General features: G+C 34.5%; 2 protein-coding genes and 2 pseudogenes across 2 annotated transcripts; 2 read left to right on the top strand and 2 right to left on the bottom strand.

Annotated features, from left to right (window-relative positions):
* Window positions 1-16367: 16367 nt before the first annotated feature.
* Window positions 16368-16859, bottom strand: LOC116146312 (mitogen-activated protein kinase kinase 5-like). The gene has a single exon (XM_031431719.1). It carries the CDS (start codon window positions 16857-16859, stop codon window positions 16368-16370), a length of 492 nt encoding a protein of 163 aa, XP_031287579.1.
* A 1365-nt stretch (window positions 16860-18224) lies between these two features.
* Window positions 18225-44209, top strand: LOC116146313 (annotated as a pseudogene).
* A 2301-nt stretch (window positions 44210-46510) lies between these two features.
* On the top strand, window positions 46511-47600 carry LOC116146331 (mitogen-activated protein kinase kinase 5-like). Its single transcript, XM_031431743.1, has one exon. It carries the CDS (start codon window positions 46526-46528, stop codon window positions 47570-47572), a length of 1047 nt encoding a protein of 348 aa, XP_031287603.1. The 5' UTR covers window positions 46511-46525; the 3' UTR covers window positions 47573-47600.
* A 23639-nt stretch (window positions 47601-71239) lies between these two features.
* LOC116146314 overlaps window positions 71240-72089 on the bottom strand; it is a 10762-nt pseudogene continuing 9912 nt past the window's right edge.

Here is a 72089-nt window from a genome sequence, read left to right on the forward strand (position 1 = left end):
GTTGAATGATTCTCTTTAATTAATGCTATTTACACACCATTCTATATTAACATGTATGAATTAATCGGGGTATTTCATTTTGCCAATGCTTCTTTTTTTTATTTTTATTATTATTTTTTTTAATATGTCTCTGTTGAATGATAATACCCACAATTTATATAAATATTTTACTATAATCTAGGCTGTGGTATAGATCGTCAAATACAACCTGAAACTATGATCTGTAATCGCTTATTTGGCTGTAAAATCAGAATAGTACTAGTTGATGAAAGTTACTTCGGAAACAAAAAAAAAAGTAAAGTCAAATTGATTTTGGTTATTCCCTCAATTCCAAGAAAATGCAACTGGATGTGGGTGCAATGTCAACCCGTATGACTCGAAGAAGATTTTGAGCTGTTTCTGTGAGATAATCACAGTAAAAATAAATAAATAATAACTAAAAAACGAATTTGTGAATTACTATTTGAGATACTAATGATCTGGACCCTTGTGTGATTTTGAACTAAATAAAGAGCAACGAAAAACAAAATAAAAATAAAACATGCATACACAAATAATAAAAAGAAAGAAGAAAACGTATAATTTATCTTGATTTACCTAATTAACAAACTTCGTCCAACAAAATCCAAGCATTATTTCGATACTGTCTCACTTCTTCCATTAACAATAAAGTAATATATCATATAATTACCATAGTCCATTACAAGAGAAAAGTGTGTGGCTCATTAATATTGAAATGGTCAACAACTTTAACTGATTTGACATTAGCTTGTCTTTAATTTTGATAGCAAGGATCCTCTTTAATCCCTAATCCTACTATCAAAGTCTGCATCAATTTATAATTTATGCAGGATAATAAATGATTTGATATATGGATTTTCGAAAATTATACAATAANTCTAAATATTCCATAGTGTTGTAGTTTAAAGTTTCATATTTTAATTTCTTACATTTTGTTTCATATGATTTTTCCTTTATCAAGTTATAACAAAAGTTGTCTTATATCATGGTATTAAAATTCTATCGTAAAAGCCTATACTCTAGTGTCTTGTACGATTGTAATATTCAACTAATAAAATAATATTTATACAAAGATGGGAAGGATATCCGTTGTAAAAACTAGAGACCATGTACGACCGACTAACCCAATTGTAAAAGAGTATATGAATAATCTAATTAAAAAAGTCGGATATGAAGGCTAAGCTATAAGAAATTTAAACTAATACGAAGTCTTATAGTGTTTATTAAAATATTGCAAACCATAGAGGGTCAAAATGATAGTAAGCATTTTAATACCTCAGCTATGAAATAATATCGGCTCCGTTTGATTCATAATTTTGTGTTTTTGGAAAAAGTTTTTTGAAAAAAGTTAAAAAAAAGTTGAATTGGACGGGTATTACGATGTAGGATTTATAAATTAATAAAATACCCCCTATAATAAAACATTGAAAGTTAACAAAAATACCATCAACCCACACTCAAATACGGACAGCCGGACACCACCGCCGGAGGGTGGCCGGAGTCGCCGTGTCGACGCATGACCGGCTGGATCTTGCCGGTCGTGCGCCGATATGGCCTTTTCTGATCAGATCTACGGTGGATCTGGCCGGCAAAGGCCAGATCTATAGCTAGATCTGGCCATTGACGGCCAGATCTTTGGCCTTAGATCTGGCCTTTTTCGGCTAGATCCATTGTGGATCTGGCCAGAAAAGGCTAAATCTGGCCGGTAGTGCGTCATCTTACCAGATTCTGGTCATTTTCCGACAGTGGTGGCCGGAATCTGGTACATGTGGATTGTTGGAGTGTTTTTGCAATTTTTTAAAAAATATTTAGGGGTATTTAATTAAATTAACAAATTTAAGACGTTTAAAAAAAGTTGAATAATATTGTGAGTTTTTGGGTATTTTACTATTTAACTTTTTTGGGAATACTAAAAGTAGTATTCCCAAAATACAACCAAACGAAGCTGTCGTTTCTAGTTCAAAACTTCGTCTTTTGACTAGAACGGTGTCGTTTTTACATCCTCCACAACTATGTAAATCAGTTAAATGACACTAAGTAAAAGTTTCATCACTTTCATTAAGTAAATAAATGAAAAGGGTAAAAAAAAAAAAAAAAAAAAAAAAAAAAAAAAAAAAAAAAAAAAAAAAGAAAAGAAGTAGAAGTATCATAATTTTTTATGGTTTAGTTGTTTATTTCGTTGTTCTCATTCATAATAAAAGATTAAGAGAAGCGAGAAGAGAAGTAGTTGAAATATTAGGAAAACGATAATTTTGGAATAAATTAAATATACTTCCTTCGTTTTGTTTCCACTATTTTCCCACTATCTATTCAAACTATCAAAATGCATATTGTTTTAATATTCAAAATTTTCTTCAAAATCCAATCAATTCTATCAACTCAAACATTAAAATTCTTTTCTCAATAAAAGTTTTAAAATTAACAAAAACACCCCTACTCACCTAAGTCACCATCACCCGCCAGTAGCCACCGTCGCTGTCACCACCGTCGACGCCATAACGATGCAACCGGCGTGGATTTGGCCGGTATGCGTCAATCTGGCCTTTTCATTCAGTTCTACCGTGGATCTAGTAGAAAACATAGATCTCTACGACCAAAGTAGGTCGTTGATGGCCAAATCGCAATTGACGATGGCCATATCTTGGCCATAGTTGACGGCCAAACGATAACCAAGATATGGTCGTCGTTGATGGCCAGATATCTTGGTCGTCAACGTGACCAGATCTATGCTGTAGATCTGGGCGTTTCAACTAGATCCACGATGGATTTGAGGGAAAATGCTGATTGGCGTACGATCGGCCAGATTTAGTTGGTCGTGCACCATTTCGACAGATTCGATCACCTTCCGCGGTGGTGGCCAGCTGCCGGCAATATGTAGTGGTGGGTGGTGAGGTGTTTTTATCAATTATAAACTTTTATTGTATGAGATATTAGTTTAAATTAACAATCTAAGGGGTTAAAAATAATCTAAATATTTTCAGAAAAATATTTTCTAAAAATATACCAAAAACTTATCAGATCCTTCATATTTCAAAAAAACCAACTGAACGAGCCTTATTTTTTAATCAATTTGGGGCTTACAAAGAGTTTGAGTGGGGCTTTAACAAGCATGCCCATTTTCATAAAGACTCTCAAATTTGTTTTAGTGAAAATGCATTATTTCTTATTGATCTCAGTAGCAAAAGAAACGACTTTACCCTTGAAAAGTTGTAACATCTAAATTTGAAAAACTTCTTTAGGGGCTTGAAAAAATTGTGTCAAGTGCATACTTGAATTTAACCAATTATGATTTTCCATGTTTTTTTCGATAAACGCTAATTATAAAAAATCAAGTTAATAAATACACTTTTAAGTTTTCTCTTAAAATTATTGGATTAATAAAAATAAATATTTAATTTATTCTTAATAGAAATTAGTAGTTTTTTATTTATTTATTTAAATGTGAATTTATACTCATTTGAAATAAAGTTCTCAAAATATATTATTTAGCAAATTCACATAGTAAAAATAGAAAATTTTACAAAAAGTTATCTCGTAGTAATTGCACTCTTACATTGTGAGTCTAAAAATAGATTAGGATGAATTATGACATGTGCCATCTAAATTAGATTTGTGAATGAGACCCAAACCCAAAACAAAACTACGAGGCACAACGAAGGTTTGTAGCTGAAATTACAACTTTTAGAAAGTTCATTCTATACCTCAAAATTTGACACTTGAGAATTGATTTTTTTGGCCTCCATCAAATTGATCAATAGCTCCTCTTTTTAAAAGTTTTTAGTATTTTACATTTTTAATCTTAAACACAGTTACAAAAAAATATACTATGATTTCTACTTACATCTACGCTGTTAAACATTTAATTCTTTGCATAAACCCTAAATCTACATTATTATAAACCAATGAAAATATATTTCAAAAACTGCTAGATATCCTACACCCAAAAATCCAACTGCCATTTCAACATAGAATTATCAGATTTCGCATAACTTAAGAGTCAAGTTTTGATTCTAAAATTGAAATTGGGGAAATGGGTGCAAAAGAAAAGCCTAATTAAGATTAAAAGGGTATTTTAGGTATTAAATGGGCTATAAAAAAGATGTTTTTACATACAAAATAGGAGTATTTAATAATGGAGATTGGAGGCTACAGATCAATCAGATCGTGGTTTAAAAATCACTTCCCTTGCATAAAACCCAAAATAGTTTGATACTTGGGCCACGACAAATATCCATCATTTCTTAAGGAGCAGTGTTATTTAAGTACCCTTAAACTCTTTTTAAGCCTTATTATTAGTTTTTTAAATAAAAAATTATATTGTAAATACAAAATACCAAAAGGGACTACTATATCAAAACCCTTAACCTTTAGGGGCTTCGAATGTGGGGGCCGTTCTTATTTTAGCAGAGGGGTTTGAATTAGACCCCACCCCCATCGTATTTCATTTGAGATGAAAGGAAAGATAGGCCATTTGTCTTTTCAGAACTACTGTCCCAGTAAAAAAAATTCTTATGGTAGGGCCAATGCTTGGAAAGAAATATAGTGAAATTATTTTTCCTATTCTTTCCTCGGCCCTCGCAACTAATAAAGATATTCACTTCTTAAAATATCCAATATACGTAAATGGTAACAGGAGAAGGGGTCAGATTTATCCCAACGGGACCAAAAGTAACAATACAATTTATAATGTTGCAGCAGAGGTATAGTAAGGAAAATCATACAAAAAGAAAAAGGGGGGTATGAAATAACCATAGCCAATGCATTGGACGGACGTGAAGTGGTTGATATTATCCCCCCAGGACCAGAACTTCGTGTTTCAAAGGGCAAATCTATCAAACTTGATCAACCATTAACAAGTAATCCTAATGTGGGTGGATTTGATAAGTTTTTCTAGTTCTTAAAATTTTTAAATAGAGCGAACTATTTAATTTAATAATTTTTTTCTTTGATTTAATTAATAAATCATTCGTGTAAAGCTCATTGAATTTTAATTAAGAAATCATTGTGTAAATTTCAATGAATTTTAAGAAACTCTTTGATTTTTAAGAAACTAAAAACTCTATTTCATCTTCCTCGTTTACATGTTTTTGCTTAATTAATCTATTTGAACTTGTTTTATTATTTCATTAAATTATGGATATTTTTATATTAATTTGGTTTAAAACAACTCTTGATTGTTACTTTTTATATCGTTTGCAACATCACAATTCACAACAACATATATTCTTTCTGGCTTTGCTTTTGTTTTCAAACTTATGAGTTTTCATAATTGCTTCTAAACCACATTCTTTTGTTTTNGTGATGTAACTCTGTCGTTAGTGACCAATTGAAATTGATAGAATGTATCAATAATCAAGAGTTTTTTTCTAATGTAATTTAGAATGGAAAAATTTGACTAGATACTAAAATAAGGAAAGCAAGCGCAGAAAAAAGGGAACTAGAAATTGGCGAAATAACAAATTTTAGGGACTATAGGGAGTATTACTTGTCTTGCGAGTCTTCGACACAAGAAAAGGAATTTTAGACATCCTTTTCTTGTGTCGATCTTGTCATTCTTAATTGCATTCGTTAAAAAATCCTATTCTTAGTTTACATATATATTACTGTTTCTATATATATAAGGTTTTAATATATCTATATTAATATATATCGTATATATAATTATTAATTAATAGTATAATAATAGTTACTTTTTGTAGTTTTATTTATTTTTATTTCAATTTTGATGAAATACTAAATAAATAAAAAATAAGAAAAAACTTATATTAGTATAGACAAAAGTTTAATGATAGATCTAATGATAAAAAATATTGTGTCAGCCGGGAAAGCAGAAAAATAAAATTAAGTGATCCCCCCCCCTTTTTTTCGATCTTTGAAAGGTTAATAATAAATACTATATGCTCGTAACCTACTAATCTAATTAAGTTCATTTTTCAAAAACACGATAAAAATTGTTCTGATTATTAGCAGTTCAACGGGACCCCCTCGAATCAGACAAAGAAGGAAGAGTTGGGCCCCGTTGAGTTCTTATGTTTTCACGTCTATAACTCAGTTCATCCAATTTCTACAGGGATGAACCTAATCCTGAATATGAACCATAAAAGAAAATACCTATTAAACCGATCACAAGAATACCAGCTACAGTACCTATTACCCAAAGAGGAATCCTTCCAGTAGTATCAGCCATTTATCCCGCTTCCCTCCACATTTCATCGAGTGGTCATGCTAGAAACATAAACAGTCAGAGATAATTATGATATATAATCCATCCGAATGGGATAAGAAAATTACTACTCTTTGTTTTTTATTTTATTATTCTACNTTTTTTTGTGTGTGTGTGTGTTCTGACTTCTGATATATAATTCATTGATATCCCATAACTTTGGTTTGATTCCCTCAAGCTCTTTTTCTATCTTCATATCTTCTATATGTAAATCAAGTATCCCTGCATCCAAAAGCCAGCAAGTTCAGAAGCTGCTACTGCTTGTTGAATTTTACACAGCAAATTTCCTATTTTGCCCTCCTTCCATTGCCCGCTCATTTCAATAATGTGCTTATTATCTTAATAATATCGAGCTTTATCATATTTTATATATCGATTAAATAAGTTTTGAAAATAAAATAAAGGAAAATTCTTATGAATCGGCCCTTTGAATGATGCCCAAATATAGATGCATTCGCTCATACAAAAGGGAATCAACTCCCGTTGCGTATTGGTACTTATCGAGTATAGAATAGATCTGCTTCTCTTTTTTCCTACGAACCGAACTGTTCCATTATTACTAATTAGCATGAGCCCAGATGGGGCTGGGGACTCCTATCTCCAGGCCTGGCCTAGGGGCTCAAGGGTATTCCCCAAGCCCAGCCCGTCCTTAGGACGGGGATATTAGGGAATCCCTGGCCTGCGGGGATGTGGTTACTCCCATCCCTGGCCCAGCCCGTCCTGAATTTTTCCTCTATGCTAAATAATAGGAAAAAGCAGGCGATGATTGGGCCATATTTGAGCGGCTTGGCACAGGTTTTGCATAACTAAACCCAACTTACAGCCGAATTATATTTGACAAATCAACTTAATTTCAAACTTTTAATGACTGTTTTTGTCAAGGATGTCTTAAACTTTTAATAAAGAAAGTTAATTCATTTTTCTTTTCATTCCACTCCAATCTGCGAATTAATAAAATTAATAAACTAAAACTTGTTAATAATATATATATAACAATAATGATTAAGAGTTAATTGAGGTGGTATTAATAAAAGATTAACCATGTATAAATTGTTAAAAGAATTATGATTATATTTACTACTAAATAATGTTGCANGGGGGGGGAATTTAAGTTTATTGTTGACACTCAACCTTATCCTGCTAAACCAAATACCAAATATTCTAGATGTATTTGTCTAAAAAATCAAACAAAAAATATTATGCTCTAAAACCTAGAAAATATATGTTTATGTTCGAGTTCAGCCGACCGCATGGCTATCGGGTATAAACATATTCTAATACCACAAAATTCTTACTTAATCAAGTAAATATATGCGTGCTTTGAATCTATCTTAAATGCGTCTACTTAATTATTGATTTTTGACACGTAAGGCTTATAAGCTCAACTTAACCTCTCGATGTGGGTATGAACCAATGTTCCGAAAATCAGACCAGACTATAACCCGTTCAAGGGTTCGGTTTCCGATTTGACCGATTGGATCGATCGATTGGACCGTATTCTGTAAAATTACTTTTAGTCCCTAAATGTTTAAAATTCATCAAAAACACCCCTATAATACTCCCTTAAGGTTTGAAATCTGTCTAAAACGCCCTTATCACGCGAAGAGACTGGTGATGGTGGCAGCAGCAACGACCGACGGCCAATCGAAGTTTGAAATCATGGAGCTTTTGATGTATAGGTGCCAACGAATCTGATGGTGGTGCTAGGGAGTTCCATCAGCACCGAAACTCACCGAAATCAAGAAAGAAGTCCAACGGTCGCATGAACTTTAGGTGGATGGCGAGCAACGAAGGTTGGACGACGGCCATTGAAAATGGCTGGGTTTTGTCATGGAGATGCCGTCAAGTCTAATGGTGGTGTTTTCTCCCTCGAACGATGCCGAAATCCAGCGGGATTGAGTTGCGATTGGACCGCGATTCGGCACTATTCCGATGGTCCAACCGCTGCTCAATCCGGTTTGATAATAGCGGTATTCAGAGGATACCGAACCGGATATGCCGCCTACTACCGATCAAACCGGTCCGACAGATGATCCGGTCCGGTTTTCAGAACATTGGTATGAACATTTTATTTTGAAACGTAAGGCTTGTAAGCCCATCTTAACCTCTCGATGTGGGTACGAACATTATATATTGGTTTTGCTATAGTTGATAAAATGGGTCATAAGCATGCAGGTCGATGTCCTAAAGGCTAGGGTCCAAGTCCACCAAGGCCCATATCGTATCATTATAAAATGAGTTATCCACCACTACTAGGACTCATATCATATCATGATAAAGTGAGTTTGGACAAACCTAAAAGCTAGCTCAAGAGAGAAGAGAGCTCAATTATATATCTATGCCATAACAACCCGCAACATTGATGATATGGATAGATACAAGACAAATACAACTTAACAATAATCACCAAATTTTTTAACATAAACCTTTGTTTTATACCATCAATTTGTATTTTTATAATATAAATCTAAACTGCTTGTCTAAGTGAAGTTGTAATTAGAGTTTAGGCAAGAGAATGTGAACATAGAGAAGCCAGAAAAGATGACTAATGAGTAATGAGCAAATAAAATTAGGTTTTCAATAACAACTACTAATTGAATGAATGAATAAAATGCCCACTACTTTAGAAAAAAATTTCCAAGTTGTAGTTGTAATTCCACTATCATGGGAAAATGGCACCACCTCACTTCAGTAGTCAATTTAGTAACAATCTCCTTATTATTTATTTATATTAGGTGAACAGAATCTGCTTACATGTCACATTCTCATTCGTTCATCCTCAAGCCTACTCTTTACATTACTCCACCCAAAACCCTAATACTGACAAATTTATTTGATAATAATTGTAGTACATATCATAACTTATACATATCTATATTATAAANTGGTGCCCCTTTCTCACGTAAAATTGTCCTTTATGAGTTCAAGTAGGAACTTTCAGAAGTCAGTTTGACAAAATAGTTGTCAATTCATAAAATAAAATAAATTGAAGCGTTAATTTCAGCATTAATTAGTTGTTTTCATAAGATCAAAACCGAAAAATTGATAGAGAAATTTGATAAAAATTTATATTATATCAGCTTATTATGTATAAAAAAAAAAATTAGTACAAGTGCTAGAGATTTCGGAAGTTGTAATGGAAAAGACAATTGCAAAAAGGGATATTTATGTCAAATGACCTGCAGTTAATATAGTTAGACATGGTTAATTATTTTAACCCCTAAAATTATTTGAAAAAAAAAAAAAAAAAAAAAAAACCTTGTACATGACAGCAGAGAATGAGATGAAGAGAAGTCTGTTTTGAGGGAAGATATTGTGCAGAAAAGGAGCTAAAAGTACTAACTTGTTATTGTTCTTATGTTTGTAATACACAGCGTTTTTGGGCAAAGTCTTAAAACATTGTGTTTTGTATTACTTAGCATTACACAGCAACTATGCATATGTGTACAATTTTGTTAGTCAATGAAAAATAGAATGAAATTCACTCAACACAGTCGCGTATTCTATCTTCTTTTCTCTTGAATTTTTCTTCAATACACAAATCTCTTCATAGTATCAGAGCCCTAGACACGCATCTATGGTGAATCCAAACTTTGATTTAGCTAATTCATCCTCAGTTTTAAGAGCGATGGACTCCATTTTTATGAGTTGTGCAGCTACAGCTAGAGCTGGGCATTTGGGACCGGGCCCAAAAGCCCAGCTCCAAAAACCGGTCCTAGGACCGGTCCTTGGGAGGACCGGTCCTAGGAGGCCTGGTCCCAAAACGGGACCAGGCCTAAGGAGGAGGGCCCGGGCCCTCCTCCAAGGCCCGGTCCTGGGCCCGGTCCCAGGCCTGGGCCCAAAAGTTTTTTCTCTTTTATCAATTTAATCCGTTGTAAAATTACATTAAACCCCCTAAAATAAGTATAAATTCAAGGACTAAAATAAAATTTTACAAAATTAATTAAAAAAAGACAAAGAATAACCGTTGGCAGCCAACGGTAACTGCCAAGTGCCAACGGTTACATTTATTATTTATATAATATAAGTTTTTTTTTTTCATTTTCCCCCCCACAACCACACTATAAATAACCCTAAAACCTTTTATTTTTTTCACACCAATCTCTCATTCTTTCATTCTCTCAAGTCTCAATCTCTCTACTCCAAATCTCCAATCAATTTCTCATTCAATTTATATTTATAATTTATTTATATTATTTATTTATATTATTCAATTTTTTTTCTATTTTTCAATATCATCATAATTTCATATTATTATTTAATTTCTTTTCATTTTAATTATTTATTATTTTATCATAAATTTATAATGTCTTCCCCAAATGAGTTTTACGTTCCATCCACCGAAGAAATTGAAGCCTTCAATCCATTTTCACCATTTCCTCCAGAGGATGCAGCTGTAACTCCACAACTACATTCGGTCGGGACGAGGTGTAGCCAAACACATGTGAGCTGCGAGTCAACGGGCACGGACATAGCCCAACCCCCCCGACCGTCAAAGAGGGTCGTGTCCGATGTCTGGCGATACTTCACCAAATCAAAACGGCCAAAGACAAATGGGGAGGGGGAAGAATCGTGTGGGATATGTAATTTATGTGGAACCATTATTGGGGCTGAGAAGGGGACTTCGACGATGCGACGACACGTAGAGAAGAAGCATCCCCAAATAAATGCATCTTCAAGCGGATCAGGTAGACAAATTCAAACTCAACTTAATTTTAATCCACAATCCTCAACTCTCTCAACATGGCAATACAATACACATGTTGCACGAGAGGAAATAGCAAGATATATAGTTGCTACAGACTCTCCCATTTGTTTATCTGAAAATCCTTTTTTTGTTAATATGGTTAAAACTGCATTTTGTCCAGCATATACCCCTGTTAGTAGAACTACAAGTAGAAGAGATATACTAAAACTTTATAACAAAATAAATAATAAACTTAAAAACGAATTTCAAAATTTTAAGAATATATCTATTGCACTTACATCAGACATATGGGCTTGTAGATCAAAAACCGATTTTTTAACTGTTACAGTACATTTCTTAGATCATAATTGGGGTTTACAACAAAAATTGATAGGTTTTAAACCATTATATGAAAAACATAGTGCTGAAACTATTTATTTTACGATTCTTGAAGTTTTGCAAGAATATTTATTAACTGATAGAGTTGTAGCGCTAACGCTTGATAATGCAGCTGCTAACACCGCGGCAATATCTTTATTTGAAAAGAAATTGGATCCGCTTGGTGAAGGCAAATTTTATCACCAGAGATGTGCTTGTCACATCATCAATTTGATAGTTAAAGCAGGTTTAGATGCTATACATTCAAAGATGGAGAGGGTGCGTAGAGCTATCGGATTTATCGTCGGCAGTAGCAATAAAAGATGGCAGGAGTACGTCAAATATTGTAAGCAAGAGGACCCACCGGTTCGACCTTTGAAGTTATGTACAGACATGCCTATCCGTTGGAACTCTACCTACTTGATGTTGGAAAAAGCTTTGCCAACCGCGAAACAAATTACAGATTTCGTCAACCGGAAGAACTATCCAGAGGAAGTTGTCAACTATGATGATTGGGCGGTTTGTGAACTTTTTTATTCATTTCTTAAAATTTTTTATGATGCTACTAATACATTAAGTGGTATTTATTATCCAACTACTAATTTAGTGTTAGATATTTTAGTTCAAATTGCTAAAACTTTTGATCAATATAGATATGATAACATTTTTAGTGAAATTGTTTCAAGTATGGAAGAAAAATATAAGAGATATTGGTTAGATATTCCATTCTTATATGGATTAGGCCTTTTTCTAGATCCTAGGTTTAAATTATCCGTAGTTAACGGTGTAATTACTGAGTTAGGCCATTATTTAGGACATGATTATACGTCTTATTTGACTGACTTTAAACACAAATTGGATAGGCTTTTTTCTTTATATGAGAACAGATACAATGCAAGTAGAAGTGGAAGTGGAAGTGGAACGTCTAGGAGAGGCGATCAGGACCTTGATGTAGCCCCCCCTCAAGGATCGAGCAAGTGGGCGTATGTGGGACGTGGCGGAAGCTCCAGCTCTAGCTCCAGCTCGTACATACATAGACCAAATGAGATGACTCGCTACCTACAGGTGGACTTGACCTTTATGACGATGAAGGAGCAACTTGACATGGATATTCTTCAATGGTGGAACCAACAAGAAAGTCAATTCCCCATTATATCCCAAATGGCACGTGACATTTTATCTGTGCCGGTTTCTACAATTGCATCCGAGTCAACATTTTCAACGAGTGGTCGGATTGTTGAAGACAGAAGATGTTCTTTAACCGATGAGATGATTGAAGTGATAACGTGTTTACGGGATTGGACTCATGGAGAAAGAAGACTACAACAGCACCCTGAAGATCCCGAACTACTCGAACTCTTTAGGAATACAGATTTGAATAATGTAACTAGTGTTGACGATGAAATTGAAGATGAATAATTTAATAAAAAAAATATTTAATTGTTTATTTGTGAAGCGTGAATGTGTGAAATGTGAATATTATATTTATGTTAAAAATTAAAATTAACTATTAATTTATTATTTTTTTAAATTAATTAAATTTTTAGAAACTTACTAATCAACCCCTAAAAAATACTAAAAACCCCCTATAAAATTTCGTTTTGCCCCCAAAATATAAAAAATATTGAGGGGGGAAAATAAAATTTTCCAAACCCCATGGGACCGGTCCTAGGCACATGGGACCAGTCCGGACCAGGCCTAAGGCCTGGTCCGGGTCCTGATTTTTCTCATGGGCCTGGGACCGGTCCCAGGCCCATGAGAGACTGGTCCCATTTGGGACCAGTCCCAAACGGGCCCAGGCCTGGGCCCGCAAGGGACCGGTCCCTTGCCCAGGTATAGCTACAGCTGCTACTCCTACTTTACCTTCAATCTCGATCAAGTTGTTAGAGAGGAATTATACATTTTAGAGGTCGTAAATTCTGCCCGCTTTAACCTCTCATGGATTGGACGGCTTTGTTACAAGAGAGAAAGCTTATCTTTCAATGTTTTTGATAGAGAAGTCAGATGAATCAGGGGAGACGGTAAAGAAACCAAACCCTAACTACTTTACTTGGAAGAAATTTGATCAATTTCTTGTTGGTTGGTTATTTTCCACTATCTCTGAGTCAATGTTTAGACACATAGCTAAATGCAATATTGCTTATGAAATTTGGAACATTTTGGAATTGCACTTTCAATCAGTTTCTAAAGCTAGGACACTACATTTAAGAAACTTACTACAAACCACTAAGAAAGATTCATGTAACATTAGTGAATATGTACTAAAGATGAAAGAATTGGGAGATGAATTGGTTGCTAGTGGAGTGAATATAAATGATGAGGAGTTGTTGTTGTACATTCTTGACGGGTTAGGACCAGAATATGATGTTGTGGTAGCTAACCTTACTTCCAATAATAGTAGCATTACGTTACAAGAGGCTCAGTTCCTACTTCATAAGCACGAAATGCGACTTAAGAGACAACATAATGCCTACAATAGTCTTCATGATCAGCTCGGTTCAACTTTTGTAGTTTCTAAACAAGGATTCAGTCAAGGAAGCAATGATGTCTCCTTAATATCTCAGAACAAAAACACCTCTGTATCAGATATGAATGGAGGTGTGAATTTGTCAAATCAGACCTTCATGCCGTCTAATGTACTGTCTCCTAACATGTCGATGCACTCATTTGCACCAATGGTTTCTAATGTGCCTAATATGCCTCAGCTTGTTGGAAATCCCATTAGCAAGGAAATCCCAAACCTGAATTTCCTTTACCTTACCAATCTTAGTTTGTACCATCAAATAACTCATTCAATAACTTTGACTTTGGCATGTTTCCATATAATCCATATATGATGAGAAGTAGGGGTCGAGGCAAAGGCTATTTTAGGTCTAATGATTTGTAGAGAAGCCGGCCTACCTTCTCTTATCCATGCGACTCATGCAATTTCTTTTCCGTCGATACGCCCTGCAATTTGCACTTGAATTTTTGTTGTATCCACCTATTCTGTTAATTCAATAGCTTTTTTCATTGCTTTGCGAAAAGAAACTCTATTATTTAATTGTGCCGCTATAAATTCTGCAAGAATATTAGTAAATAATGAGAAACAAAGATCAAAGAGGAATTAATCAAAAGGGAAAAAAGGAATAAAGTAGAAAAAAAACCTGGTATGCGAAACCTAGAAGTCAAGTTTGGGGAGAAAAGCTCGGAACTTAAAAGCAATCGCAAAAATAAAAGGAAATTAAATTCAAATTTGAGTTTTTTCTTTATCATGCACACAATTTACATACAAATTAAATATAAATCAAATACAATCCAATCATACATCACAACAAATCTCCATCTTATTTTATTGCAATTAAGTTCAGTTTACATGACTTAAGAATTGAAGAAGAGTAATACTACGCTCATAACTCAATCTCACTACCTTCTATAATTCAATCTCACAACCTTCTCTTACAACCCCAACGTAACAACTAAGTTGGCAACTGTCACATCAGCTCCCACTACACCCAAGGCACTAAATGATTTTGATTAGACCGTACAAACGATTGTTCCTTCATAATGAATGACAACCATTTCTCATGAATGAACGGTCATTCGTCCCTAAGGAGCGGTCGTTCATATTTAGTCGAAGTCTACTACCACGTTAGGGTTTATGTTTAATCAAAGTCTATTGTCACGTTAGGGGTTGTTTCTTCATAAGGAATAGCAACCATTTCTTATGAAACCATTCCTTATGAATGAACAGTCGTTTGTCCCTAAGGAGCAGTCGTTCATGTTTAGTCAAAGTCTTCTGCCACGTTAGGGTTCATGTTTAGTCAAAATCCACTGTCATGTTAGGGTTATAAGCGAAAGAGAATGTTATAAGATTTGGGCCACGTTAGGATTGTAAGAGAATAATGTAAGATTGGATTGTAAATGTAGTATTTTTTTATTGAAGTGAGTTCAAGGAGGAACGTTCCAAAGTCAGTTTGACGAAACAGTTGTCAATTTATAAAATAAAATAATAACTAACTGTGAGCCATTGGATTTTGAATCGTGTTAACTTCATCATTCTCATCATCATCAAGGACGTAGCCAGGATTCTAAGTCAGTAGGTTCAAAACATCAAAATTGATACATTTACAATAAAACATATACTAAAGTAATGAGCATAAAAAATGTACTTTTAAAAGTTATCCATACCAAATTATCAATTTTACAATTGTCCTCGACGTTTTTTCATATTCTGAAAACGTTGTATAATCCTCAAATCTCTACAACTTAGGGTTTCATTAATTCTTTAAACCATTCAAAATTAACTCAATAACTAGCCAAAATTTATCAAACTCAAATTAAAATTACAACTAATTAACTCATACCTCAACATAAACAAGATTAAATCAAAACCCACATTAAAATCTAGTAATTTAATCTTCTGATTTCAAACTCATTTATTAAACTCAGCAAAAACTCATAGCTCATGATCTTTCATCAATTAAGAAAGCTAAAAGAAAAGAAGTTTAAGTAAAAAAATAATAAAAATAAAATGAGCATCATCTTATCTTGTAATCCAAAAGAGTGGCATTTCTTGAGTATTTAACCAAAGGAAAAATATAATATGAGAGGAAATGAAGAAGAGAGAAAGGTTAAAAAATAGTTAATTAATAATTCATTAGGTCAATATAAAATTAAGTTTGGTTAAAATTGTAAAATTTATAAAATATTAATAATTTTATGAAATTTTTAAAAAGTTGAGTGGGTTCAATTGAACCCACAACTCTCTGTGTGGCTACGCGCTTGATCATCATCATTGGTTTCACTTCTCAGTATAAACGGATGCTGCAACAACTGTTCCGCCGTCAACCTCCTAGTCGCTTCCTTCTGCAAGCAACAACCAATGAAATCCCTAAACTCTCCGGACGCCGAAAGCGATGCCTCCGGTGGCGGTGACTTTAAAATTGCCAACATAAAACTTGCCCAATCCCTTTCCTTCAAAGAATGTGGAAGCTTTCCCATATAAATCGCCAACATAGTTATACCAAAACCCCATAGATCTCCACTACACTCATCAATCAAATCATCGTTAAGTCTCTACTTCCCAGAAAGGTAATCGGGACTCATATAAGGTACACTTCCTTCGATATTACTCGCAACAAAGCCTGTAATCTTCACCTTGTGTCTTGAATCCATAAACAAACTCAAAGGCTTAATACCCTTATGAGCAATGCGACGTTTATGTAAATAAGAAAGCCCTCTTAAGATTTGTTTCGCTATTTTGGAAAGTATCTGTTTGTCGGTGATACAAGATTGGTCAAGCGGCTTACCATCGAAGAACTCTAAGAGGAGTTCAATACGATCGTAACCAAGATCGAAGCTGTCGACGAATTTCATCACATTGGGGTGGTCCACGTGGCGGAAGATCTCGATCTGTTGGCGGATTTCAGGGCCGTTGCCGGATATGCATTCGCTTATAAAGCTTTCGAGAACGTAAACTTGGTTGGTTGGCCAGTGGAAGGCTTTGTGATAAACAAAGCCGTACTCGAGGCCGAGTCGCCCGAATGATTGGAGGTCTGAATAGTTCATGGAGATTTTGATTTGGAAAATTACAAAATCAATGAAATTAAAGGAATTGATATGAAGATTTTATCACCTTTATCGTTTGAACTAAGTTTTGTAAACTTACTTAACGTTTGCCTAAATGTCGCGCAGTCAACCTTACTGTTTGACCTTGTCAAATAGTTTAAATTAATTAATTTAAATGTAAAAACAGATATTAATAGATTAATAGAACATAAAGGGAGTTGAACAAAATTAACAAAAACCTTAAGTATATTAATCAAGCTAACCTTTAACTCAATTTTGTTTTTCTTATTTTCTCTTATATTTTGAAATTTGATTTTGAGCTATTTCAAATTCTTCATAAATTGAAGAGTTAATTTCAGCATTAATTGGTTGTTTTCATAAGATTAAAACCGAAAAATTGATAGAGAAGTTTGATTAAAATTTATGATTATATCAGCTTATTATATATTGTTATCGTGTTAAAATGATATATAAAAATTAAAAAAGTTATTATGTATTTCATTCAAAGAAGAAGAATTAGTTATTAACCACCACTGGGTGGCTTGATGGTAAGAGAGCAAAAGAGGATCCAATAGGAGAGACCATTGAAACTCATGTCCGGCTGATAGTTCTAATCTTTTAGAGTCCCGAAAGAATAATCGAGGTGTACACAAACTAATCTTGACACCTCGGATCATAAAAAAAAAAAAAAAAAAAAAAACAACTATTCTCATAAAATGCTCAGCATACACAAACGCAAGTTAGTACCAAATGCTTGAGATTTCGGAAAGTTGTAATGGAAAAGACAGTAGTAAGAAGGGGCAAAAAGGGGTATTTATGTCAAATGACGCATCTACGGTTAATATAGTTAGACATGGTTAATTTTAACTAAAAGGCCATCTAGTTTTTTAGTCTTTACTAAATGGCCTTCCAAAACCTGAAATTCTTGCAAACAAACCCAAACATAACATCTTCTTCTTCTTCCTCCCGCCATTAACGCATCCCTCCGCTGGTTGATGTTTATTCTAAGCTTTGTCTATTATCTTCTTCTTCCTCTGCATCCTCTCCTTCCTCCTTCCTGTACATCTTCTTCTTCCTGCCATTAACACTATCTTCTTCCTCCGCCATTAACATCTTCTCCGCCACAGATCCTCCTCCTCCTGGCATTTTGTCCAGGTATGTGTATTTCCCCTTTCCATTTTATATTTCGATTTACAAATATTTAATGATGGATTGGGTTTGGGTTATGATTTTGATTTAGTTGTTTAGATTGTTGGGTTGTGTTTGATGTAATGCAAGTTGAAAGGAGTGAAATTTGTTGAATATTTTCTTGCATTATGGGTAGCTGGGGTTGGTAGCACTGATTGTAAGTGGAGATGACTAAAAATGTGTTCAGGATATGATGGATCACTTAAGCGACCTGGTATGTCTGGTATAATGCAACAGATCGTAGATCGCTTAAGCGATCAGGTATATGGCAGAAGATCGCTTTGCTTAAGCAATCTGTTATAAGTCAGGTATATGGCAGCAGATCACTTAAGCAATCTGTTATAAGTCTAGTATATGGCAGTAGATCCCTTAAGCAATCTGTTATAAGTCTGGTATATGGCAGTAGATCGCTTAAGCAATATGTTATAAGTCTGGTATATGACAACAGATCGCTTAAGCGATCAGGTAAATGGCAGAAGATCGCTTAAGCGGTTTGCTATAAGTCTGGTGTATAGCAGTAGATCGCTTAAGCGATCAGGTAAATGACAGAATATCACTTAAGCGATCAAACTTATTTATACCAAATCACTTAAGCGATCTAATAAGCAATATACCAGATCGCTTAAGCGATACACCAGATCGATCAAGCAACTCTGCAGATGCTTCTTAAAATCTTTCAACCTTTAATACATTAGTTAATAATATTTTTTTTCTTGCATTATAGGTACTTGGCTATTATTAGACATGTGACAAGTTGTTTTGGGTGTTGAATATTTTGGTGAGTGGGTGGAGGAAGAAAGTTGCTGAAAGTGGATTGGGAAGAGCAAAGAAGTTATACCAATTACTGTGAGTACAAAGGTTAGGTTTGATGAGTTGATTAATGAAATAATTAGAAGAGGTGATTTGATTTTCTCACGTAGTGATATAGTTGTGAAGTATGTTTTAAGCAGAGTTCCTAAACATTATAAGGTACCTCCTGCTATATTAAAGTCGGATGAAGGTGTGAAGTTATATATGACTGATGTGGGCGATAATGGTTCGAGGCCGATTTTAAGGGTTTCTTTTGTAGATAAATCATTGGAAGTTGGTTCAAAGGCAGGGGATAGCGAGGAAGTTGGTGGAGAGAATGCTGGTTTTAATCTGAACTATGAGGGCATTAATTTCTTAGTTGAAAAAACAAGAGTAGGCGGTGATTTAGGTGGTAATGAGGAGACTGTAGAAGAGGTTGGTCATGTGCGGCAGAATGAAAATATTGAGGAGGAGGACCCCGTACATGTTCCCGCAAATGTAAAGATTCCTTTTAAATACATATTATGCATAATGTGTAGTTTGTGAGGAAAAGAACACTATGGTCTTTTATGCAAGTTCAAAGGTGGTAATTGCAGGTAGTAGTAAATCAGCTTATGTTTTTATTGATTGATCGGACTTGCACATAGGGTATTTATTTGACAACAAAGAGGAAGTGGTGAGGAAGCTAAAACTTGTTGCCATGAGAGGTAATTTTGAGCTCGTCACAAAAAGTCTAATTCATCGATAGTGACAGTTGCATGTCGTGACCAAAAGTGCAAGTGGCGGGTTTATTGTAGAAGTTGGCAGAGTCCAAAAAATTTATTGCTAGCACATATACCAGTGAGCACACACATGGTTTGGGACATATTTCAGGTGAGCATCGACAAGCCTCCGCTGATGTTCTTGGACAATTTGTCAAAAGTTAGTTCGTTGAAGGGAAAGGTCTATCTCTTAAGGACATTCAAAGACTTATGCGCATAGAGTTGGGATGCGCTGTTAGTTACTGGAAATGCTGGAAAGGGAGATAAAATGCATAAGATTTTGTGAGAGGCACGTTGGAGCACAAGTACGCAATATTAGAAGCGTGTCGTTATATGCTTGAGTTGACAAACCAAGGTAGCAAGACGGCTTTGAAATGGGACAAGAATATGAGGTTTGAATATTTTTTTTGTTGCCTACGGTGCTGCTATAAGGGGTTTTGTAAACATGAGAAAGGTGTTGGTTGTTGATGGTTGTTTTTTTACGGGAAAGTATGGAAGTACATTGTTGGTGGCCACTGCACAGGACAGCGAGAATCACACATATCCCGTTGCATGGTATGTGGTTGAGTCTGAGAATGACAAGTCGTGGACTTGGTTTTTTTAGCAATTACGTACAATAGTGCCTGACAGTGATGAGTTATGTATAATATCCGACAGGCACAACTCTATAAAGAAGGGGATTGCCACTATTTACCCTCAAGCACATCACGGATTCTTATGAGGCACCTTGGTGAGAACATAAAACAAAAGTTTAAGTGTGCTGGCCTCCTTCAAACATACTATTGAAAGATGGAATACATGGAGAATGATGCATGAGATACTATAACATGTATATTCATATTTTGCAAAAAAAATTCAATCAAATTGAAAACAAGTAAGGTATAACTTGTTACCTCAAGTCGTTAGCAACCTTGAAGACTTTTAATTTCAAGAGAAATTACACAAAAGAGTATCCACACTAAGGTAAAAGAAGAATTAGGCCAAGAGAGACATTTAGGGTTCTTAGAAATTTTGATCTCTACCCTAAAATTGATATATCATTTTCTTTATATATGTAGCCTTGTAAACAATTCAATAATTATTTTGGACTTTCTTAAACAATTCCATAATTGTTTTTTGGAGTTGTAAATAATTCCATAATTATTATGAAGTTGTTAAACTTCTTTAAATAATAACATGGGATTAACATTTAATCACAATTTACAATTTAATTCTTAAATTGTTTACATAACAATTTAACCCTTAAATTTTTCATATGTTTACAATTAAAACCCATTATTAAATCCAATTTAATATAAATAAAATGATTAATTATGAATTGGAATTCCATTTAATTCAAATTAGCAATTTAACTCTTAAATTATTCATAATAACTAATATAAGCCTCCATTGAATCTAATTCAATGATAATAATATAAATAATTTTATTACCCTTGGTATGTGCTAGCCAACCTTGGATAATCAACTCTCTTTGGCTATTTCTTCATTCTCCTTAGTTTTTATGTTTGACCTCTTAGGTTCACTGTAGCCTAGCCATGGGCCCAATATCATAGTCTATTTCGATATGTTTTGTCATAAATCTTTATGAACAAAACTCTCACCAATTATGGTAGGCATCTAGCAATACTCCATAACCCCTAAGTCACAATGAAGATATATTCCAACGAACCCTTTTATAATCATACGCGTTGTATAATCAAATCCTTCCTTTGTCTAATCCTAATTAAGAATGGATTCATGGTATGTCAAAATCCTTATCTTATATTTATATCAAATTGACAATCAATACATATGGAACGTGTCACCATGAAACAACCTTTCAAATAACATTTTATATACCCCGGCCGAAGATTTTCCTTTTCCAATGTATCTTAACATTTGTTTAGGAACTTGATATCAATCTATACCAAGTCAACGAATCCCATCTTGACTATCACTTGTCTTCACACATAAACAACACATTGTCAAATCAGCTTATTAACACATGACATAATTAGCCTCGTGTTTATACACCATATAAACCATATGCGTTTATGCAAAATCCAACTGTGATATCTCAGGTCTAAGGATTAATAATACACTAGTACGATCTTATGATAAATCATTGACTATATTTTAATGTCCATGTGATTCATCATAAATAGTCATATTAGATAAACAGTTCACTAACCACTTATCTATACTAATGCCCTAGTGATATAACTTTTATAATCACCCACACTAATACCATCACATGATATTTTACAGAGGCATTCAGTATGCCTACTATGTAATATTATTGCCCAATTAATATTACCTAGGAATACTTTGATGATTTTGATCTTCTAAAGATTTGTATCATCTAGACATTTCACATGTAATACATATATATAAAGGAAGCAATAAACTATATGTGAAATAAGAACATTTTCTTCTATTGATAAGATAAAATGTATATACAAAATATATACATTAGCATATATATACAAAACATAATGCCTTGGAACTGATGACACGATTGGTTCCTAGGGCATGCACTAACAACTACATGGCAACAAAAGCTTATTGAGTTGATGAGTTCGAGGAGCACTTCCGGCAAATCTGAATCAAGAATGATAGCATTGCTAAGTATCTTGAGCATGATGTTGGTTTCGAGCGATGGAGTAGAACTTACTTTCTTGGAAGAAGGTTTGATGTCATGACCACGAACATAGTTGAGTCCATGAATTCGAAGTTGTTAATAGAAAGAGAGATTCCAATAGTTGCCCTTTTTGATGCAATCCAGAGGACATTGTCACGGTGGTTTCATGAGCGTCGTACGGAGTCAGATAATTTTACCACAACCCTTGTTCCGTCAGCTGAAAAATTATTGCGAGAACGTATGGAACTGTCAAATACACTGTTTGTCTATCCTCTTAATAATCAAAAGTTCACCATGCGCGGCTATGGTCCGGACGCCCTAGTTAACCTTCTCAGTAAAACTTGCAGTTGTAAAGTGCTTGACATTCAACGTTACCTTGTCCTCATGCACTAGCAGCACTGAAACACCAGCGGAAGTTGGGATTTTGATTCAAGAATTTACATGGAACTTTGCTCCCTTCTCTATGTGGCAAATCACTACATGCTAGCTTATTCGGAAACGATATATCCAGTTCCTCCAGAAGAGCAGTGGGTGGTGCTGCCAAAGTTGGTTCACATTATCATCCATTCGCTATTCAAGAAGATAGTAAAAAGGAGAAAACGAGTTAAGCGTATTCCATCAGCCTGTGAGGTTCCTCGGAGGATGAATAAGTGCTCAATTTGCAAGCAACATGGCCATAAGAGAAGCAGTTGCCAGAATCGATCACATGCAAATCCAGAAAATTAGGTTCGAATTGATCAGTAGCAAGAAAGCAAGCAATCTATATATAAGATTGGATTGCTTAAGCGACATAAGAGTGCTTAAGCGATCGACTGTTATCTGTAGATCTAAACAGCAGATTGTTTAAGCGATCTTAGGTCGCTTAAGCAATCTGATGTTCAGATCTGCAAATAATAGCCAATCGCTTAAGCGTTCCTTGGTCGCTTAAGTGATCTGCTCTTATCTGCAGATCCAAACATCAGATCGCTTAAGCAACCTTAGATCGCTTAAACGATCTACGGCTTAGATCAGATCTAAACACTAGATTGCTTAAGCGATCTGTTGGTCAGATCAGATTGGTGGTCACTAGATTGCTTAAGCGACATAAGGTCGCTTAAGTGATCTTTTCTAGTGATGGCAATGGGCCGAGCCAGGACTGGGTACCCCTTGGCCCAGGCCCAAGCCCGACCTCATAACAAAGGCCTAAGCCTGGCCCATGCCCGTCACGGGTATGATAGGTAAAGTCGGGCCGGGCTTTTTGTAACCTCAAGCCCGGCCCAAGCCCGCCCATTTTTATAATGTGAATTTTTAAATATTAATAAATTACAATTTTTTTTTATATTTTTAATTCTAGAAACAATTTTTAAATATTAATTTATTTTTGAATACTCACCAAATATGTAAATAACTTTCCACAAAGTGCCCCATCCATCCATGTAGGGTTTCGGAAAAATGAGTATATATATGTAGGATAATCTTGTAATTAAATATATAGTATAAGGGTAATTTAGTATAATTAATACTAAAATTGTCGGGCCGGGCCGGGCCTGAAGACATACCCAGGCCCGGCCCTTACCCGAGGTCGGGCCTTAAAATCAGGCTCAGGCCTAAGCACAAGCCCACGAACATCGGGTAAAGCTAGACATTTTCAGGACGGGTCGAGCCGGGCCGGGTACCCAGAAATATCAGGCCCATTGCCATCTCTAATCTTTTCTTATATGCAGATCTGACAAGCAAATCGCTTAAGCGATCTGATAAAGTTATTATGTTTCTCTTTTGTAGTGCATTAAACTGATTTTATGTCCTTCTATTTCCAGCTATGTCATCAAGAAGAATGATGAAATCGAGAGAGTTGCCAAGACAAATCGAGAGAGTTGCCAAGGTCAATCGTTGAAGAGTTGTTGTTTTCAATTTTTCGTGTTTTAAATTTTATTATTACCTTGAATAAATCATTCTTTATAATGTATTAAATCAAATTAATTATTTTTCATTTTAATCAATTTTAAAAAGGGCTTAAGTTAGTAAAATTTCGCATATTACCTCTGTACGACACTGATTGCTACCCAAAGAAGTAAGACAAGCAAAATAAATATTATCAACATCATTGTCGTATCAAGACAATCAATCAATTTGCTGAATTAGTCACGAGTATGTCAAGTTAGTAGAAACGTACATCATTTCATAAATATGGATGGTTATGATTGAATATAGAGCTCATCCACAATGCAGAATTTAATTTCTCACTCAAACATGCACAATATCAAAAGATCGGCGAAATAAGAAGCAAAATGGCCTTAGTCGCTTAAGCAATCATGAATCGCTTAAGCGACCAAGGTCAAAAGTAAAGAATCGCTTAAGTGATCTTGATTCTGCCTTGGACATGATTACTTAAGCGATCTACGATCATTTAAGCGACCAAGGGTAAAAGTAAGGAATTGCTTAAACGATCGTGCACCTAAGGTGACTTGATTCTGCCATGGACATGATCGCTTAAGCCAAAGGTAAAAGTGAAGTATCGCTTAAGTGAAGTTGATTCTCACTTGTACATGATCACTTAAGTGACTGGACGTCATCGCTTAAGCGACTAAGGCTGAACATACTGGATCGCTTAAAAGAGACCTACGATCGCTTAAGCTATCCAATATAGTCGGATGACCTTTATTCTGCCTTTAACAAGATCGCATAAGCGATTTATTATCTCTTAAGCAATCAAGGCTAAATAGACAGGATCGCTTAAGCGAAACCATATATCGCTTAAGCGACCAAGGCTAAATAGACATGATCGCTTAAGCGACACCATATTTCGCTTAAGCGGTTTAGGGTAATTTACTTTGGTACTTTAAAAACATTAAAATTTGTATTATATAAAATCATTCTATACTTTAATATTTCTTTTCCATGTTTATGTACAGACGTAAAAGAATTAATTTAATTAAAATATAATTTTGAAAAAAAAAAATTTGATTAAGTGATATAAATAATCAAATCAATCGACACAAGACAGATCATGGTCCACTGAACTAATCGTATAGTCAAAATTGAAGCTTATTTCAATCTAATCATTCTCAAATACATCATCTATATTTATAAAATCAGGTACATGTCTACTAATGTGTCACACTAGTGCGCTATGACATTCATTCATATATCATATGGTTGTAACCTTAATATGTGTTGATAGAATTAGGTTGCAAATAATCCTTCTTAATTGGCCTTAATAAGTGTCACTCACCAATGTCGCTTAACATTAACGTTAATAATCATGTGATGTTGTGAACGTCCGAAGTTCACATTAATGTCACCCAATATGGGGTTGACAACCTATTCCAAAAAAAAAAAAAAAAAAAAAAAAAAAAAAAAAAAGAATCACTTAAGCGATCTTATCATCGCTTAAACGATCCAGTGTTTATAAGCTTTCATCGCTTAAGCAATCTTGTGAAAGGCATAATAAAAATAATCCGAATACATTGGATCTCTTAAGAGATTTCATTTTTCGCTTAAGCGATGAAAGCTGTGTATTGAAAACGATCTAGTACCATCACTTAAGCGATCGCGTACAAGCAAGAATCAAGATCACTTAAGTGATGCTTCACTTTTACCCTTGGTTACTTAAGCGATCATGTGCAAGGCAGAATCAATATCTGTCCATCGCTTAAGCAATTTATTTTATGCTTAAGTGATTCTTCTTTTTTATCCTTGGTCGCTTAAGCGATTTGGGATCCCTTAAGCGATCAAGTCCGAGGCAGAATGAAGATTTGCCCAGATGCATGATTGCTTAAGCAATTTACTGTCTCGTTTAAGCGACAAGCGATTCTTTGCTTTTACCCTTGGTCGCTTAAGCAATCAAGTCCGAGGCAGAATGAAGATCTGCCTAGATGCACGATCGCTTAAGCGATTTATGATCTTACTTAAGCGATTTGGGATCGCTTAAGCAATCAAGTCCGAGGTAGAATGAAGATCTACCCAAATGCACAATCGCTTAAGCGATTTATGGTCTCGCTTAAGCGATTCTTCGCTTTTACCCTTGGTCACTTAAGCGATTTAGTATCGGTTAAGCGATCAAGTCCGAGGCAGAATGAAGATCTGCCCAAATGCATGATCGTTTAAGCGATTTATTGTCTCACTTAAGCGATTCTTCGCTTTTACCCTTGGTCGCTTAAGCAATTTGGTATCGCTTAAGAGATCAAGTCTGAGGCAGAATCAAGATCTGCCCAAATGCACGATCGCTTAAGGGATTTATGGTCTCGCTTAAGCGATTCTTCGGTTTTACCCTTGGTCACTTAAGCTATTTAGTATCGCTTAAGCTATTTAGTATCGCTTAAGCGATCAAGTCTGAGGCAGAATCAAGACTGCCCAAATGCACGATCGCTTAAGCGTTTTATGGTCTCACTTAAGCGATTCTTCGCTTTTATGCTTGGTCGCTTAAGTGATTTTGGATCACTTAAGCGATCAAGTCCATGGCAGAATAAAGATTTGCCCAGATGCACGATCGCTTAAGCGATTTATTGTCTCGCTTAAGTGATCTTTTATAGAAAACCCTTGGTCGCTTAAGCGATATATGTAGTCGCTTATATATCGCTTAAGCGATCATGGGCAATACATATTTTTTCCAGCTTTTCTCCTGAATTTTGACAAACTAAAATGACCAACACATATTAATTCCATATTTTCTCCTGAATTTGACAACCTAATTGCATCAACACATCAATGCCATGTAACAAGAATACTAAATAAACTCAAACTCAAAAGAGGAAAAGAAATACTGAATTACTTTTGTACAAATATGAAATATGTCAATTACATTAAATTACAACATTATATACAACAAACAAATGTCCTATATACACCCAAAACAAAAGCAGGGTCGGTAGCCTCCATCCCTCCTCTTCATCATTCTCTTCAGCCACTTCCCCATCTTCCAAAATTATCCAGCACACCTTCAGTATCAGCAGCAGCACCACAACCCAAGTATCAGCAGCCTGATGCCTAACAACACCAGCTAATCCAATTCAAGACAATCCAATTATTCAAGACAACCCAATAAGACAACATCACATAAACTATGAAATTCTAAGTCCAACTTCCATACCTTTTGATGATAGCATCAACAATGACTTGGATTGGGTTCTAGTTAGTCAAAAGGGATCCATATGCCCATGGAAGCACTCAACAGTCCAACGCTCCCGACAGTTGCTCATTGTTTCGTCATTCAAGCGGTCCATCGGGGTGTTGGTCATGTCGAACTCAATAAATTTTACTGCATATGCCCTGCAATTAGCACTATAATAGGAGGAAGACATTAGCATCAGAATCAGCTTATAGAACAATTGTATTATGTAAGTTTTATAGAAAATTTACCTTGAGTCATTTGTCAGGATAGGCAAGCGCTTAAATGGCTACTTTCCCATCAGTAGTTCATCACCCAAGTGCTGAAACATCCCGCTGTCGCGCAACAACTGCGGGAACAATATACACAATGGTTGCAACTTCGTCTCCAACTGCCTCTCTTGACAAATACTTGGGTTGCAGTCAAGGATCTACAACAAACCCTCTTTTAGTAGCGCGATGACAGTTATCCAATGCATATCCTTGATGTCCATGACACAATATACTCTTTTAACGTTTGCCTAACTAGTGCCATATTTGGGCCTTTCCCTTCGTACATACTGCATCATCTTGTCATCAAACTCAAAATCATCAAGGACACCGTCAAAGTAAGTGCTAATACCTCATCAGTGTGCTGCATCAAATAAAAACAACATGATAAGTATACAGTACCTCATGGAAAACATAAGCAAAAATAACTCACTGAGTCATCGAGCCACCTACCCATCGTCAACATCTTTTCAAACCACTCCCAAGGATAATCTCTGGTCTTGCACTTCACATGCCCATCACTTCCAAAATCATTGTAATAGGCATAGAAGAGTTTTTTCTTTTCCTCATCTATTGGCCTTTAACTCCTCCATTTTCACTTTCCCACTTCCTCCGCCTTCCTCCTCAATTTTCACATCCCTATTTCCTCCGCTTTCCTCCTTACCCTCCTCCTCCATTTTTGCTTCTCCACTTTTACAAACTTCCTCATTTTTTTTCTTCATTTTCCTCTTTTTTCCATACGTTACTGCCGTGTAAGGAGAAATTACATGCTTACTCTTACTCTTTCGGCTATCTCTTTTATGCTCAGGTTACACTTTAACCACTTTCAATACCCCACCAACGTCCTCCTCCACCCTACTAATTTTCTCCGCCACCCTATCAACTTTCTCCTCCACCCTTTTCATCTACTCTTCCATCTTCTTAAATCTCTCATAAATGGCCGTTATAAAACTCTTAAACAAACTGTTTATGAGGTCAACCACCACATTCTCTCGACCCCAATGCCTCGACAAAGCAGTACTTGTTGTACCGGTTTGTCAATTGGGTGGAGGCGTACGAACCTCTTCATCCTCCTTTTCCTCCTCCCTCCCGCCGATTGGAGCTTCATCATCCTCAATGTTAACAACATTCTCAAGCAGTGGCCCTGCAACTACACTCACATGCGTGACCCCTTTTAGGTCCCGCATTAGGCAGTCTATCCCTTTATCTGCTACATCCTCCAGTGCTTTGAACGATGTAACATACTCCTCTCTCGCTTCACCCCTAGTAGCAGTGAGGAAGGGACAGACGACTCCCTGCAATAAGAAAAAAAAAATCAATCAAATTTAAGCCACATTTAAAAACAAGTGCATATTCAAAAGATTAATCCTTTAATCTTACCTAAGCCGCTTGAATTTCCATGTCTATTTTGTCGTAATCCTAATGGGTATACTTCTCGATGTGCCACTGCAACATTCTAGGAAATTGCGGTCACTCATCCGAAGTCTTCATCCCTACTCCCCCCCAACCTTGGCCAGGACAGGGACGGCCAAACCTACATTATAAAAAAAAACAATCCATATCATAATTAAAACACATATAATACAAAAAATATAACAAAAAGCTATTAATATTTACCTGCATTACCCATGGGAAGTCAAACAAATTGTACGTGCTCGGTCTATTCTTCTCGACAGATTGGCACTGCTTTAACACCATGTCTTTTCCTTATAGGGAGTCTATGGTTAGCTGAAATGATACCCGTCCCATAGATAAACATTAAAGAAGTCCATGTTGCTTGCAAACTTCACCCAATTCATATTAACGGCTTTTGTTAAGTCAGAAGCCATTAGGATCGAATGCACGAATCATACCAGACACATTTTGAACCTCTCTGAAGAGGTATACCCACCTTCTCCTAACCTCTCCTCTAAATCACGTCCTGTAATAGATGCCTCCCCCCCAAAAACCTTTTTAGCCAAGTTATCGGCTGCCCTACTCTTCTTTATTCTCTTTTGCTCTTCCGCATCTAGAAATGGCCCACATCTTAAGCCTGTCATCCGGGCATATTCCATCATCCCAAAACGTAGTGGCTTCCCATCCACCACAAATCACATTTTTTTTTTTTTTTTTTTTTGGCTTTTAACTAAGTGCAGCAACATATAATGCACTCCTTGTCCCCAGAACACCTTTTTCTAATTTTCTCCGATGTTCACCAAATGATCGAAACAACTCTCTTTGAATCGGTCCATAACCGTATTCTGTTCCTATAAAATCTCCATTATTCTCGTAAAAACTTGCCAACTCAACATAACTGTCACCCTTATGGGGAAGTGCGGTACCTTATCGCTTACAACTTCTAACCCATAGTCTTTATAATTTACGCTTCGGAAAATCTATGCAATCGATATAAACTAAATATCAGCCCAAAAAAGAAATCAAAACAACCATTAGGCTGCTAATTTGGGGGATATGGGCTTCGAGGGCATTGGGGAGTGGGTGTTTTTGGCCTCAAGAGGACTGGGGAAGCCAATGCAAGCCCTACAGAGGCTGTTGTGGCAGGTTCCATGAGGTTGGAGGGCTGAGGATGGCAAGAGCTGGCAGAATATGGGGGCTGGAGGGCTGCCCTGCATATTCCACCACCTCCTGCCATCCGCAACCCTCTAACCTCTTATAAACAACCTCCCTACGACCTCTCTTGCCTTCCCCCATCCTCTGGAACCCAAACAAAGCCACTCCCCCAATGCTCACCAACTGCTCGACAACCACCATAACAATAAAACCAACTACATATCCCCAAATTCGCACAAATCAATCCAATTTCTCATCAAATTCAAAACAACAAGTAAAAAACGTACCTTTTCTTAACCAGCATCCTCCTCCTCGCCTGAATTCTCGCCGGTGTCCTCCTCTTCAGAACCGTTTTCCGATTCTTTTTCTCTGTTCTTGTGTCGTCGTTGTCTCCTCTGCCTCTAGACCACCTTCACTCATCGGATGATCCACCAAAGTGTCTTCTTCGACAGCCTTTGAACTACCGCCGCCGTCGGAGTCTAGGATTTGGAGTGGGGTTGGGTTTTCCTCATTTTTGTGAATATCAGCCATGATTTTGTATAAAGAAGCTTTAGGATAGAATATTTGCTGGAATAGGGCACTTTTGTCGCCGAAAATAGCAGAAAAATCAAAGGTGTTCATCAGTCCTTTTTTGGATATTTGGCTCGATTAAGCGATTTTGAAAGGTGGGGTTGTTTTTAATTTTCAAAATTTAAATAAATTTCTATTAATTATAATATTATCTACACATGTTTAAATCTTTTCAGTTTAACTCATTTTATATGTTTAATGAATCTACAGTGTACCACGTTAGTTTTTCTAAATTAAAAAAAAAAAACTTGTAAAATATTTTCAGGGTATCTTTTTAAATGCAAACTTGGGAGGTCTGGCGCTTAAATTTTCTCTTGCATTTGTTTGAACATTTAATTATTCAATTTTAATGGCGAAGCCGCTTCTTCGAAGAACTTTCCTCCTGCCGTCCCCTCAAAGCCGGACGCTTCAAATCACTGAGTCAGTCGCTTCATATGATAATTTCCCAATCACGCTAGGCGGGACCCTCACTCTATAACTGATCACAACCAGACAACCTCGTCACTCACGGAAGTGGATCCGAGTGCACTCTCTTTTAGATCAAATCTTTCGCTTTCTCACTTAAAAGGGACTCTTTTTCCTCTTGTTATTTCAGTTTCAGTTTCTGCTTTTATGATCTCTGTTTAGTTGCTTCTGTTAATGGATTTGTGATCAAATGAGTTTGTGCTTTCTGGGTTTGTTAGTGTTTTGTATAGTTGGCTATTTTTTCTTTTCTGGTTTTTTTCTTTTTTGTTATTATTTTGGGAAATGACTGATTTGTTGATCTTTTTAAGCATGTTACTTAAGCTTAAAGTTAAGTTAGTGGGGAAGCTTCAGCCATACTATTTAAGCTCTAATAGGCTCTTGTGCAGCGTGATCGGAACTCGGAGGTAGAGAGAATAGAATAGATAGAAATGTAGATCCGATTTTGATAATAACTTCATCCAAATGTTTAATGTGTTGCCAGAAATTTAATTTTAGGATGGATCAGACTGTTTATCTTGTAAAGCTTAGTTATAGTTCTTGATGATAAAAAGAGAATGTTATTAATATGTGTTCTATGTGAAAAAGAAACTAAAACAGGACGGCAATATAGTAGAGAAGAGGCGTGCAATGGTGATAAAGTAGAACGGTATGGAAGTTGTGTTTTATGATGCTTTAAACATTAACCTTTTGCACTCAATTTGGTTTGTTAACAACAATTAGGGAAAAAGAGTTTCTAAATTGCACAGTAAGAGTGAAAATGCATAGTCCTATAAAAAATCAAAGCTAGTAGAAAGTAAATTTGAATCTTTCTCCTATATGCAATTTAGTTTTGAACCTGTATGATATATTAAATAGAGGGTTAATTGCATGAGTCTGGTATAAGTTTGATAAAGTTTCCACAGGTTGATTTGAACTTGTTTTGGTTCTTTTGAGTATAGAAATAAAGATGAATGACAGAACTGAAAACTTCCTTAAAACTGTTTAATAAGGTTGGAATTGGGAGTTTTAGACAAATTAAAATAGATTGTGGTTAACTTTTTATATGTGGCTTTACTCTTTCAAAAATCTGAGCTAGGCTAAATCCTAACCAAGCTTACTCTGGTTCACTATTGCTTAAGTAGTAGTTATCAACCTCATAATAGTATTTAAATTTTACAATGGAAAAAAATCCAACCACAATGCCTTTTTGTCATAAAGTTTATATGTTGGATGTGTGGACTTAAAATTGAGGAGTTTGTTCGAAAAAAATGATCAAAGGGTGTTCATCTACGAGTTAGACATTGAAAAACTACTTATTGTGATTATTCAAAGAGAACAACGTTAATGGAAAAGCATGGTGCAAAAGATACACCTCGTTTTGAGTTTCTAATTAGTTCGAGACGGTTGATTTCCTTTCTCTCTTTCTTTCCTTTTTTTTCTTTTTTTAAATCTTAAAAAACACTGAGTTACTTTTGATTTAAAAAATTAGAAAAACAAAAAACTTCTAGTTTCCAATGCTACAATGAATTGGTTCCAGTCTAGTGAGTGAATCATTTTATTTTGTGAGGAATATACTTTTGAATATAGATTGCTTGTTGAAATACATTAATTATTTCAAGTCGATGGTGAATTTTCTGATTTTGCAGTTCTGTTTTATTAATTAAATTTTAATGCTGCAGATGAGGGGACCCATAGAGGAGAAGGTAGACCTTGAATCTGATGAGGAATCCCATTCAGCTCAACACCAGTTGCAAGGAAGTGCATGCTTTTGGTTGTGATACAACTCAAATGTACCCAAGGGGACATTTCGCCAATCATGGATTTTAAGCAAACTAAATGGGGCCTCTGACTAGTGTTTACATTTCATACTTAAAGCAAGATTAATGTTTTATTACCTTTTGGTCCCTAGCAATATTGCTTCATTATCTTACTAGAAAGCATGTGCCTTGTCAAACTGCTAATCTCTCTTTTAGTGTTTGCTTAATTAAAAAAATATGTGGTGACAATTAATAGTAAGTAGAAGAAAGAACCACGTTTCCTTCATTTATCAAGCTCAGATGTCCAAACATCTTTATCTTTAAAACTCAATATCCTCACTAGTTTACTATGACTTTCTTCATCTTTATCACTGTTTGATTGTTTTATTTTTAGGGGTGGGTCTTCTTCTTCATCTTATTGGGCATAACACCTTTGGCAGAACGTTTGGGTTACGTGACTGAGTAAGCATTAGTTTGTCAATATCTATATTGTTTGAGGTTTTTTATCTCCTATTTGGTTGAGGATAATGCTTAGACAGTAATTTGCTTACTGGATGCTGCAGCAGCAACTTGCTTTCTACACTGGACCAACAGGTATATAGTACCTTTACTGTATCTTTGGTTAAGTAGTACATAAAGATAAAATGGATGCCATTTACTTTTTTAAGTTTAATAACCAAATTGTGCATACAAATTACATCATTAACAGCATGTATGGTGATTTAAGTCATGAGGTAAGAAGTAAAGGAAGTGTGGGGAGTTCTAGGAAGAGATATACAGAACTATAAATGGCATGATTTTTTTTTAATTTATTTATTTTGAAACGAAACTAATATTGTTTTCTCCAGATCTAGAGTTGTGTAAAGTTTTGTAAGGGGCTCTAAAAGAAATGCTAGTTTTATTTCTCTTGTTATAGATATCCAAATGAGAGAAATTTCCATTTATATTTCACTTCTCTCCATTCCTCACAATCCAATGGACACATAGAAGTCAATTCTCATGAAATATGGTGATCAATTTATTGTATAATATTTTCTAGTTCTTTGATATGATTTTCACCACAGAATAAATAAACCTTTCTCTAATATCTTTTGGTAGCTCTGATCCAATTGAATTTTATTTCTTTATAAATTTCATGCAAGTCTTGATGATGGTAGCTCAATTATATAATAAATTCAATATAGGTAACCACAAATAAGTAATTTCAGTTTTCTACCAAAAGCTATTGTTTTCTTTTCTTTTAAAGTTGTTGTGTATCAACCAAATAAGCTAAGCCCTTTGTGGGTCCTCAAATAAATTTTTTGTATCTCCTTCTTGACCCCTTATAGGTTACGTTCGTAATCCCTGTGCTTAAATTTTTAACAAACTGGAAAGTTTTTTTGTTTGATATGCAGTTGGGGGGCTTTTGAATGCCACATTTGGCAATGCAACGGAAATGATTATATCAATTTTTGCATGAAGAATGGGATGTACGCGTTGTTCAGCAATTATTGTTGGGATCCATCTTGTCAATAGTTGTTAGTTCTTGGATGTGCCTTCTTCATCGGGGGATTATTCACCGCCAGAAGGTTCAGGTTTTCAATAAGGTATGAAGTATTTCAATAAAATAAAGTCTGTTTTGCATTCATATCTTCCTGATGCAGTGTGATTACATTAAATTGGAATTACCCTGGTGACAGGCTGCTGCTGTGAGTGAACTCTGGATTGCTTTTGATGGCTGTAATGGGGATTATGTTCCCAGCTGTGCTTCATTTCACACATACAGAGGTGCATTTTGGCAAGTCAGAGCTCTCACTTTCAAGATTTAGCAGCTGCATAATGCTAGTTACCTTTTCTTTCAACTAAAAAGTCAACCTAATCTCTATAATCCTATTGAAGAGTTAGCCTCCTCCCCACCCTCAACTTTGGGAGTACAAGCATGTCTATTATTGAATGGAGTTTCCATTTGATAATGTTTTAATTCTTTTCAATCATAATGTAATTTAATTTCAAGTTTGATGTTTCCTTCAAGATTTTGACATCACAAAGAGTGAATTTACTTATTTAAGTGAAGTTCAAACTATTAATCCCTGTTTGATTACATCTTTTTTTTTCCTTTTTGTTCCTTTCTTTTTCTATACAATGTTTTACTTCCATTGGAGGTGAGGAAGGCTACATATAATACGATGGCTGCTGTGCTATTAAGAAATTAGAATAGTAAATAGTTGGGGTCCTTTAACATGTGTTCAAATTCAGCTATATCATTGACACCAATAGTGTCCAGGACTTCTGTATGGAACTATAACCAGATTTTTGTTGATTTTAATATCATTTACCTCAGTTTTGCCATTGTTTCATTTTTACATTTCAATCTATTCTTTGATGTCATTCTGTTATGTATCAGAATTTGAGCCTAAGATATATCAATTGCTAAATTATCACCTTTGCAATTGTTGTAGGGGAGAGACATGATGAAGGAATTCTGATGAGGTGAGGTTCCTAAATAACACACTGGGAGCAATTGACTGGCTTGCCGTTTTGACTATTTGGGTGTCTGTATTATCTGGGTACCTTGTCGATGCTATCTAGGTAATGTTTATCTCAAATCGTGTTTGCAATATATTGATGCAAATCTGCCCTTCTATTATTGTTTCCCTTTTTTACCCCTCGGAAGATTGACTTAGAAACAGTTTCATTACCTTCACTAAGTTGAAAAGTTATTTGAACTGCCAGTAAAAAATATTCTACTACTAAAAGATTGTTGTAATCTTTTTTTTTAATGTCTTTCCAATTTTTCAAGTGGAATGTTGGTTGTGGTTGTATTCTATAAGATGATATTTTGTTCCAAGTTTTTTAATCAAGGCTTCTATTTGATAGAATAGATGAGGAATGAATAAAGTTTGAGGACATTTGAAAAGTTTTACCACAGTGCTGCCCGCCCTTGTGAGCTTTTGGTTTTTATTCTCCTTTCTTTATGCATCTATCTCTTTTCTCTCTCTCTCTTTACTTTCACATTTTATCTAATCTATGTTATTCTTTTCCCTATTCCTGCCATTCTAATCATATATTTTCTGTTATATCTTTTTCTCCTTGCAAGTATTATGCCTCAAAAGAGCAGTCAAAGGATTAGTAAAGTTGGATTCTAGAATGACATTGTTATAGAACTTTCGATAATAACTTCTCTAGTAGTTACTGTATTTGAAAAGTCTATATTCAAGAAGTTCTACTATTTTTGTATGTCTGTCGAGTATTATTATATATTTTGGGAAAGTTATAGATTGAGAAATTAAACACCATATAATCTTTAATGTCACATTTTTACAAAAAGAATAAGCAATTTATATATTTATTTTATTATTACTTTGACATAAATAAATGAATTTATTATCGAATAGAAAGAAAGGGATACATGGTCATGCATATGAGAAAAGTCCACCAGAATCACTAAAGATAGTAAAAAACAAAAGGAAAATACCCAGAGTCCAAATCACCCAAGAAAAAAAATCCTTGTCTAAAGAAATAAGAAGAAGGAAGTTTAAAAAATTTATCAACTTCCATACCACTGTCTCATCCCTTTGACCAAATCTGTTATTACTTTAACTAGGATTTTGACCAAAATGTAATAGGAATTTTTCTCTGTTATTCAACTATTTAAATTCAAAAGGAAAAGTTTTCTCTGCTCAGAGGGATTCTATGACCTGGTCTTTTTACATTGCATTGAATTAGTATTTAGTCAAAAGCGATGGGATTTAGAAAGTGTTACAGATGTATATTTGGTAGTTATAGGTTGCATATATTTAGAAGTTAATTTCCAGGATTATAGGGAATACATTGATATTGTATCCTAATATAGACTGATCACATACTTAGTTTAGAACACTGCAAGTGTATATATATATATATTATTTTTCTCTATGAATAAGACAAGTAGAATATTTATTCTTAATACTTGTTACATGGTATCAGAGCCAATAAAAGGTGATTAGAGTTTGGGTTTCAAATTGAGAACACCATTTTAGAGTGAGATTTGTTCGACACCGCCGCCCTAGGAAGATTCAAAAGCCGCCGATCGGCAAAACCTCGAGTTCCGACAATCAGAATCTTCGTGCTTGAGCCCCACGCGCCACCCGAAGCTCCGATCACCAGCACCACACGCCGGCGCGCCCGCGTTCACCGTTGACGTCTCCTCCGGTTCTCTTCGTCTGCTTTGTCGGCACTTGTACAGCACATTTTCGTGTTAGGCTTTGGTAATATCTTACTGGTTACTGCTGTTCTTCGTTTGTTTATTGGACTTTTGTTGTGCTTTGGTCTCTGGTTGGTTGTGGCTGTTGATTGATTTGGTGTATAGCTGAAGTTTGGTTAATTTGCTTTGTTTTAACCGTTTGTTGGTGTGCATTGGGATTATTGTTTGTTTAAGACGTGTGATACAAAGCCAGTGTTAAAAATGATACCGACGATGTCGAAAATTACAGAACATAAACTCATTGGTATAACTAATTACCATGATTAGCTTAAAACTGTTAGATTGTATTTGCGGAGTATTGATAAAGATGATCATATGACTGATGATCCACCTAAGGATGATTCGAAAAAGACATGGCTCCAGGATGATGCTCAGTTGATTCTACAAATACGGAACTCTATTGACGGTGAGGTACTTGGCCTAATTAATCATTGTGAGTTTATTAAAGAACTGATGGATTATTTGGAGTTTCTGTATTCTGGAAAAGGGAATGTTTCTCATATTTATGAAGTGTGTAAGGCATTCTACCGTGCAGAGAAACAGGATAAGTCCCTTACAACTTATTTTATGGAGTTTAAAAAGACTTATGAAGTGTTGAACGTGTTGTTACCCTTCAGTGCTGATGTAAAGGTTCAACAAAAACAACGGGAGCAAATGACAGTCATGAGTTTTCTTGCAGGTCTTCCTTCTGAATTTGAGACTGCTAAGTCTCAGGTTCTAGCCAGTCCAGAGATCTCTTCGTTGCAGGATGTCTTTAGTAGGGTACTTCGCATAGAAAGTACCCCATCGGTTCAGTTCAGTGGTGCTCTCGTCAGTCAAAAGAATGACTATGAATTTGGGCAATCACAATTTGGAAGTGGCAACAAAAGAGGGGGTCAAATAGTAATATGGGCGGAATTGTATGTCACTACTGCCATAAGCCAGGACACGTGGAGCGTGATTGTAGAAAGCTTCTGAACAGAACTAAAAGAAATCTCTCTGCCCATGTTGCATCCACCAATGATACTTCTAATCAGTCAGTTCTCATCTTTGCAGATGAATTTGCCAAGTTTTCATTGTACCAGGAATCATTAAAAGCTTTATCTACTCTTATCACGGCTATGGCTGACTCAGGTAAGCCAGATACATGTCTCCTTTCCTCATCCTCCAAATTCGTCATTGACTCTGGTGCAACAGATCACATGTCAGGTAATCCCAATCTCTTTGCTACTTATCAATCAAAAACCCTTTCGAATGCGACTTTAGCAAATGGGTCACCATCCTACGTTCTTGAGTCTGGCACAGTTACCCCTACCCCACAGCTTCCCTTGTCAAATGTCTTACATTTACCAGATTTTTCTTTTAATTTGATTTCTGTTAGCCAACTTACTCGTGCTCTTAACTGTTGTGTTTTATTCTTTCCCGATTATTGCTTGTTTCAGGATCTTACGATGAAGAAGATTATTGATAAAGGGCATGAATCTGGAGGTTTATATATTCTTGATAGACCAAAATCTACACCTGTCGCTTGTTCTAATGTTGCATCCCGGTTTCAAGCAAATTGTCGTTTGGGCCATCCATCTCTTCCTTCACTGAAAAAATTGTGTCCTCAGTTTAATAAAGTGTCTACATTAGAGTGTGAGTCATGTCGGTTTGCTAAACATCATCGTGTCAGTTCTAGTCCTAGAGTTAATAAAAGAGCTAATTCTCCTTTTGAATTAGTTCACTCTGATGTTTGGGGTCCCCGTCCAATTCTGTCTAAAACTGGTTTTAGATATTTTGTTACATTTGTGGATGATTACTCTCGTATGACTTAGTTATTCTTAATTAAAAATCGTTCTAATTTGTTTTCTTATTTCTGTGCTTTTTGTGCTGAGATTAAAACTCAATTCAATGTTCTGTTCATACGTTGCGCAATGATAATGCAAAAGAATATCTGTCAGTTTCTTTTCAAAATTACATGACTCAGAATGGCATTCTTCATCAAACTTCATGTGTTGATACTCCATCTCAAAACGGAATAGCAGAACGGAAAAACAGACATCTTCTTGAAACTGTCAGAGCCTTATTATTCCAAATGAATGTTCCTAAACCATTCTGGGTTGATACAGTTTCCACCGCCTGCTTCTTGATTAACCGCATGCCGTCTTCTGTCCTTTATGGTGAGACTCTGTACAGTATTTTTTTTCCTAACAAAGCATTATTTCCTCTTGAATCTAGGATATTTGGTAGCACTTGCTTTTTCGGGATGTTTGACAGTCAGTCACTAAATTAGATCCCAAGTCATTAAAATGTGTCTTTCTTGATTATTCTCGACTTCAGAAAGGATATCGGTGCTATTTTTCAAGTCTTAATAAGTATCTTGTTTCCATTGATGTTGCCTTTCTAAAAGAAACACCATACTTTCCATCTTCTCCTGCAGATCGTTAGAAGGATGATGATGATGATGATTTGTTAGTTTATACATTTACCACCTCTACACTTATATCTAAACCAACTCCTATCTCTGACCTTGTCATTATTCCTGCGCTTCCTGCATCTACTCCTATCTCTGATCCTACTCCTATCAAAGTCTACTCTCGTTGTCCACCTCCTCCTGCTTCATGTCCGGCACCAACTTCTTCGTCATCAGATCCAGTTTCAAGTGATGATCTTCCTATTGCATTGCAAAAAGGTAAACGGCAGTATACTTATCCTGTTTCTTCTTTTGTTTCTTATGATCATTTGTCACTTTCATATTGCTCCTTTATTGCTTCCCTTGATTCTATTACTATCCCTAAAACTGTTCATGCAGCTCTTTCTCATCCTGGTTGGCGTAATGCGATGATAGAGGAGATGAATGCCTTAGATGACAATGGTACTTGGGAATTGGTAGATTTACCTTCAAGGAAACAGGCTATTGGATGCAAATGGGTGTTTACAGTTAAAGTTAATCCAAATGGGTCAGTTGCTCGGCTAAAAGCTTATCTGGTTGCTAAAGGATATGCTCAAACCTACGGAGTTGATTATTCTGATACTTTTTCCCCTGTTGCTAAGTTAACCTCTATTCGGTTGTTTATCTCTATGGCAACTACTTATGATTAGCCTTTGCATCAGCTAGACATCAAGAATGCTTTTCTTCACAGAGATCTTCAGGAAGAGGTATATATGGAGCAACCTCCTAGGTTTGTTGCTCAAGGGGAGTATGGGAAAGTATGTTATCTTCGCAAATCTCTGTATGGTTTAAAACAGAGTCCTTGTTCTTGGTTTTGAAATTTTAGTCAGGCTGTTGAGAGATTTGGTATGCTGAAATGTAAAACTGACCATTCTGTTTTCTACAAACGGTCTGAAACTGACATCATTCTTCTAGTTGTGTATGTGGATGATATTGTTATTACTGGGAGTGATAATGTGGGCATCACACCTCTTAAGTCTTTTCTCCATACCCAGTTCCACACAAAAGACTTAGGGATGTTAAAGTATTTCTTGAGGTTTGAAGTAACAAGGAGCAAACGAGGTATATTCCTCTCTCAGAGGAAATATGTGCTCAACTTATTAACTGAGACAGAGAAATTGGGGGCAAAGCCATGTAGTGCTCCGATGGTTCCTAATGTGCAACTTACGAAAGATGGTGAACTATTTGGAGATCCTGAGAAATATAGAAGATTGGTCGGAAAGTTGAACTATCTTACGATGACTCGTCCAGATATTGCATATTCAGTAAGTGTTGTCAGTTAGTTTATGGTCTCTCCAACAGTTCATCATTGGGCAGCTTTGGAGCAGATCTTGTGTTATTTGAAAAGAGCCTCTGGACGTGGTATATTATATGCCAATCATAGTCACTCTCATATTGAATGTTTCTCAGATGCAGATTGGGTAGGTTCCAAGGTAGATAGAAGATCCACATCACGCTATTGTGTCTTTGTCGGTGGAAATTTAATATCATGGAAGAGCAAGAAGCAGAATGTCGTGTCACGATCAAGTGCAGAGTCGGAATATAGGGCTATGGCACAAGCTATTTGTGAAATCATGTGGATATATCAGCTCCTGACTGAAATAGGCCTTGAAACTTCAGTACCAGCAAAATTATGGTGTGATAACCAAGCGGCTCTTCATATTGCATCTAATCCAGTGTTCCATGAACGAACAAAACACATTGAGATCGATTGTCATTTCGTCCGTGAGAAACTACTGCAAGGTCTGATTTCCACTGGGTACGTGAAGACTGGAGAACAATTGGGAGATATCTTCACGAAGGCTCTGACGGGGATTCGAGTTGATTATCTTTGTAACAAGATGGGTATGATTAATATCTGTACTCTAGCTCGAGAGAGAGTGTTACATATGTATATTTGGTAGTTATAGGTTGCATATATTTAGAAGTTAATTTCCGGGATTATAGGGATCACATTGATATTGTATCCTATTATAGATTGATCACATACCTAGTTTAGAACATTACAAGTGTATATATATATATATATATTCTTTTTCTCTATGAATAAGACAAGTAGAATATTCATTCTTAATACTTGTTACAGAAAGAATGACTTGAAAAAGAGAATGAAGAAAGAAGACAATAGTGGAAGATATGCAAGACTTCATTTCCTTCTTGAACTTCATTTAAGGATGCTCTGTCTAACTTTTACCTTTTATATCTTCATATTGAAAATTTGGGTAGAAATTATTCATGGATATCAGCTAATTATTATGCATTTAAAATTTTGGTCTTACAATGATTGGAGGTCAAGCTAGGGTTCTTTTGTGTTTAGGGTCTTAATCTATTGCAGAGCCTTTTACCCTCCCCCTCCTTTCTTCGTTTTCTATATATTCTAAATTTTAGTCTTCTTTTGATCTGTTATATCCTTTTCTTGCGACAGCCAGCTCATGTTTCCTACAAAAAAATTCCTTCCTCTGCAGAAATTTGTATCTCATATTATATATGGATGTTTTTCTCTGCCTTGGTAAAAAGAAATGCCATGTAGACAAAACAATGAGTTTAGGTGTGATGCAAAGATAACTGGTTTAGTGTATTATATTGGCTGAAGTAACAAAACTACCGCGAGAAGTCGAAGTTTGAGCTTGTTTCTATTTTTACAGTTCTAGCTTTCGTCCTCTCTCTCCTTTCCCTTTTTATTATCTTCTTCCTCATCTTTCTCTGCCTTTCTATGTCTGTTTTCATTGAATCATCATCAACATATAGACTAGAAAACACTGATTTAACTGCATTCGTGGTTCTCTTCAGGGAGCATCTGACTCTTGGAACATGCCTGTGGCATTTATTAGTGTCATCCTCCTTCCAATTGTGGGAAATGCTGCTGAGCATGGAAGTGCAATTATGTTTGCCATGAAGGATAAGCTTGTGAGTGTTAGACAGTTTACACTACTTAATGCATATTTACTGTTTTTCTTTTTTCTTTTTCTTTTTTAAAAAAAAATAATCGATTAAACTTGATGTTTCTACAGGACATCACACTTGGAGTTGCAATAGGATCATCTACTCAGATATCAATGTTTGTGGTGAGATACTAAAATTGTTAATGAATATTTGCTAATTGGAGATAATTTTACTGCCATAGAGTAACCATTACCAACCCAAATCCAATTTATTTACATTGATAAGATCTGCTGGAGTTTTTCACTAAACTTTATACAACAGGCTGTTGAAGATTTCTGAGTGTTGAGAATTGCAGAAGGTGATTAATTTTGGTTAATTTAAAAGGCTAATAACTATAGTGCTTCTGTTAATTGTAGATCCCCTTCTGTGTAGTTGTTGGGTGGTTCATGGGACAACCAATGGACTTGAATTTTCAACTCTTTGAGACTGCTACTCTCTTTATCACCGTGCTAGTGGTGGCATTTATGCTGCAGGTTTGTTACCATGTCTGATTTGACTTTCACCTCTCCAGTCTTCGAAATTCAGTTATAGATAATTTTTTTCTTTTACTTTCAATCTTATTATAGTACAATGCATCAGAAGTTTTAACTTAAATATTTCATAATCAAGGAGAATCTGCTATAGCTACATCTAATGCTCCACATCTTTAATTATTGCCTTTTTCATTGCAGGAAGGGACATCAAACTATTTTAAAGGTTTGATGCTCATTCTAGGCTACCTCATTGTTGCAGCAAGTTTCTTTGTCCATGTTGACTCGAATGGTAAGTTATATAAAAAAAATATATATATAATTTTCTCATTACTGTCTTATAAAGGGACGATATCCAGCATTACTCATTTATTCTTTTTCAAGTCTCAGAAATTCTTCACTTTTCTTCTATGTTCACCAAATTCTGAGCTGGGACCTCCGTCCTACCCTACGGTCTTTATAGTCAGAAAACTTTTAGGATATAGTCTCTCGTAGATGACCTCCACAGTAGTTGAATTTTTAACCTCTTTGATTAAATCAATGGCCTTAACTACTCAACCAGTCTTTGGGAGGTCAAGATTTTCTTTCCATTTATTGAGGTTGGGTTCTGATATCTGTACTTTGTATGGAATCTGTATGCATTCATTTATGTACTATCATGCAATATTCGACAGAAGAGGTTCTGGTTTGCAGTCAAATAAATTCTGTGATTCTACTCGATAATTATTATCTGTTTGTGACCTTTGTTGCAGATGATTAGCATCGACAGGTAATCATAGATATCCCAACATAAGTCAATATATCACCTGTCTCTATACACAGAAATGTCATGGCTGGTAGTACCCCAGAAACTAGTCCTCAATTCCCAGATTTGCTCTAATCAACTGGCGGCACATATGCTCTCTCAGCATCACAAAGTTGACAATTCATTGAGCTTTATATAATAGAGCATAAGATCATGTTCGCAAGGATGGAGAACCAGGCTTTTATCCGGTCTTTTTGAGGTGATTTCTCTTATACTATTTTTTTTTTTTTTTTTTAATTAGGATTTTTTACTTTGTATTTTCAATTTCTGATGTCTACTTAAGTGTGCATACACTTTATGGTGAAGTAGAGAGTTTTGGATTAAGAATTTTTTTTTGTGTTTGGAACAGCATTTCTTATGTATGTGTAGCCCCTGTAGGTTCCAAAGGACTAGAGAGTGAACGGCAAAAGGAAAAGAAAACATAATACAGTTGAAACAATTTATTGTTTGCTTTAGATATCTATTATGATTCTCTATTCTTTATTGCTTTATTCATTATCTGATGCATATCATTTTAGAATTATATTATGTAATTTTTATTGATTTTCCTTGAGATTTAGTGATAACAGATACTGGTGTCTTCTAGGGTTGGTCATTTAGGGGGCCAGGGTCAGGGAGCTTCATCTCCAACCCTGGCCTAGGTGAGATACCATCCTCTCCGGTCTTCCCCAAGAGGGGAATGCAATGCCCACCCCTTATCATCTAACTGATCAATGTGTTCATAGGTATGCTTGTGAGGTTAGATGTATAAAATAATTTTTTTTTTTTTTTTTTTGGTAATCGGGGTGTCCGGACCAGTTTGCACATACCTCAACTAATCCTCGAAGTCCATTGAACACGTTGAGAGCTCAAAGGACTGAGTAAATCATAAAATGTGTTTGAAATAATTTCTAATATATATATATATGGATTCTGGACCGATGGATGGCATGAATTTCTCTTTTTATAATAATAATATAATAATAAATATAAATTATTATATTTTAATTAAAAAAAACGAGGATCCTATAGTACCGCCCTGGCATGTTCCAACTCATTTCTCACTAGACAATGTTGAGTTGAAATTTGAAAATACAACTCAAGTTTGAAAATAATTATTATTTATTTTATATAAATTAAAAAAAAAATCTGATTTAAACGAAACAACTGAAGACAACCTGTTTAGTTTAGGACAAACAACCCAATCCAACTCACCTAAATTTTAGCCACATTATTAGCTTTGCGATTTCGTGCAATAACTTGAATTTATCTATCTAATCCTCAACCTAATTAATAAAAAATATTTTTTGCTCTTTTATTAAAAAAATAAAGAAAATTTTCAACATGATGAACATATTCCATAGTGATAATACAGGAATAACCTTCATGTATTCATACCAAATTACAATGCCAACTTAATCTGGTTAAAAATAAGAATAAACTTTATGTCGTAATAAGTTATAATTTTTTTAGGTCCCTCGATAATCTTATCTCTACATAGTGATAATTATTTATATATTACAAAAAATATATGTTATGTTACGTTAAAGGTTTAAAATAAAATATTTATCTAAAATTATTTGAGACAATGATGCTTTACAGTTGTTACCATATCTTTTAACCTGCGAGTACGTAATGACTCGGTAGCATAAACACCTTCTTATTAAAACCAAAATATTTTTAGCTTCTCCGGCATATTTAAAACTTCTTGGCATGAAACATTTTGTATTTTCGTACTATCATCCTTAAGATTAACTTTTTCATCTTCTTGTCTAATGACAACAATGGTTTCTTCTTTAATTAAAAACATACACTACTTGTTGTTCATTTGTATAATTGAAAAAGATATTAATATCTATTTTATCAACAAAGTGAAATTGTCGAATCTAATCACTCAATTCTGCAATGACTCGTTGATTCTCTTCATTCACTTTATTTGTAATTTGTAATTCATTGACATATAATGCCTAAAACAACTGACAATTGCCGTTAGCTTCATATCAATTGACCATGCAACAACTGTATTTACAATTATATCAAGTACACTTATCTTTTTTTAGTTTCAAGTAATATTTTTACATCAAGAAAAGTAAATAAAAAATCTTAATACTACTAAAATAATTAATTAAAATCCTAATACTACTAAAATATTAATTGAAATCGTAATTGTACCATTAAAATATAAATTATAAAATTAAAAATTAAATCAATAATTTTTATAATTATACCTGTATAAACAAATTTAACAATAAAAAATAATACGAAAAAAAAAAAGTTACAAAACCCTGACCATTTTGTCGTATAATTTTCCCCTTAATCATACATTCAAACATACACCTCTTCCTCACGCGCATTCCCACCAATCACAAGTCACCCTCCCCCAATTCCCAATCAAACAAACACGTGATCTACACGTTCCAACCCTCCACGTCAACCCCCTTTGAAATCTCGATTCCCTCTTTTGATTGCAACCTCTAATATAAATTTACCATCTGATCCTCCATTTATTTATTGATTACCATCTGATTTCCCTTCATTTCATTTCCATTTCTCTCTCTCTCTCTCTCTCTAAAATTTCTTCATTTTCATTTTCTTTTGTTTTTCTCTCAACGATTTTTCACGAATCGGGCGAAATCTCCTTCCCCTGTTTCGCCTTTTGTTTTGACATGAATTTTGCACAACAATATCTTCAAATCCAACCCCAAATCTTTTTGGGTCTTTAAATTTGTCGTCTTCAATTCCTTTATTTGACGAAAAACAGATTCAAAACTCAACAAAAATCACTCATTTTGGTCTGATTATGAAGCCGATTCAACCACCACCGTCGTCTGCGTTGTCGTCCTCGTCATCTTCGTCGGGTAATAAGCGAATTCCGCGTCGGCGGTCGGACCTAACCCTTCCAATCCCGCATCGGGACACGGCTCTGGCGGTGCCGCTTCCTCTACCGCCCAACTCGGTTACGTCAACGAGTCAGAACAACAACATAGTGATGAGTTTCAATGAACTTGACCGACTCAACCGAGTCGGGAGCGGATGTGGAGGCACCGTTTACAAAGTCGTCCACCGGCCGACCTCGCGGGTCTTCGCGCTTAAAGTGATCTACGGCAACCACGATGACGCCGTCCGCCGTCAGATCTTGCGGGAGATTGAGATCCTCCGCGACGTCGACCACCCGAACGTGGTCAAGTGCCACGACATGTTCGATCACAACGGCGAAATCCAAGTCCTTTTAGAGTTCATGGACGGCGGCTCTCTCGAAGGCTTACGAATTGCACACGAAAACGTACTTTCAGATCTCGCTAGACAAGTCTTAAGTGGATTATCGTATTTACATCGCCGCCACATTGTTCATCGCGATATAAAGCCCTCGAATTTATTAATAAATTCAAGAAAAGTTGTGAAAATTGCCGATTTTGGGGTCAGTAGAATCTTGGCACAAACGATGGATCCTTGTAATTCCTCAGTGGGGACGATAGCCTATATGAGTCCGGAGAGGATCAATACGGATTTGAATCAAGGGCAGTATGATGGATACGCTGGAGATATATGGAGTTTGGGGGTGAGTATGTTGGAGTTTTATTTAGGGAGGTTTCCATTTTCGGTGGGGCGGCAAGGGGATTGGGCGAGTTTGATGATGGCAATATGTATGTCACAGCCACCGGAGGCTCCGCCGACGGCGTCGATGGAGTTTAGGGATTTTATAAGGTGTTGTTTACAGAGGGATCCACATAGCCGGTGGACGGCGGCGCAGTTGTTGCAGCATCCGTTTATATTGAGAGGAGGGGCGAATCAGGTGAATCAGAATCTTCATCAATTGTTGCCTCCACCACGACCACTTTCTTCTTAGTTTTTACTTCATTTTAATGAATGGATGAAATGGATGGATGTTAAAATCTTGATTTTGGTTTCTTTTATCTTAATTTTGTTTGATATGATCGGGCTGAGGTGGGATTTGATTTTTTGGGGGGTTTTAGATAATTGGGGTTATGGAATTAATGGGGGGAGCTTCTTCAAGTTATGGATATGGATGAATGATGAATGTCAACTTTCAATCAAATTAATCAATGAATGAATGCACCAATCTTGTCTTTTCATAAATGTTCTTCCAGAAAAAGGAATTACTGTTGAGTTTTTTTCATTTTTGTTATTAGATTTTTGATGTTATGAGATATTGGAGATTGGTTTTTGGGGGGATTGGGTTTTATTGGGTACTGAAATCTTGCCATTTTTGGTTACATTTTTGCTTTGCTCTATTCATTATGTGTTGGATTAGATTTGGCTTTTCTTGTATAAGATGTTGTTTTTGGATTGATTTGATCACTATCTTGTTCATTGTCAGGATGCTAAACTCATTATAGCTTTGATAAAAAGAGTTTTTTATTGCCATATATATATTTATATATATTTCTCTTCCTAGAATTGGTAAAGATTTTCTGAGATTTTGTGGATTTGTGTGTCTCTAGAGATCAAAGCTTTAAGCTTCTCTTTTTGTGGAAGGATATCATATAACCTCTCTGTTTTGTGCATTTTGAACTGTTAAATCCCTTGATATCTGAGGGTTTTGAACATGATTTTGTTGTCAGGAGCTGCATCTATTTTCTTTCATTCTGTAAAACATGTTTTTGGAAGCAATATTAGCTTTTGGTTCAATGTAGTGTTGTTTTGTTTTGGTTTTACAAGTGACAAGTGGTATGATGATGATGAGTTTGTATTAGATTTACATATATGGTTTTGGGGCGGTGTGATAATTGGTTAATCAAATATTGATTTAAGGTGGTTTGGTTATTATTGTTAACTTTTTAATGGAAGGCTTGCAGGGCCACATTGGTTAACTTTTGTGGTGATTTTATTAGAGTTTTAGTCTATATAATCATTATGAGAGAGAGAGGTAAATTATTCATCAAATCAAATTGGTAATTGTGGACCTATATCTATGTGCATTTTTTTTTTTTTTAAATTCTTTTTTATAGAAAGGGTTGATTTTATCAATATGTAAATTTTGTTGAAATTTTTGAGTTTTGTAATTTTTTTTTTTTTAAAAAATAAATCTATATTTTTCTATTTACAAAATAAATTTTCTTTTCAATTTTTCACAATTCTTAATAAGTATTTGATTATTTTTCACTTCTATACAATATTCATTAAATAAATAATATACTGAAATTATAATGGTTACACGAATTGATTTTTGAACTTATAATAATTCATAAAACCTTAAACAACAAACTATGAGTAACACCTACCGGTATATGATATCCTCCAATCAATGAACGAAGTGGGATCATATCATTATATGAACTTGTAAAATTGAGCGTTTAAGTGATGTCATCTCATTCTCTCGAATGTTGTGTTCCGATCCAGTGCAGAGCATGGTATGATCAAATCAATAACTTTCATAAAACACACATGTTTTGGCCAAAGACTTTCCACTTTTAAGTTATCAAACACCGTCTGTTTCATACCCTCACGTTCCAGACATTGTGTGACCTTCCATCTATACTGATTTAACTTTGATTATTTTAACTGATGACTCGTTTACATTGTCACCTCAAAATTAATCGAAAGATATATTGCTTTTAACCATAAATAACTAAGTCATAAAATCATGGATTTTTAAAGGTAACGATGTATTACCAACACTAAAGGACACAATTTAGTCTCACATCATCTAGCAAATGAGTTTGAGATTCCACCTATCATAAGGCTCAAGTTTTGAGTGAAAAAGCTCAAAAGTAAACTCGGTACTAGGGGTGGACAAAAAATAGGGTAGAATCAGAATCAATGGGTACTCAGGTTTCGGTTCCGATTCCTACTTGGAACCGACTGCCACAAGGTCGATTTTGGTTTCGAAAACCTGGAACCGATACTATGTAGATCCAGTTTTGATTTGACCACCTTAAGAACTGGAACCGGACCTTGGAACTGGGACTAAATTAAAATATTAAAAAAATATAAAGACCATTGTAAAATTTTATGTTTCAATTAAAGTTTTTCCTTATTTCTTCCGGAACTTTTAGGGCTACCTTGAATAGGATTTTGTGTGGGGAAGAAGAAAAGAGAAGAAATAAGAGAACTTGACTTAGTTTGTTTGTAAGCGATGCTTAGGGTTTTAGCTTATAAAAAAGGGTTTTTCAAAGTGATTGGTACATGATTTATAATCCAATGGTCAAAATTCGTTGTGAGATGGGGGTGTATTTGTAACTTTTTAAGGGTTTATTTGTCATTTTTGAAACAAATATGAATCATTTTGTAATTTTATTGGGTACCCGGAACCGGACAGGTTCCGATTCCGGTTCCGATTCCGATTTTGGTTCCTTCCCGCCCACCCCTACTCGGCACATATACTCATTACCCTCCGTCCAATAATGGTTATGGATGACACTCACATAAGCATCAAACAAGATTTTTGGGCCATGGCAATCCATACAGGGATCTTGATCTTCCCTTTTGCTTGTGTATATGTAAAATATTACACTAGTTTGGGTTGTGGGATCAGCTACAGCTTGTCTTTTTAAGGTCAGAATGAATATAAATTGATTTATAAAGGGAAAGAAAGAGATGGAGATAGATTTATTCTAATTCCTTTCGTGGAAAGGCAAGGGACCATGCCAAACTAAAAAAATGTATTTTATTTATTTATTATTATTTATGTATACTATAGTCTATACGTGAAGTTATTCTCTTTGTATTCTAGAATGAGGGTTATTTTTGGACTGATTCTTTGATAATTTCCCATTATATTGTTCAAAAGAATAATATCCATTTTTTTTTCTGAATAAGGGGGAGAGCTGTAACTAAAAATTATATAAACAACAAATTTCTTATATAAAATCTGAAGGGCCTATGGGCTTGAAACACCCAAGCTTGATTGGCCCATTACTCCTCGGATGGGCCTCATAAAAATCAAAAGTGGGCTCAACCCAAATGATTGGGCCGAAAAGTTTTGGCCCAGGTTTGTCGGGTTCCAAATGCTAGTAAATTAATTGGATATTACTTTGCATTGCGAAGTCTTTTAAAACAAAACAAAACAAAAAAGATGACTATTGATTAAATAATATTTTGTAGTTTTTGAAATAACAGATAACATTTTTTTTTTTTTTCTTTTGACATTTCATAAAAATCCTAAATATAATTTTTTGTATAACCTTTCAACAAACTGGGGCCTTCTCCGGGCCGAGTTACTCCTGTCCATTATTCTAAAATCCCTAACTTGATTGCAAACTACTTTTGGCCACTTTCCGAAGCCACATGTCCCCTGCCACTCATCCCCCACCCTAACCTGATTGTCGCCCACCCCCTGTTGTCAAACAATGAAAGACCAAGTCAATTTCAAAAAAATCAAATCGAAACCAATTCAGCTAGAAAAATCAACTCAATTGCGGCAGTATACGCAATTCACGGGCAAACGGGGAGCTACTAAGGTCAAGTGTTAGAGGGGTTTTGTGGAGTGGAGGCTGATGGTTCAGGTGGTGGTGTCGGATTGAAATTTGGTTGTCAAAATCAGCCAGAATTTGGCCTAGAAAAGCGAAACCCTAAATGTGCGATTAGATCACAAGGGTGTGTTTGTTAGATTTCAAACCTATAAGGACTGATGTATTTATCAGGGGTGTGTTTGCTAGATTTTAAACTTGCTAGATCACCGATCGGATCGCCAATTGGACCGATCAACCTGGTACTCAACCCCTTGGTCAGGTAACAGCCTGGGTCGGGTATCATAACATTATTTTATTGTATAATCTCCAAGTGGGTTTTGACATTAGGATTTGAGAATAAAACATAACATTAATAGGTACAAAAAATTAGTTGAAATTTTGGTTGATGGTATCAAGATAAAGAAACCCCGACTTGTTATGGCAAATTCTAATTAATATCACTACCAACTTCAAAATCTAATGAAACACAAATTTAATGAGCAACTTAATAACCATATACATCAAATTACTAATGTTTAGTTAATTTCATATTAATTACTTCTGGTTTCAACTTAATTCTAATTTAATTTTTCTGCAATGTGTTCTTCTTTAAACCCAGATGTTGATACAATGGCTAAGTCATTGCACCATGTAATTAATTTTCCTTAACTATTAAATTGCTCCTTTCTTCTTTTTAATAGAATAAATTTATGTTTTTTTTTTATAGATGTATTTATATCATAATTGTCATTTGATGCAAATTACTGCCATTAATGGCAATTTAAATTAGATAATCTTTTATATATTAAATATACCACGTGATATATACATATAGTATTAACAAATGATTTCGGTACGCTGATTAGAGATTGTCACATCAAACACAAATATTTGATCACGTAAGACATTATCATCATGCGATGTCCTTACCAGGACACCCCAGAGGTTTAGTCAAATAACAAGAAACCCATAGGTTTCAGAATAAAACACGTACACCTTGTAATTGAACGATGTTTGTGAAAGGGTAAAATAGAAAAATTTTATTGTTTTCCAAATGTCTTATCAAATTGTCAAAGCATAATATTTTTAATCATTTAATATATTTAATAGTTTGATTTTCTCTTTGTTGCAGGAGAAAAGACAAAATAAGACTATATTAGTAATTGTACCAAGATAGTGTTTGAATTAACTTTTCATAAAGTGTTTATCAATTATAAGGATGTAAGACCCTGTTTGTTTTTTTAGTTTAAGCATGAACCTAACCTAACTTAATTTGTAAATTATTATTTTTTTTTTTATTTTGATGACCAAAGTATCTAGGTCAGATTGCGGGAACTTCAAGTAATCCCTAAGGACCCTAAAAGACTGAAACTATTAGTCGGATATAAATTCTAGTGGTCACCCCTATTAGTAACTGCAGGGACTTGAACTCGGGAGACTATATAAATTTAGATCATTCTTTACTCTTTTACCATCAAACCTGTTATAAAATAATCAATTATTATATTAGTAACTGTAAATAATAAATATATTGAATATGAGAATAATAAAATTAAATGTCAATAAAATAACAATACAATAAAATTAACAATACCAACAACTCGATCACATATAGGAGATTTGGTAAAGAATATAACCTTAGGATGAATGCCAAGGCCTATGTAACACATGGTTTCCTTAAAACAGATTCACCTCTTTTACTCAGGTGCACAAAGATATGAGCAGCGTATGTTTTCTAGGATACAACGACAGATGAATAGTAAGAAAAGCACAACTCTTCTATTCAGACAAACTAAATCAAGTCTTAACTCTAACAAAGGAAAACCTTAAAAAAATAATAATAATAATAATATTTGAGAGAAAATAAGATATTGAAAGAGCTCTCAATTTTTGTGTGATAAAAATAAGAGGAAAAACACATTTTTTATACTACTCAAGGTGGGACAAACATTGAATTCCACTATCATCTTCTACCTTTTCACTTTCCAACTTTAAAACCTCCTCCATTAATCCACTAACATTTCATCTTTCAAATTCTTAACGTACACCACCACATTTCATTCAATTTATTTAATATATTCTAACAATCCCCCGCGTGAATGAAATTGACAAATCTAGATATAGGACGCAGTGATGGAGTTTAAACAGTTGGACTTGCATAGGATAGGTAGGTGTTACCCTTTGAACCTTCCTTATGAAAGTATGTTTACTTTACTGACTAATTAGTAGACATGATGTCCTTAAACTGATTTTTCATTTATGTAAATGACATACTTAACACAAAAATCCTCCTTGACATTATTCAATTCTCATTATTATGTTTGTTTTGGCCACGAATACCCCTGGTTCTGCTAGAAGTTCTTAAGAATTGAGTCCCATACAATTCCCTTTAGAAGCGGTCCTACCTCTTTCTCACATAGGTGATCTCTTCAAGAGCAACCCGCATTACTCTACTCGGAAACCCGACGCATAAGAATCATTAAAAACTTTTGCTTAACCTTATTCCTTACAAGCATCATTGTTTCATGTAATCATAGAAACAAACCGAGATTAACTCTCACAGTGATTTATCTAATTCTTTATAATTAAGTTATCTCTTTGAACTTAAATCTTAGGATCTCCACTCAATTAGGTTGAGTTTCCATTATATTGACTTATTATTTCATGGGCTTTAGTCCCATTCCTCTCGATGATTTTTCAACAACCTCTCTATTTAAACCTTTGGTTAGCAGATCTGCTAAATTATCTTTTGACTTCACAAAATCAATAGAGATAATTTCAGTTGAGAGTACGTAGTTGTCTAATGGTATTTTGTCGACGACGTATATGTCTAGACTTACTATTATACATATTGCTCTGTACCTTTCTCATTGCAAATTGATTATCACAATGAATGCAGATTAATGGCATAGGCTTTGCCCACTTTGGAATATCCTCTAAGAATTAGCGTAACCATTCAGCCTCTTTACTACACTTATCCGAAGCAATAAATTCAAATTACATAGTGGATCTAGCTACAACAATTTGTTTAGAGGATTTCCATGATACAACTATACATCCTAGAGTGAACACATATCCACTAGTAAACATTGAGTCTTTATATCAGATATCCAGTTTGCATCATTGTACCCTTCTAGCACATCTGGATATCTAGTATACTGCAGCCCATAACTACAAGTATACCTTAAATACCTAAGTATTCTTATTATTGCTTTCCAATATCAGCTCCAAGATTACTCATGTATCTACTTAGTTTACTAACTGTGTAAGCTATGTTTGGTCTAGTACAACTTATTAAGTATATCAGACTTCCTATCATTCTTGAGTACTCTACTTGAGAAATACTATCTCCTTTATTCTTCGATAGATGTTAGCTAGAATCTAAAGGTGTTCTGGCTAAGCTAGAATCATCTTTATTAAAATTTTCAAGAATTTTATCCACATAATGCGATTGGCTTAAATAAGCCCATTCGAAGTTCTTGAAATTTTAATTCCCAGTATTACATCAACCAAACTCATATCTTTCATGTCAAATCTTGAATTCAACACATCTTTGTTAGATTTGATCATCTTATCATTACTACCAACAATGAACATGTCATCAACGTAAAGACATAAAATTACATAACCATCATTCGTTTCTTTGACATAGATGCATTTGTGACATTCATTGATTTTGAAGCCACTAGCCATCATAGCACTATCAAATTTTACATATCATTGTTTTGATGCTTGCTTTAATCCATTTAAAGACTTGACCAATTTACAAACTTATTTTTCTTGGCCTGAGGCAAAAAAACCCTCAGGTTGTTCTATGTAGATTTCTTCTTCGAAATCTCTATTAAGAAAAGTTGTTTTTACATCCATTTGATGTACTTCTAGATTTCATAGAGATGCAATCGTGAGTATCATCCTAATGGAATTTATTCTTCTCACAGGAGAATATGTATAAAAGTAATCTAGGCCTTCTTTTTGCTTGTATCCCTTAATTACAAATCTAGTCTTGTACTTGTCAATTGAACCATCTACTTTTTTTCCCCTTGAAAATCCGTTTGGACCCTAGAGGTTTACATCCTAGAGGAAAATTATATTATAACAAAACCAAATTTTTTAGTTTGTAACTTTCAGTTTTTTTTGTTTGTTTTTCAACTTTATACTCACTTTTTTCCCTAAAATTCAGTGAATTGGAAAAGCTAAATGAATGTTTTACTTACCTAATGAACAGTTATATGAATGATTTGTTTTATTTATGTTGACAACATTATCCTTATATAATGTTTATAATTACATCTCTACCCATTTAAATAATCTTTTTATAATTTTCTTCGTGTGCACCAACTTTTTTTACTTCTAAATACTTTTCTCATCTTCAAACTTTATGTTTTTATTATCACTGAACCCTTAATCAAGTATTTTAGTTAAACTAGGTTTCACTATCCTCGTATTTACTTTTTTTTTTTTTTTTTTTAACTAGAATAATATTATGTTTGATTTTAAAATATTATTATTGTAGACGATAAAACCTACAGTTACGAAAAGAGGTCTAATCCTGCAAGGTTGAGGCCACTGACAATCCATTGAACTCGCACACAAAGCAAACAAGCGCGAAGTTTACGTAAACACCGGTGTGATGTCTACTGTAGGCACTCCGACGCTCAAGTTAATAAGGATGAATAAAGCTATTTAGTGAGAGATAAGGGAAGGAAGGATTACCAGAAGTTTAGTCAGAGACTAGAACTACGGTGTAGGTGTATAACTCTTAGGAGCAAGAGTTTAGGAGGGGGTACGTGGTATTGAGATTGAATCCCTAATGAGAGGCATGATCTCTCTTTTTATAGTGATCATAAGATCTTCGAATCCTAGTAGGACTTTGAATCCGTATTGGCAGAGTTCTAGTAAATAGGAAATATCCTAATTTACTTGCCTCAGTAGGATTAAGAGTCCTAATTCACATAAGATATAGGATCTTAAGTGAATTAGGATAAAACCTAAATACGAAGTAAATGTATTAGGGTTTAAGTGGGATTCTAAACCCTTGGAGGCTGTCAGGGACCAATGGACCTGGCCCTGGGTGGAATAATGGTGATGCTCATTATGGAGAGTGGTTGGGCTTAGGCCATGGGTCTGGGCCATGACATGAACTTTGACATAGGCCCAATTGGAATTGGGCCAAGGCCTTGGACCTACATAGTGGAAATTACTTGCTTAGGCCTGATAAGGCCCAAGACAATTTTTGGCCCGATAAGGCTCAAGACAATTTTTGGCCCCTACAATTATCTTTAGTATTGAATTAGTTGGAAAAATTGCAAATATTGATTTTGATATAATTTAGTTTATATTTGTCAACTTATTCGTTCTTGTATTATTTAAACTAATAAAACTTAAAACGTTATTCAAGTAATATATAATTTAATATTGAAGGGGCATATATGTTAAAATGATAGGTTCAGTGACGGATCCAATGAATGACGAGTGGGGACCACGGTCTCCACTCAATTTTTAAAAAAATTGAGATTTTATATTTATTTAAATTTTACCCCTATAGAACTTTGAGATTTTGGGAATGAAACGGCTCCCTCAGTAAGTTTGGATTTTATTTTTGTAAAACTCCATTTTTAATCCTAATATATAAAGAGTAATGCTACAATCACCGGGAGTAGTGCACCGAATGACGTGACAAAATCCTGACCGTTGATTAATATTAAGTTATAATTAATGAACGGTCAAGATTTTGCCATATCATTCGGTGCACAGATTCGGTGCACTACTCCCGGTGTCTTTATTATTTTCCATATATAAATTTCATATTTTTTGTGATTTTTATTTTTATGCAAGGGGATCTGTTAGTTTTCATAAGTTTTATTAGAAGTGAAAATGAAAGGAATAAGAGCGGTTGGGTTTGCATGTAACTGAGGGGATTAGAAATCTAGGCATTTTAACAACAGAAAGCTGATGTGGCAGGGTCATGATGAGAACAAGAGAATTTTGGGGCAGTTTCATAATTCAAAGAAGCTGTTTTATATATAAACTAGGTTGTTCGCCCAAAATGAAGAAGAGAGAAAAACCCATAAAGAAGAAAGGAAGTAGAAGCAAAGGAAAAGGAAAAAGAGAAAAGAAGGAAGAATAGGTTTGTCCAGTTTTATCCATATGATTTTTCTACACTTGAGTTGATGATACTTGAGAACCAGGCTAAGACTTATGTTATTGACATGCGTTCTTGTGATGAATTTGCTGAGTTACAATAATTCGGCTAAGAATTTAGTTCAGTTTAAAAAAAGACATTTTGTATCCGTTAGTGTATAAGCTTGTGAAAGTTGTTATAAAAAAAAATATTGTTATAAAATAATCAACTATTTTATTAGTAACCGCAAATAATAAATCTTTTTAATATAAAACAATAGGATTAATTGTCAATAAAATAAAAAGACAATACAATAAAATTAACAATACCAACAACTTGATCACGTTAGGAAATCCTTCACAATGATAGGATGAGATTCGGAGAATACAAACTTAGGAAGAATGTCGAGGCCTGTGTAACACACATTTTCCTTAAAACAAATTCGCCTCCTTCACTCAGGTGCACAAGGATTTGAGCAGCGCCTATTTCCCAAGATACAAGGACAGATGAATAGCAAGAGAAGCACCACTTTTTTTTTTCTAACGAACTGAATAAAGCTTTAACTCTAACAAAAGAAAACCTTAAAAACTAGAAAGAAAATAAGAGATTGAAAGAGCTCTCAACTTTTTTTGGTGTGTTTGAAATGAGAGGAAGAACACCTTTTTATACTACTCAAGGTGGGACCAAACATTGAATTCCACCATTATTTTCCACCATTTCACTTTCCAATTCTTAAAACTTCCTTCATTAATCCACTAACCTTTCACCTTTCAAATTCTCAACTTACACCACCACTTTCATTCCATTTATTTCATTCAATTTAATAAAATATTCCAACAATCCCCCACATGAATGAAATTTGACAGATCTAGACACAAGACGCAGTGATGAAGTTTAAACTGTTGGACTTGCATACGATATGTAGGTGTTACCCTTTGAACCTTCCCTTGTGAAAGTATATTTACTTTACTAACTGATTAGTAGACATGATGTCCTTGAACTAATTTTTCATTTATGTAAATGATGACATAGTTCACACAAGAATCCTCCCTGACATTATTCAGTTCTCATTATTATGTTCATTTTGGCCATGAACATACCCCTGATTCTGCGAGAAGTTCTTAAGAATTGAGTCCTATACAATTCCTTTTAGAAGCGGCCTTACTTCTTTCTCACATAGGTGATTTCTTTAAGAGTAACCCGCATTACTCTGCTTGGAAACCCGACACATAAGAATCCTTAAAAGCTTTCGCTTAACCTTATTCCTTACGGGCGTCACTGTTTCATTTAATCATAGGAACGGACTGAGTGTACCTCTCACAGTGATCTATCTAAGTCTTTATAATTAAATTGTCTCTTTGAACCTAAATCTTGGGATCTCCAGTCAATTAGGTTGAGTTTCCATTATATCGACTTATTTCATGGGTTTTAGTCCCATTTCTCTCGATGATTTTTCAACTACCTCTCTATTTAACCCTTTGGTTAGCGGATTCACTAAATTATCTTTTGATTTCACATAATCAATAGAGATCATTCCTGTTGAGAGTAGTTGTCTAATGGTATTATGTCGACGACGTATATGTCTAGACTTACCATTATACATATTGTTCTGTGCCCTTCCAATTGCAGATTGATTATCACAATGAATGCAGATTGCTGGCACAAGCTTTTGCCACTTTGGAATATCCTCTAAGAATTGACGTAACCATTCAGCCTCTTCACCACACTTATCCAAAGCAATAAATTCAGATTCCATAGTAGATCTGGCAATAACAGTTTGTTTAGAGGATTTCCATGATACAGCTGCACCTCCTAGTGTGAACACATATCCACTAGTAGATTTTGAGTCTTTTATATCAGATACCCAGTTTGCATCACTATATCCTTCTAGCACATCTGGATATCTAGTATAGTGTAGCCCATAACTACGAGTATACCGTAAATACCTAAGTATTCTTATTATTGCTTTCCAATGATCAACTCCAGGATTACTCGTGTATCTAGTTAGTTTACTAACTATGTAAGTTATGTCTGGTCTAGTACAACTCATTAAGTACATCAAACTTCCTATAATTCTTAAGTACTCTACTTGAAGAATTTTATCCACATAACGCGATTGACTTAAAATAAGCCCTTCCAAAGTTCTTGAAATTTTAATTCCCAATATTACATCAGCCAAACCCATATCTTTCATGTCAAATCTTGAATTCAACATATCTTTGGTAGATTTGATCATCTTATCATTACTACCAACAATGAGCATGTCATCAACTTAAAGACATAAAATGACATAACCATCATTCGTTTCTTTGACGTAGATGCATTTGTCACATTCATTGATTTTGAAGCCACTAGCCATCATAGTACTATCAAATTTTACATGCCATTATTTTGGTGCTTGCTTTAATCCATATAAAGACTTGACCAGTTTACAAACTTTCTTTTCTTGCCCAGGGGCAAAAAAACCCTCGGGTTGTTCCATATAGATTTCTTCCTCCAAATCTTCATTAAGAAAAGTTGTTTTTACATCCATTTGATGTACTTCTAGATTTTGCAAAGATGCAATCGCGAGTATCATCCTAATGGAATTTATTCTCATCACAGGAGAATACGTATCAAAGTAATCTAGGCCTTTTTTTTGCTTGTATCCCTTAATTACAAGTCTAGCCTTGTACTTGTCAATTAAACCATCTACTTTCTTTTTCTTCTTGAAAATCCATTTGGATCCTAGAGGTTTACATCCCAGAGGAAGATCCACTAGTTCCCATGTATGATTTTGCAGGATGGAGTCAATTTCATTATTAATAGCCTCTTTCCAAAAAGGTCTTTCTGAAGATCTCACGTCTTCTTTAAATGTTTGAGGTTCATCTTCTAACAGATAAGTTAGAAAATCTAGACCAAAGAAGTTTATTGTCCTTGCTCTTTTGCTACGTCTAGGTCCATTTTCAACTTCTTGACTGTTTTCAACCATAGTCTCATATGTTCGTTTAGACGAACTTGATCCTTCTTTTGATCTACATGGAAATACATGTTCTAAGAAAGATGCATTTCTAGATTCCATTATCGTGTTTTAGTGTATGTCTGGGATTTTGGACTCATGCACAAGAAATCGATTAGCACAACTATTATGTGCGTAGCCAGTGAAGGTGCAATCAACTGTTTTTGGACCTATTTTCACCTTCTTTGGTGTCGGTACTGCTACTTTGGCAAGACACCCCCACACTCGCAAGTATTTATAGGAATGTTTCCTTCTTTTCCATAATTCATAAGGGGTTTTGTCTTCCTTTTTTCTAGGTATCTTATTTAAAAGATAATTAGGTGACAAGACAGCTTCCCCCCATATGTTCTGAGACAACCCATAATTTATTAGCATTGCATTCATCATTTCTTTCAAAGTACGATTCTTTCGCTTAGCAATTCCATTTGACTGAGGTGAATAAGGTGTTATGGTTTCGTGTATAATTTCGTGTTGTGCACAGAAATCACGGAACGATGATTCATACTCACCACCTCGGTCACTTCGTAACACCTTTATCTTTTTATTGAGTTGATTCTCAACTTCATTCTTATAAAGAATTAACTTATCAATAGCTTCTTCCTTGCTTTTTAGCAAATACACATAACAATATCTTGTGCTATCATCAACAAAAGTAATAAAATACTTATTGCCACCCCTTTTTTGTACAAACTTTAGGTCACAAATATCACTGTGAACTAAATCAAGAGGATTTGTGATTCTTTCAATACTATTAAACAATGACCTTGTCAATTTTGCCTCAACACAATTTTCACACTTATGTTTGGAATCAATTTGGAAAATAGGTATGTGATTTAAGTTAATTAATTTACGCAAAGTATTATAATTAACGTGTCCTAGTCTACCATGCCACACATAGGAAGACTCGAGCAAATAAGCAGAAGAATTTCTCTTCTTAATGCTATTAGGTTTTACAACACAAACATTAAGCTTAAACAGCCCATCACTCACATAACCCTTTCTAACATACATTCCATTCTTTGACAAAACTATTTTGTTTGACTCAAGAACTATATGGAAACCATGCTTGTTCAGCAAAGAACCAGACACTAGGTTCTTACGGATTTCTGGCACATACAGAACATTGTTTAAAGTTAGCTCTTTCCCATATGTCATCTTTAAGACCACCCTTCCTTGGCCTTCAATCTCTGAAATAGCTGAATTTCCCATGTACAACTTTTCCCCATTCTCATTTGGTTCAAAGGAATTAAATAGTCCTTTGTTTGAGCAGACATACCGAGTGGCTCCAATGTCAAGCCACCATTCTCTTGGGATAGACCCAACCAAATTCACTTCTGAAACCACCATAGAGAGACTTATGTTAGAGACATCCTAAGTAATATTCACCATAACATTTGCCTCTTTGATTCGGTTTCTTCTTGGCAATCTACAATCGGAAGCTTTGTGACTCATCTTATCACAATTAAAACACTTGCCCTATAACTTTTTTGGCTTTTTAGAGATGCCTCCTTTTGGCCCTAGCTTGGCATTTTTCCCTATCTTCTTAGAATTAGAACTCTGACCATGCTCCATAACATTTCCTTTTGCTGCTGTAGGAGTAAACCCTCTATTTTCAAAACTTTTGTTATCTTCTTCAATCTGAAGTCTAACAATGAGTTCTTCAAGGTTCATCTCTTTTCGCTTGTGCTTAAGATAGTTCTTGAAATCTTTCCATGCGGGAGGTAGCTTCTCAATAATGGCAGCTACTTGGAAAGTTTCACTTAGCACCATCCCTTCAGAATGAATTTCATGTAAAATCAACTGGATCTCTTGCACTTGACTGATAACAGCTCTTTAGTCCACCATTTTATAATAGAGGAATCGTCCCACCACAAACTTTTTGGACCCAGCATCCTCAGTTTTATATTTAGGGTCTAAAGGCTCCCATAATTCTTTGGCCGTTTTCTTCGAAGTGTACACACTATACAATGAATATGTCAAACAATTCATGACATAATTTTGGCATGAAAATTCATAATGTTTCCGAGCATCAACAACACTGATAACTTGAACATCGTGCTCATCTTCTTTGAGCGTAGGAGCATCCTCAGTCAAGAATCTTGCAAGATTCAAGGTGGTCAAATAGAAAAACATCTTTTGTTGCCACCTCTTGAAATGCATTCCACCAAATTTTTTCTGGTTTTTCCGCATGGTTCATAGGAATAGATGTCGGTGCCACATGAGTTGGTGTAGGAGCCACAACTTGGTTCAACATATCACCAGGGTTTGATTCAGATGTCATTTTCTGAAAAATCCAAACCAAAAAATTATTATGTGAATTTTTGAACAGTAGTTAAAAGATAATTCCGAGGAAATACTGGAGGAGTCACAAACGGTCCCTCTTAAAATCCAGTCTCCTTAGAATTTCTCTAAATCGTACTGTTCAAATTTCACCACCACACTTTTACTGCTCAAGGACTGCATCCTTTGGAAATATCAAAAAACAATGTTTTTAATAAAATAAACTACAATTACTAATAAAATCAAATATGTTTTAAGATTGTTATAAAAAAATATATTTTATAAAATAATCAACTATTATATTAGTAACCGCAAATAATAAATCTTTTTAATATAAAACAATAGAATTAACTGTCAATAAAACAAAAAGACAATACAATAAAATTAACAATACCAACAACTTGATCATGTTAGGAAATCCTTCAGAATGATACAATGAGATCCGGAGAATACAACCTTAGGAAGAATGTTGATGCTTGTGTAACACACAGTTTCCTTAAAACAAATTCGCTTCCTTTACTCGGGTGCACAAGGATTTGAGCAGCGTCTGTTTCTCAGGATACAACGACAGATGAATAGCAAGAGAAGCACCACTCTTTTTTTCTAAGGAACTGAATAAAGCCTTAACTCCAACAAAAGAAAACCTTAAAAACTAGAAAGAAAATAAGAGATTGAAAGAGCTCTCAACTTTTTTTGGTGTGTTTGAAATGAGAGGAAGAACATCTTTTTATACTACTCAAGGTGGGATGAAACATGGAATTCCGCCATTATTTTCCACCTTTTCACTTTCCAATTCTTCTTAAAACGTCCTCCATTAATCTACTAACCTTTCACCTTTCAAATTCTCAACTTACACTACCACTTTCATTCTATTTATTTCATTCAATTTAATAAAATATTCCAACAAAAGTTGCATTGGTTTTACCAGTTGCGACTGCGACCGTTGAAAGTGTTTTTTCTGCAATGAATCTTGTAAAAAGTTTGTTACGCAATCGAATGGGAGATCAATGGATGAATGATTGCTTGGTCACCTACATTGAGAAAGATGTATTTAATCTAATTGACGATGAGATGATTATTCAACATTTTCAAAATATGAAAAGTCATCGAGAACAATTGTAGAAAAAATGTTTTATTTTTACAAAAATTGTGTTTTTTGAAGATATTTATTTGTATTTTGTAATTTTTTGTTGAAGCTCATCGTAATGAAAAAAAAAGTATNAATGACAGATGAATAGCAAAAGAAGCACCACTCTTCTATTCTAACGAACTAAATAAAGTCTTAACTCCAATAAAAGAAAACCTTAAAAACTAGAAATAAAATAAGAGATTGAAAGAGCTCTCAATTTTTTTGGTGTGTTTGAAATGAGAGGAATAACACATTTTTATACTATTTAAGGTGGTACAAAACATTGAATTCCACAATTATTTTCCTCCTTTTTCACTTTCCAATTCTTAAAACTTCCTCCATTAATCGACTAACCTTTCACCTTTCAAATTCTCAACTTAGACCACCACTTTCATTCCATTTATTTCATTCAATTTAATAAAATATTCCAACAGAAAGAGACTATCCATAATCATTAAAACATTTTGTTTTATTTCAAATATTTGCTTGCTTGACAAAATTATATTATTAAAACCCCGGATACTATAATCACACAACGAAATGAATTTTAAGTGAAAAAGTAAGTTCAAATTTAAAACGGTGGAAAAGATGTGTAAACAAAATATTTAATTAAACTTAAAGAGCTATTTTCAATATTAAATGGGGCTTAAAAAATATTTTTTGAAACATAAAAAATTGTGTATTTAGCAACAGGGATACTGATAAAGTAGACGGGTGTTAAAATTCACTTCTCTTTAAAATATTATAACATGAGAAGTTAAAGATGTAATCCCCCTTGAGGTATGATATGATAATATAGGGCGTGTTTGGTTTATTATTTGATACCCTATTCTCAATCTTATTTCCAACATATTTGTTTGTTTAATTATTTAGGAAATACTATTATATTTTTTAATTACTTTTAGACCCCATAAGTTTATTAATTTTATTAAATACCCCCAAAAAAAATTAATAAAAACACCCCCACCCACCTATAGTTGCCAGATTCTAGCAACCACTGTTGGTGGTAGCCAGAATCTATTACAACGGCTTACAAATGACCGGAATTGGCTGGTAATTCGTCGATCTGGCTGTCAGCGACGGCCAACACGACCAACGATGGCCATATCTTTGGCCATTGCTAACAGCCAGATCTGGCCTTTTGCGGCCGTTGACTGCCAGATCTGGCATTTTCCAACCAGATCCGTGGTGGATCTGGCCGGAAAAGGCTAGGTCGACTCACGCCTGGCCAGATTCCGACCGTGGTGGCCAGAATCTGGCACTATGTATGGGTGGGGGTGTTTTTATCATTTTACAAAATTTTTATATATTAGGGTGTTTAGTTAAATTAGCAAACCTAGAGGTTTTTTTTGTTAATTTTTAAATTTAACCTCACAATAATCACCCTATTCAACTATCCAATATTATTTCCAAAATCATATCCAAAATAATGAACCAAATGCACCGATAAATCCCCGTGTAAGTCATTAAAAGTTATATTGTGATGAGTTAATAAATATTATAAAATTACTCTCCAACCATTTATTTTAACCCTTAAAACTTTATAATAAATAAATTTTTGTAATTTTTAAAATCTCATATAGATTTCTTTTTTTTTTTTTATCACACCTCGAAGGGATAATAATACTGACTTTAGGTTAGCTTTTGTACAATCCAACCTACACCCCACTTACATGGCATTATGTTTTGGGCCTCAATTGAAAGACTTGAGCTTCTTGTGCCCTTTTGAATTTATTTGAATCTTCAATATGATCTGGGATCCAATAACGTGGAGACAGGTATCACCAGTTATATCCGAATTTCACAAACCCGTGAATCTAGTATCTCCTTTGTTGACCGCAGTGCATATTTTCTATACGTTCGCCAATGTCAATCAGCAAATAATTTTCTACAGTCACAGCACGGTCACGGACTCACGGCTACTAACAACCGTAAATAAATAAAGCGAATTAAATAATATTTAATCATTCCATAATTTCCAACGTGACTCATCAAATCAAATCTATTTTCTTGGCTGTCACCAACATTAAAATTAAAAAAATTATTTTTGTTTTTTGTTTTTCAAAATAAAATAAAATGAACCCTTTTAAATTTTTAATTACATTAATTTAAAATACAAAAAAATTATCATATAAATGTCATAAATATTGTAAATCTCTTAATGACAGGTTATGAACAGTTACGTAAAACATTAAATATGGTATAAGTTATTAATTAAATAATGTAACTCACATACTATATATAACTCAATGCGTTACAATAAATTTCATTTAAAATACTTTATATTATATTTAATGTATTTAGTTGTTTTAATTTAAAATACTGTCTCTAAACTGTATTATCAAACACATAAAATTATTAACACTTTTATAATTTTGTTTTAATCCATGTACGAGATTTGATTATATGTAGATTCCAATTTATTAATCTAACGGTTTAGAGATTGTTGGCTAATTATTAAAAATAATTATCTCCACCATGGTTGTCAAGTTTATTGGATTGTATTAGATCGAAAAAATAGTTTAATATTTATTAAAAATATATAGGATAATCCCTTCTCAAAATGCTAGAATATCAAATATAGTATTATACAATGGTAAATTTATTTATTAAAAATATAGTTCGTAATCACTTGATTTTACAGCTAAATTTGTCGTAAATAATACATATTAAAAAATATTCATAAAAATAATAACTTAAAGTTTCAACATTTGTCAATATCACACTAAATAATACACTCTCTCCTATTAATTAAATTACCACAAAACGTCCAAAAAGTCTTAAAAGATCCCCGTTGGCCTACTGTAATCCCATAAAATTCTATGCCACCCCACGTACATCCCTAAACCCGCAACCAAACACACCCCTAACCCAAAACCATCCTCATACTTAAATTAAAAATTAATAAAATAACATTTAAAAAAAAAAATGTAAATAAGCCACAATAATCTCATTCTTTCCCTCTTCCTTCAATTTTAAGCTGTCATTTATATCTCGAGCAATGTTAGTTTTACAAAGACACATACAAAGGGGTATACAAAGACAATCTCCACCCTTGATTTTCATAATTTCTCTCCCTATCTCTTTTTCCATTATTTTCTTTGTTTTTTTCTTCTTACTGATATCACTTTGTAGCTCTCTTTGTATGGGTCTTTGTAAGGATATCATTTTTTTTTATATCTCTTCCATCTATAGAGGGGGTGTTTGCCTGAGTTTATGAAAATTAGCTTATAAGCAACAAGTGTTTATAAGCTAATTTTAGCTTATAAGCTTTTGAAATTTTAAGCAATTACGTGTTTGATTAAAGTACTTATAAGTGATTGATAAGTAGTTGATATGTTTGATAAAATGTGACTTATAAGTACATTTTATTATAAAATGACTAAAAATGGTACTACATTAAACAAGGGTATACTATAAAATTTTAAAATTAAACAAGGATAATGTGGTAATATACTTGGTCAAACTAGCGGAGTGCTTATAACCAAAAAAAAAAAAAAAAAGTACCCCCCTCCCAACTTATTTTTCTTTTGCTTATAAGCTCAAAAAAGTTATAAACAAATATGTCAGCTTAATTTTAGAGTTTATAAGTTAATTTGACCAGCTTATAAGCTTAAACAAACACCCCATAATAAGATAAATGATGTTAAAACTTTTTGAAACAAAGTTTCAAATTCTTTTTAGTTTTTATTTTTTCAATTTTTTATATAATTAAATTAAAAAATGTATATAACTAGATAAAAATTATTGGAGCTTTTATTTGGGGCCATTCAGGTGAGATCCAACTTTGTATTCACTCATGGGATTTAAGTGGTCTGAGGGAGACCACCACGACTCCTCTCTTCTCGATAATCCATACAACTTTTATCAGTGTATAGACAACTATCTTTCGAGCACATATTTAGGTTCAACCTCAATGAAGGAAAAAAAAAAAAATGGAGCACCTAACAACGTATCTTCACAACCAAGAACTATGAGATCAAAAGTAATTGACTTCTTGTGTACATCCATTACCTTTCGAAACCCTTGGTTCATTTGTTACTTTCTCTAAACCTTGAAGAGGAAATTGTTATAAACTCTCAAATCTCATGCAACAACTTTACACTATAATAAATCCATTTTGATCCCTCGAGTATAGCCTAAGTACTCACTTGATAATAATATGTAGTGCATTTGGTTCCATATTTTACCTATATTCTCAATCCTATTCTTCAAATATTGTTTGACACATTATTTGAGAAATATTACTATATATTTTTAATTATTTTAGACCCCTTAAGTTTATTTATTTCATTAAATACCCCCATAAAGAAAAGTTAAAAAATCAACAAAAACACCCCCACTAACCTATACTTGCCAGATTTTGGCAACCACCGTCGGTGGTAGCCTGAATCTGTCACAATGGCCTACACCACGACCGGAACTGGCAGGTAATTCACTGATCTGGTCATTAGCGACGTTTAAAGATGGATTTTTGCAGCCGTCGACGGCCACATCTGGTCATAGATCTGGCTTTTTCCGGCCATATCGACGCCATACCCGCCAGATCTGACCGGTATGTGTTGTTACGCAAATTTTCGGCTAGATTCCGGCGGTGGTGGCGGAATCTAGCACTGCGGGTGGTAGGGGTGTTTTTGTCATTTTACAATTTTTTTTTTATATATTGGGGTGTTTATTAAATTAGCAAACCTAGTGGGTTTTTTTATAAGTTTTTAAATTTTACCTCATAATACTCCCCAATTCAATTACCCAATATTATTCCCAAAATCCTATCCAAAATAATAAAACAAACGGACCCTAGGTTCTTATCAAATATAAACCTTTTGGTTTTTTTTTTTTTTTAAAGTCTAGCATATCCTTAATTTGTTCATTTTTTTTTTCTTAAAATCCATGAAATTGTTCTTAATTTTTACCAAAATTTTCAGTTAGAAGCCTTTTATTTGTTTTATAATTTTATTAATTTTAATTTCATTTACATTAGGAAATATTAGGGGTATTTTAGACTTTTATAGAAGACGGAAAAAGGTGCCATCTTCCAATAATATAACCCCCTGTTTTTTCACTCTTTAGAATTATTTTTATGTTATCTTATTTGGATTAAAAAAAAAAAAAATTGAATATGTATTTGTTTACTTATTGTAATCATTATTTTGAAAATTAATCTGAATCAAATAAGATTTTTTTTTATTGAATATTTGTTGTTTATTATCCTATTATAACTTTTTTCCAACTCTATTCAACTAAAAACAATTACATTTCATAATAAAAAAATTATAAATTAACAAAAATACCCCCACCCACCCAAGCCAGTAGCCATTGACAACTACGAGGAAACACTACCGGAACGATGCACGATTGGCTAGATTTGATCGATCATGCGCAAATCTTATAGTTTCCGTCCAAATCTATGACCCAAAATCTGGCTATCGTTGATGGCCAGATTGCCATTGATGATAGCCAAATTTTGGCCGTCATCGACGACTTCCGGTAAGGGCTTCTCGACATCTACATCTGCCGTCCTTAACTCATTCTGTTTGATCTCTCCCAGTTTTCTTTCAGCAGCAGTACCTTAACCTACTTCGCCTCTGTATTCTTCAGCTTCGTACTTCCCTTTCGAATTTTTGAAATTGGTATGTTAGTTGTACAAGTACTTAAATTGACGCCCAATCGGAGTGCCAAGCAGTTGACAACATCCGAAACAATACTCACGATTTCACAACCATTTTCAACACACTTTTTCCTTCACTTTTTTTTTTTTTTTTTTTTTTTTAACAGAGTTAAAACAGGACAACTAGGGTGCAAACTTTCAAATTAAACACACACAAAAAGAAGTTAAGAAAAATACAGAAATAACAGCAAGACAACATGATGCAACCTCAAACAAAAGAAGAGGAGTGAGACTGAGGACAAACCTGAAAGAAAGATTTTTTTTTTTACAGAGTAAACCAGAATATGAGAACGCGAGAGCAGAGAAAAAATGAAGGGATCTGATTTGTGTCTTGAAAGTATTTTGAAGTGGTGAGAGAACTGAAAAATACCACCCAAGCGTTTGTGATGCAAAAGAGAAAATAAGAGATGGCTTTGGAGGAGATAAAATTATAACAAATATTCCTTAATTCACCTAAGATTAAGATGAAAACCTTATAATTTTTGGTGGTAGATGTATTTTTTGTCTCATATTTTGAGCATAATCCAACAATGCATCCACTTCAAGAGTAAACATAACCGCGGTAAACTTAATTATTCACTCAAAACAACATTATTTCAAACCTATACTTATTGTTTAAGGGGATATGATTTGTAGGGGTATGATTGAGTGAGACATTTCCCTAAAAACTTCTCCATGATATCAATTCTCAAAGAAAAGAGGGGCCAGCCAGAATTAATTAATTAATCAAAGCCCAAATAGTATCCTTTGGAATTGGATCTCAATGAATGGTTTGAAATACCTGCAACGTCTCTTCTACTGCCTCTCCACAACCTTTCTTTACAAATAAGCCCAATAGCTTTCATTGCCACTGGTTGTAAAAGTATGCAAAGTCAACGAAACTGATTGGAGTGATTCAACAACTGGTGGGTCTGACGTATTTGCGCTTGTCATCCTAAAAAAAAAAGAAGGTTGCTATATTTCTATGCCCCATTCCTACGTTTGTTATGAATCGTATAAAAGCTTCATTTAAAGATGTTCCAGGATGCAAATCTGCTTCAATGTTACCAAAATTGGGTCATGACATTTACTATACCGATCCCTCTGTTTTAAGGACAAATGAATATGGACGGGCCCTCCTGCAGTCACGTGAATAGGGAACATGGGAATGCATTCAAAAGTCACCTACTTTTGCAGAAACAAGGAATCCATTCCCTTGTCAAATTCGCCAAGTAAAAAGGGGCCAAGTTCTTGCAAATGGAGTGCAAAAGCACAGTAGGCTATAAACAAAAGTGGAGAGTATAACGCATGTGAATCCTCCGAAATCTCAAATACCGTTGAAGAAGTATCAAAAATCCCTAAAAAGAAATGCTTAATACTTTCAACAACAGTGATGTTTCGTATTAATCGATTTCACACACGAGTAAATGAATATACATACGCAGAAATTTGAAGTATAGGTTTGAATTTTATGGATAGTATTAGAACTGTTTTGGCTTTGAATGAATAAGTTACATTATTTGATTTATGCATTAATTCTATGAAAAAGAAAAAACAACTACGTATATTAACAAGAAATGGAATTGTATAATAAGTGAGATACATAATGAATAGAAAGTCAAACTAATAATTGTGTTTTTTCTTCTCTTTGCCAAAATCATTGACTGTATAGAGTTTTGCTAATTAAATGGTGTATTAATACATTAACCTAAAACTTGTTTAAATTTTGTAGCATGAAACTTGCAAGTTAAAAAATTAAAAACGGTACACTGCACTTACAGTGCCTCATAGTATAGCTAAACCCGTTTGAAGAGTACTCATGTATTAGAAATTCAAAAATCAATCTAAAAACAGAGCCTGGGAGTGACCTTTCTTATATGTTGCAGAACATTAAACGAAAAAAGACTTTTCACTCAGGCAGGCAGCTTCAGGTTCTCGCGGTTCTTCCAGCTGCGTAAAAAGCAGCAACTGTTAGCAGACTCAAAATACAGAGAATTGATCACTTCTATGAAGCCATCACCATCACTCCTATTCAATCTATTTTTTTCTTCTTTCGCATTGATTGCTTCCTATTAGTACAAGCAAAGCCTGATATAATGAAAAGAAAAAGGAACATGAATGTACCTTTAAAATAGTAGTAAAAGTCAGCATAGAGGGCAGTCTGAATCAGGCCTGAAACCAAGCGTTTTTTCAGCATTTTGACAACATGCTAGTTAGTAATGATCTCCCACAAGCAGAAGCACAAGTTACGAGATAAACAGCAGAGAAAAACTTACGTATCCATCTGATTTTGTTCTCCGTGAAGAACGATAAACCCAGTTGAGGATATATAAAGCTCGGTAAGCACTATATAGGAAATAAACAAAAAAATATGTATCCCCAGTCACACCAGTAATCTAATCAGGAAACCCAGAGGGGCAGACGAAATATGATGGATTCAGTAAAAAGTAGAACAAAATTCTCAAATGTAAAACTATTTACCCAGAAAAGAGGGAAAAGATGCCAATGATAACATCATAGGCTAAAAATCTTGAAGATTGCCATGCAGACATTCATGTATACTGTGTAATAATGTAAGACTGAGCTTCGTACGAAACAAATGGTACAATTTAATTCCATAACACTTTGATGAATCAGTTGTTTAAAATGAATATCAGAATGTGGAGAGTTGCAAAAATACACGACTGGATCTAACCCAACACAATATCATCTTTGAGAAAAGGCCTAATTTAGCACCACACTAACACTAATTCTAAACCAGTGACAACAAACGTTCT

The sequence above is a fragment of the Pistacia vera genome, unplaced genomic scaffold (assembly GCF_008641045.1).
Source record: "Pistacia vera cultivar Batoury unplaced genomic scaffold, PisVer_v2 Contig476, whole genome shotgun sequence".
Taxonomy (NCBI): Eukaryota; Viridiplantae; Streptophyta; class Magnoliopsida; order Sapindales; family Anacardiaceae; genus Pistacia; species Pistacia vera.

What these genes read in the sequence shown, in the direction of transcription:
- LOC116146312 (XM_031431719.1), bottom strand. Translation starts at nt 16,859, where the DNA reads ATGAACTATTCAGACCTCCAATCATTCGGGCGACTCGGCCTCGAGTAC.
- LOC116146331 (XM_031431743.1), top strand. Translation starts at nt 46,526, where the DNA reads ATGAAGCCGATTCAACCACCACCGTCGTCTGCGTTGTCGTCCTCGTCA.